At 38.3% G+C, this 72089-nt stretch overlaps 1 protein-coding gene and 1 non-coding gene across 2 annotated transcripts; one reads left to right on the forward strand and one right to left on the reverse strand.

Annotated features, from left to right (window-relative positions):
- Positions 1–37012: 37012 nt before the first annotated feature.
- Positions 37013–39975, reverse strand: DEFB115 (defensin beta 115). The gene is made up of 2 exons (XM_059134335.1): positions 39882–39975; positions 37013–37234 (listed from the first exon to the last, which is right to left on the reverse strand). Exons 1-2 carry the CDS (start codon positions 39973–39975, stop codon positions 37041–37043), a joined length of 288 nt encoding a protein of 95 aa, XP_058990318.1. The 3' UTR covers positions 37013–37040.
- Positions 39976–47634: 7659 nt separating this feature from the next.
- LOC131808704 (U6 spliceosomal RNA) lies at positions 47635–47739 on the forward strand. Its single transcript, XR_009344911.1, has one exon. It is a non-coding gene; the product is annotated as a U6 spliceosomal RNA (small nuclear RNA).
- Positions 47740–72089: the final 24350 nt, after the last annotated feature.

Here is a 72089-nt window from a genome sequence, read left to right on the forward strand (position 1 = left end):
CAAGCTCTGCGACACTCAGACACCCCCGATCCTTCTGTGACCCTGCGGGACCTGAGGCCACGCTGACCCCGCGTGGGCTTCGCCCCGGTTTAGCCTCTGGAGCGATGTCCCTCAGCGGAACAGACTTTTAAAAGTCCTGATTTTGTGCGCGGTTGCTCCGCCGCTTGCCGGGAGCCGGCCCCTCCCCCCGGGGTCTATCTTCCCGTCGCTTTGGATTCACTTCTCCGCCGGTCCTACCTTTCAGAAAGTGGTTGTTTTTCTGTTTCCAGAATTGCTGTTCTTCTTCTCTTCGATCTGCCGATGGATTTTCAGGTGTTTGCAATCTTTAGATAAGCTATCTAGCTGATCTCCGGCTAGCTGAAGCAGTCTCAGCTTGCTACTTCTCCGCCATCTTGACTCCTCCCCCTCTCTGAGCCAGTCTTAACATCTTACTGGTTTCTTCATTCTTTATGAATTGAACAGAATCATTGAAATATTTTAATTTTATGTTTACATGTTATAGGTTTTTAACTTTAAGAACTTTATACTATGCTTTATGTTTCTTCACAATAAAGACACCTATAATGGAAGTATGAAATGTGTGGAATTTGTATTGTGGTTTGGTAATCTTTTGCAAGAAAAGCAGAGTAATACTGACTTTTAGTATGTAACACAATTACATAAATTAAACTGTTTTTAGACTAATAATACATTTTTTCTAGAAGTTATAAAATCATACAGACAATTTAAATTTTGCCTTGATAACAACCAAGCTATAGACCAGTAACTGACAAAGTAGTTGGGCCTCAGTCAGGGTCTCCTCACTGGATAGGACCACTCTGTTGTCAATTTGTCAGTCTTTCATTTAACAGTAGCATTTTCTGTGTTTGTTTGTTTGTTTTTTCTTTAAGATTTTATTTATTCGTTTGACACAGAGAGAGCACAAGTGAGGAGGAGGGGCAGAGGAAGAAGGAGAAGCATGCCCTCTATCAAGCAAGAAGTCCGATGTGGTACTAGATCCCGAGACCATGGGATCATGGCCTGAGGCAAAGGTAGACAGACACTTAACCAACTGAGCCATCTAGGTACCCCTTTCTATGTTTTCCTAAAGGAAAATTCTTTTTTTTTTTTAATTAAAAAATTTTTTTTAAAGATTTTATTTATTTATTTGACAGACGGAGATCACAAGTAGGCAGAGAAGCAGGCAGATAGAGAGAAGAGGAAGCAGGCTCCCCGCTGAGCAGAAAGCACAATGCGGGGCTCGATCCCAGGATCCTGGGATCATGACCTGAGCTCAAGGCAGAGGCTTTAACCCACTGAGCCACCCATGTGCCCCAGGAAAATTCTTTTTTAAAATAAGGCCAGAAAGATATTAAGTGGATTTCCTGAATATTTTAGTTTGTCCAGTTTTCATTTATTGTTATTACTATTATTATTATTATTTTAAGTAGTCTACATGCCCAGCATGGAGCCCAATGTGGGGCTTGAACTCATACCCTGAGATCAAGACCTAAGCTGAGATCAAGAGTCAAATGCTTAACCAGCTGAGCCACCCAAGCACCCCTTAGTTTCTTTTTTATCTTTGAAGCTCCAGCTATTTCCAGAGGGTCTGGAATACAGTTGGTTTTCAGCATGCATTCGTGAATAAGTGAAAGAAATTAACAATTTTTCAGCCTTGATTTCTTTGCCTATAAAGTTTTTAAAAATTTACTTTTTATATTAAATTTTTTTTTTAATTTTTTATTTTTTATAAACATATATTTTTATCCCCAGGGGTACAGGTCTGTGAATCACCAGGTTTACACACTTCACAGCACTCACCAAATCACATACCCTCCCCAATGTCCATAATCCCACCCCCTTCTCCCAAACCCCCTCCCCCCGGCAACCCTCAGTTTGTTTTGTGAGATTAAGAGTCACTTATGGTTTGTCTCCCTCCCAATCCCATCTTGTTTCATTTATTCTTCTACCCACTTAAGCCTCCATGTTGCATCACCACTTCCTCATATCAGGGAGATCATATGATAGTTGTCTTTCTCTGCTTGACTTATTTCGCTAAGCATGATACGCTCTAGTTCCATCCATGTTGTTGCAAATGGCAAGATTTCATTTCTTTTGATGGCTGCATAGTATTCCATTGTGTATATATACCACATCTTCTTGATCCATTCATCTGTTGATGGACATCTAGGTTCTTTCCATAGTTTGGCTATTGTGGACATTGCTGCTATAAACATTCGGGTGCATGTGTCCCTTTGGATCACTACATTTGTATCTTTAGGGTAAATACCCAATAGTGCAATTGCTGGGTCATAGGGCAGTTCTATTTTCAACATTTTGAGGAACCTCCATGCTGTTTTCCAGAGTGGCTGCACCAGCTTGCATTCCCACCAACAGTGTAGGAGGGTTCCCCTTTCTCCGCATCCTCGCCAGCATCTGTCATTTCCTGACTTGTTGATTTTAGCCATTCTGACTGGTGTGAGGTGATATCTCATTGTGGTTTTGATTTGTATTTCCCTGATGCCGAGTGATATGGAGCACTTTTTCATGTGTCTGTTGGCCATCTGGATGTCTTCTTTGCAGAAATGTCTGTTCATGTCTTCTGCCCATTTCTTGATTGGATTATTTGTTCTTTGGGTGTTGAGTTTGCTAAGTTCTTTATAGATTCTGGACACTAGTCCTTTATCTGATATGTCGTTTGCAAATATCTTCTCCCATTCTGTCAGTTGTCTTTTGATTTTGTTAACTGTTTCCTTTGCTGTGCAAAAGCTTTTGATCTTGATGAAATCCCAGTAGTTCATTTTTTCCCTTGCTTCCCTTGCCTTTTGCGTTGTTCCTAGGAAGATGTTGCTGCGGCAGAGGTCGAAGAGGTTGCTGCCCGTGTTCTCCTCAAGGATTTTGATGGATTCCTTTCGTACATTGAGGTCCTTCATCCATTTTGAGTCTATTTTTGTGTGTGGTGTAAGGAAATGGTCCAATTTCATTTTTCTGCATGTGGCTGTCCAATTTTCCCAGCACCATTTATTGAAAAGGCTGTCTTTTTTCCATTGGACATTCTTTCCTGCTTTGTCGAAGATTAGTTGACCATAGAGTTGAGGGTCTATTTCTGGGCTCTCTATTCTGTTCCATTGATCTATGTGTCTGTTTTTGTGCCAGTACCATGCTGTCTTGATGATGACAGCTTTGTAATAGAGCTTGAAGTCCGGAATTGTGATGCCACCAACGTTGGCTTTCTTTTTCAATATCCCTTTGGCTATTCGAGGTCTTTTCTGGTTCCATATAAATTTTAGAATTATTTGTTCCATTTCTTTGAAAAAGATGGATGGTACTTTGATAGGAATTGCATTAAATGTGTAGATTGCTTTAGGTAGCATAGACATTTTCACAATATTTATTCTTCCAATCCAGGAGCATGGAACATTTTTCCATTTCTTTGTGTCTTCCTCAATTTCTTTCATGAGTACTTTATAGTTTTCTGAGTATAGATTCTGTGTCTCTTTGGTTAGGTTTATTCCTAGGTATCTTATGGTTTTGGATGCAATTGTAAATGAGAGGGGAGCAGAAGGTATACTGGAGAGAATTATTGGGGAGAATTTCCCCAATATGGCAAAGGGAACGAGCATCAAAATTCAGGAGGTTCAGAGAATGCCCCTCAAAATCAATAAGAATAGGCCCACACCCCGTCACCTAATAGTAAAATTTACAAGTCTCAATGACAAAGAGAAAATCCTGAAAGCAGCCCGGGAAAAGAAGTCTGTAACATACAATGGTAAAAATATTAGATTGGCAGCTGACTTATCCACAGAGACCTGGCAGGCCAGAAAGAGCTGGCATGATATTTTCAGAGCACTAAACGAGAAAAACATGCAGCCAAGAATACTATATCCAGCTAGGCTATCATTGAAAATAGAAGGAGAGATTAAAAGCTTCCAGGACAAACAACAACTGAAAGAATTTGCAAATACCAAACCAGCTCTACAGGAAATCTTGAAAGGGGTCCTCTAAGCAAAGAGAGAGCCTACAAGTGGTAGATCCGAAAGGAACAGAGACCATATACAGTAACAGTCACCTTACAGGCAATACAATGGCACTAAATTAATATCTCTCAATAGTTACCCTGAATGTGAATGGGCTAAATGCCCCTGTCAAAAGACACAGGGTATCAGAATGGATAAAAAAACAAAACCCATCTATATGTTGCCTCCAAGAAACACATTTTAAGCCCGAAGACACCTCCAGATTTAAAGTGAGGGGGTGGAAAAGAATTTACCATGCTAATGGACATCAGAAGAAAGCAGGAGTGGCAATCTTTATATCAGATCAATTAGATTTTAAGCCAAAGACTATAATAAGAGATGAGGAAGGACACTATATCATACTCAAAGGGTCTGTCCAACAAGAAGATTTAACAATTTTAAATATCTATGCCCCCAAGGTGGGAGCAGCCAACTATATAAACCAATTAATAACAAAATCAAAGAAACACATCAACAATAATACAATGATAGTAGGGGACTTTAACACTCCCCTCACTGAAATGGACAGGTCATCCAAGCAAAAGATCAGCAAGGATATAAAGGCCTTAAATGACACACTGGACCAGATGGACATCACAGATATATTCAGAATATTTCATCCCAAAGCAACAGAATACACATTCTTCTCTAGTGCACATGGAACATTCTCCAGAATAGATCACATCCTCGGTCCTAAATCAGGACTCAACCGGGATCAAAAGATTGGGATCATTCCCTGCATATTTTCAGACCACAATGCTCTAAAGCTAGAACTCAACCACAAAAGGAAGTTTGGAAAGAACCCAAATACATGGAGACTAAACAGTATCCTTCTAAAGAATGAATGGGTCAACCGGGAAATTAAAGAAGAATTGAAAAAAATCATGGAAACAAATGATAATGAAAACACAACGGTTCAAAATCTGTGGGACACAACAAAGGCAGTCCTGAGAGGAAAATATATAGCGGTACAAGCCTTTCTCAAGAAACAAGAAAGGTCTCAGGTACACAACCTAACCCTACACCTAAAGGAGCTGGAGAAGGAACAAGAAAGAAACCCTAAGCCCAGCAGGAGAAGAGAAATCATAAAGATCAGAGCAGAAATCAATGAAATAGAAACCAAAAAAACGATAGAACAAATCAACGAAACTAGGAGCTGGTTCTTTGAAAGAATTAATAAAATTGATAAACCCCTGGCCCGACTTATCAAAAAGAAAAGAGAAAGGACCCAAATAAATAAAATCATGAATGAAAGAGGAGAGATCACAACTAACACCAAAGAAATACAAACTATTTTAAGAACATACTATGAGCAACTCTACGGCAATAAATTTGACAATCTGGAAGAAATGGATGCATTCCTAGAAACATATAAACTACCACAACTGAACCAGGAAGAAATAGAAAGCCTGAACAGACCCATAACCAGTAAGGAGATTGAAACAGTCATTAAAAATCTCCAAACAAACAAAAGCCCAGGGCCAGACGGATTCCCGGGGGAATTCTATCAAACATTTAAAGAAGAACTAATTCCTATTCTCCTGAAACTGTTCCAAAAAATAGAAATGGAAGGAAAACTTCCAAACTCATTTTATGAGGCCAGCATCACCTTGATCCCAAAACCAGACAAGGATCCCACCAAAAAAGAGAGCTATAGACCGATATCCCTGATGAACACAGATGCGAAAATACTCAACAAAATACTAGCCAATAGGATTCAACAGTACATTAAAAAGATTATTCACCACGACCAAGTGGGATTTATTCCAGGGCTGCAAGGTTGGTTCAACATCCGCAAATCAGTCAATGTGATACAACACATCAATAAAAGTAAGAACAAGAACCATATGATACTCTCAATAGATGCTGAAAAAGCATTTGACAAAGTACAACATCCCTTCCTGATCAAAACTCTTCAAAGTGTAGGGATAGAGGGCACATACCTCAATATCATCAAAGCCATCTATGAAAAACCCACCGCAAATATCATTCTCAATGGAGAAAAACTGAAAGCTTTTCCGCTAAGGTCAGGAACACGGCAGGGATGTCCATTATCACCACTGCTATTCAACATCGTACTAGAGGTCCTAGCCTCAGCAATCAGACAACAAAAGGAAATTAAAGGCATCCAAATTGGCAAAGAAGAAGTCAAATTATCACTCTTCGCAGATGATATGATACTATATGTGGAAAACCCAAAAGACTGCACTCCAAAACTGCTAGAACTTATACAGGAATTCAGTAAAGTGTCAGGATATAAAATCAATGCACAGAAATCAGTTGCATTTCTCTACACCAACAGCAAGACAGAAGAAAGAGATACTTTTTATATTAAATTTTTAACATGGAGTTTATTTCCTCTTACGTTTATGAGAGGCAGGAATATAACTGCATTTTCCTGATAAGTTAGCCCAAATTTATAGCTGCTCTTTTTCCCATTGATTTTCCACTTATGTCCATTATATGTTAAAGTTCCCTATATATGTGCTCTATTTCTGGGCTCCCTATTTTGTTCCATCAGTTATTATGATTATTCCTGCATCAATATTTCTCTATCTTAACAACTACAGTCATATAAATAGTTCTAATATATGGGAGGCTAAATCACCATCCTGTTTATTTTCTTTCAGAAGTTCTTGGCAACATTTTTTAATTTTATTTTTAAAATTTTTTTCAGTGTTCCAAGACTCATTGTTTATACACCACACCCAGTTCTCCATGCAATATGTGCCCTCCTTAATGACGACCAACAGGCTCACCCATCCCCCACACCCCTCCCTTCCAAAACCCTGTTTGTTTCTCAGAGTCCACAGTCTCTCATGGTTAGTCTCCCCTCCAATTTCCCCCAATTCACCTTTCCTTTCCTTCTCCTAATGTCCTTCATGTTATTCTTTATGCTCCACAAGTAAGCAAAACCATATGATAATTGACTTTCTCTGCTTGACTTATTTCACTCAGCTAATCTCCTCCAGTCCCATCCATATTGATACAAAAGATAAACTGGAAGTGGATAAAAGACCTCAACGTGAGACAGGAATCTATCAAAATCCTAGAGGAGAACAAACGCAGTAACATCTTCAACATCAGCCACAGCAACTTCTTTCAAGACATGTCTCCAAAGGCAAAGGAAACAAAAGCAAAAATGAACTTTTGGGACTTCATCAAGATCAAAAGCAATGTAAAGGAAACAGTCAACAAAACAAAGAGGCAACCCACGGAATGGAAGAAGATATTTACAAGTGACACTACAAATGAAGGGCTGATATCCAAGATCTATAAAGAACTCCTCAAATTCAACACCCCCAAAACAGATAAACACTTCAAAAAATTGGCAGAAGACATGGACACTTCTTCAAAGAAGGTGTACAAATGGCTATCAGACACATGAAAAAATTCAAATAAAATCAAATTCAAATCAAAACCACATTGAGATACCACCTTACACAAGTTAGAATGCCCAAAATTAACAAGCTAGGAAACGACAAAAGTTGGAGAGGATGTGGAGAAAGGAGAACCCTCTTACACTGTTGGTGGGAATGCAAGTTGGTGCAGCCACTTTGGAAAACAGTGTGGAGATTCCTTAAGAAATTAAAAATAGAGGGGTGCCTGGGTGACTCAGTGAGTCAGCCTCTGCCTTCAGCTCAGGTCATGATCCCAGGGTCCTGGGATAGTGCTCCGCATTGGGAATCTCTGCTAGGCAGGGAGCCTGCTTCCTCCCTTCCTCTCTCTCTGCCTACTTGTAATCTCTGTCAAATAAACAAATAAAATCTTAAAAAAAAAAAAAGAAATTAGGGCGCCTGGGTGGCTCAGTGGGTTAAGCCGCTGCCTTCGGCTCAGGTCATGATCTCAGGGTCCTGGGATCGAGTCCCGCATTGGGCTCTCTGCTCCGCAGGGAGCCTACTTCCTCCTCTCTCTCTCTCTCTGCCTGCCTCTCTGCCTACTTGTGATCTCTCTCTGTCAAATAAATAAATAAAATCTTTAAAAAAAAAAAAGAAATTAAAAATAGAGATAGCCTATGACCCTGCAATTACATTACTGGGTATTTACCCCAAAGATACAGATGTAGTGAAAAGAAGGGCCATATGTACCCCAATGTTCATAACAGCAACAGCCACAATCGCCAAACTGTGGAAAGAGCCTAGATGCCCTTCAACAGATGAATGGATAAAGAAGATATGGTCCATATATACAATGGAATATTATGACTCCATCAGAAACAATGAATACTCAATCTTGACCTTTTATCCTCTACACAGTCAAGAGGGTTTTGGAAAGGAGGGGGGTGGAAGGATGGGTGAGCCTGGTGGTGTGTATTAAGGAGAGCATGGAGCACTGGGTGTGATGGGTAATCAATGAATTTTGGGACACTGAAAAAATAAAATAAAATTTAAAAAACCAATTTAGGGGGCACCTGGGTGGCTCAGTGGGTTAAAGCCTCTGCCTTCGGCTCAGGTCATGATCCCAGGGTCCTGGGATCGAGCCCCACATCAGGCTCTCTGCTCAGCAGGGAGCCTGCTTCCTCCTCTTACTCTGCCTGCCTCTCTGCCTACTTGTGATCTCTGTCTGTCAAATAAATAAATAAAATCTTTAAAAAAAAAACAATTTAGGAAGAAGTTGTATCTTTACAAAACCATGTCATCAAAAAGAATGAAATCTTGCCATCTGCAATGATGTGGATGGAACTAGAGGGTACTATGCTAAGTGAAATAAGGCAATCAAAGAAAGACAAAGACAATATGATTTCACTTGTGTGGAATTTAAGAAACAAAACAGATGAACATAGGTGAAGGGAAGGAAAAATAAAATAAGATGAAAACAGAAAAGGAGGCAAACCACAAGAGACTCTTAACTCTAGGAAACAAACTGAGGGTTGCTGGAGGGGAGGTGGGTGGGTAGATGGGATAACTGGGTGATGAGCATTAAGGAGGCCACTTGAAGTGAGGAGCACTGGGTGTTGTATGCAACTGACGAATCACTAGATTCTACCTCTGAAACAAATAATACAGTATATGTTAATTAAATGGAATTTAAATAAAAATTAACAAAACAAAACTATGTCTTAATGATCAAGGACCATTTGTCCATTTCTTTAGGATGTTTTAAAATTTCATTTCATTTTTTCAGTGTTCCAAGATTCATTGTTTATACACCACACCCAGTTCTCCATGCAATACATGCCCTCCTTAATGACGACCAACAGGCTCACCCATCCCCCCACACCCCTTCCTTCCAAAACCCTCAGTTCGTTTCTCAGAGTCCAGTCTCTTATGTTCCACAAAGGGTCTTTAAGAACATTTAAAAAAAAATTATTATCACGTTATGTGAGGTACCATAGGATCTTTTAATGACTCCTAGTGGAACCACATCTGAAGACATAGCTCCTAAGTTTGCCAAGGTTAATTAAGAGAAGAACACGTAGGGCTTTAATGGTCAAACTTGGAAGTACATATCATTTCTCTCTTTATACCACTGATGATAATTGCATTGCCAAGAAAACCATAAGACTTTACCGAAAATTCTTTGGCTTTCTGAGAATTAGAACAACTCATGGCCACCATCTTTAAGCAGAAGGCAGGCTTTAAAAGCTGCTACCCCCTCAAAGGGAGATGTGCTCCCTGACTTCAGATTTGGCCAGGAGGAACACTGGAAGAGATGAAAACTTCTACATAAGTGTCCATAGAGAACAATGACAATAAAGATTTTTTTTTCCCCAGAAAACTTGTGCCTTATAAATAAAAAGTCCCTATTTTTACATTGGTGACTTCTGTCATACCTGAGCTATCTGGATTCAGAGTTTGGATTGTCATGCCAGTGACTGTTGTGTGTCTTCTATTATTCTCTTTTTTGAGTTTGAGTCTTTGTTGTAGTTGTTTTATCTCTGCATCATCATTTTATGTCTAGTGTGTGTATCAGGGGAAGGAGCAAAGAACTTGTCTTTTGGTTTATAGGTCACAGTTAAGAGAAAATGATGGTGAAGACTAATTACCTGGAGATCCTGGATTTTTGAGCGGGAGATAGTGACTGGAGAAGACTCTGGCTTGTCCTCTCAGAGGAGGAGGAGTGTTCTGCACATGGTGGGTGGGGAGAGTGAAACACATATTTGGTAGGCTGGCAAGGAGCAGCTAGGTAATCTTAAATTCATAGGATTTTCTTGTGTTCATAGGAAGACGACACATTCCAGCCTCCTTCATAGTTAGTTAGCTAGAGGTCATGTAACTAGTTCTACCAATGGAACATGGACAAAAATAAAATATGCCACTTCAAGGCCTTGCTCCTAAAAGCTCTGGTGAGTCATCAGCTTTCCCTATCCCCCATACTGTGCAACTGGAAGCAAAGTATTTAAAGATCACATGGCCTCAAAAGGGGAAGAATCAAGATGCCCAATTCACCACTTGGAATCACCATTCTGAGTTATCTAGGAGAGTCAGCTGACCAGGAATGGAGTGTGGTGTGAGCAAGAAACTAACTTTATTTTCTTGAAGCAATGAGTTTTCAGGGTTATTTGTTGTAGCAACTAGTATTAACAAGCATCCCAATCCATTATTTTTTAAATGACCCAAGAAGGATATTCCAGGCACTCCAATCAAGGACAAAGAAATCATCCCGCATGGTCTGGTTCACTCCAGATTTCTGACATTCCATTTTTATTTGCAAGTGAGTTCTGTTAAATTGAGATCACCTCAATTTGCACTTTCATGAAGTACTTATCTGTTGGATGGGAGGATGCACAGGGCCTGGCTGGTGGATTTTCCTGGGAGATAATGGAGTTGTTTGGGACAGCCTATGGTTTTTCTTGCTAGAAATTTTACCCTTTGTCACAGACTTTCTTTTCTTCCCTCTCTCTTTTTTTATTATGTTCACTTAGCCAACATATAGTACATCATTAGTTTTTGATGTAGTGTTCTACGATTCATTAGTTGCATATAACACTCAGTGCTCATCACAACACGTGTCCTCTTTAAGAAAGAGAAAGAGTTCACATGCAAGTGGAGGGGGAGGATGGGATAGGGGAGAGAATCCCAAGCAGGCTCCACACTCCAATTCTCACAATCCTGAGATCAGATCCTGAGCCAAAATCAAGAGTCAGACACTTCACCCACTAAACCACCCAGGTGTCCCATGTTTTCTTAACCAAACTTTCAGTATTTTCTGTAGCCTTCATAATTGTTGCAGCTATTTTTTGGTCTCTACTGCCCAGAGGGCAGAAAGGAAAACCAGCAATGACTCAAAGTTATCAATGAACCAATCATAATAATAAATGTAATAATGTAATAATACATGTGAAGAAGGATCTGTAAACTTAACTGTGGTCAATAAACATGATTATGTGTGTAACACATCTAGCCCAGGCCTGATGTATACCTATTTCCTTGTATCTCAGACACATTTTCTTGCACATTTCAACACTTGTGAAATTCAGATGCACTGTACCATCAATGTTATGAGCACCTTGTTAATCACCACACATTGAAATAAGTTGCAAGTTATATATTTGCTTAATCGCTTTGAGAAAAATAACCAACACTATGGTGTCAGGTCTGGGATCAAGCCCTGCATCAGGCTCCCTGCTCAGCAGGAAGACTTCTTCTCCCTCTCTCACTCCCCTTCTTATGTTTCCTTTCTGTGTCTCTCTGTCAAATAAGTTTTTTAAAAATCTTAAAAAAAATAATTACTGATAGGTGAGGAATTATTATTGCCATTTTGTTGTTTTGTTTTGTAGTTTGTCCCTTTCTCTCATGCTGTCTTTTGTTATTTGGTGATGTTTTTGTAGTAATTTGCTTTGATTCTTTTATCTTTTGTATAGCTACTATGGGGTTTTGTTTTGTTCTTTTTGAGGTTAGTTTGAGACTTGCATGAAATATCTTGTAGCTATGATTATTCATTTTAAGTTAATAACAACTTAACTTTAGTCTCACATAAAAACTTTGTACTTTTATCCCCCTCCGCACATACTTGGTGTTCTTGTAGTCAGAGTTTGCTTCTTTCTACATTGTGTATTCATTAACAAATTTCTGTCTTTTAACTTTTTTCCCCCCAAGATTGATTGATTGATTTAAGTTTTATTTTACTTTTTCAGTGTTCTGAGATTCATTGTTTATGCACCACACCCAGTGCTGCATGCAATACATGTCCTTCTTAAAACCCACCACCAAGTGACGCCTGGGTGGCTTAGTGGGTTAAGCCTCTGCCTTCAGCTCAGGTCATGATCTCAGCGTCCTGGGATCGAGTCCCGCATCGGGCTCTCTGCTGGGCAGGGAGCCTGTTTCCTCCCCTCTCTCTCTGCCTGCTTTTCTGCCTACTTGTGATCTCTGTCTGTTAAATAAATAAATAATTAATTAAAGAAAAAAAAACCCACCACCAGGATTTACTTATTTATTTGAAAGAGAGAGCAAGCATGTAATCAAGTGCCAAGCAGGGGGAGGGGCAAAGGGAGAGAATTTCAAGCAGACCCAAAGCTTGGGGCCTGAGGTGGGGCTCAATCCCACAACCCTAAGATCATCCTGAGCCAAAATCAAGAGCTGGATGCTCAACTGAGTGAGCCACCAAGGCACCCCTCTTTAAACTTATATATTACAGTTTACATTAATTTATGGACCTCTTTAGTTTTATATTATTTTGTATTTGTCTACATATTTAACTTTACCAGTAAAATCTATGCTTTCACATTGCTGTTTAGTGTGTTTTCATTTAAATTGAAGAACTCCCTTAAGCATTTCTTGTAAGGCAGATCTAGTGGTGACAAACCTTGTTGGTTTTTCTTCATCTGGGAAAAACTATCTCTTTTTCACTTTTAGAGAATAGTTTTGCTGGGTATAGTATTCTGGTAGCAATGTGGGCTCTGGGCAGTTCTATTGGCTAGAGTTAGCTTTAGTGAAAACTGCAAGGATCTTCAGTGGGAAAAGCTTCAGGTGTTTTCAGTGGCAGTGAGGGCTGCTTAATTCCTTGGGCAATGGGGTCTGGGGTCCTTCTTTCCCTTTCCCGTGCAGATGGAGGTAGCTGCTGAGGAGATCCCTTTTGTTGCTGAGGTCTGCTAGGCTGTGGGATGGCGTGATGCAGGTTAAATGCTTCCTACGCTTTTCTATGCAGGTATCTTTGGTTTTTGTGCTCCACTGAATTGTTGTAGCTTTTCCATTGTACTCTTGTGCTCCCCCAGAGCTATTTGTATCAGTGGAAACTTATTAAATGTTGTTGTTGGGGGATGAGTACTGGGATTTCCTACTTTGCCATCTCCCTACATTGCTCCCTGACTTTTTTTTTTTTTTTTTTTTTTATAAACATATATTTTTATCCCCAGGGGTACAGGTCTGTGAATCACCAGGTTTACACACTTCATAGCACTCACCAAATCACATACCCTCCCCAATGTCCATCATCTTTTCCTCCCTTTCCCACCACTCCCATTTCCCCTCCTATATATTTTTTCCTTTCTTTTGTTTCAATGGCTAGTATAGTGCTAGATAAACATTAAGTATTACTGATTAATGTGATATACTCCTAACAGGAGTATAAAGAAATGTATTTTTTAAAGTTTCTTTTTTCCCTTATAATTATTAGATTTTTTTCATTATTTAGTTTACTGATTTTTTTTCATTATTAGTTTATCAATTTGTCTTATGTAAAATACAAACTGGCTCTAATTTTATTGTCTCTTACTGGGAAGGAAGGCCCACCTTTGTGTGGGAACTGGCAAGATCCTACACTCACACAGAGTGCCAAGATGAGATAAATAATACAGGTTATCTTTCTGCCTGGCTGACCTCAGACATATCCTATCCTTCTTAATTCACTGCCCACACCCTGGCCTACTTCTGAAACTAATAAAGCAGGACATTGCCTTGTTGAAAAGATATCTATTCTGTTCTCTGTGTGTGCTCTTCATCCTCATTGAATCAGTCAGTTATGAAGCCCTATTTAATGACCATTGTCATCCTTCTAATCCTGGTTCCCAAGATTTCAGGTAACTCAAGCTATTTTTCAAAGATTCAGGGGTTCTGCATATGGTTTTGCAATTTTGATTACTTGGTATAAGACAGCTTAGAGATGTTAATCTCAAGTTTTTATCATTCTGGGATCTTACTGGTTTTGTATTGTTATGATTCATTTAAGGGTTTGGTGCTCCTGGATAGAGTTTCTCCAACAGAGTATTGGACATAGAGCATATTAGGGTAGCAATATCATTGGGATGACAGATTGAGACATGGTTTAGGTGTGAGGAATGGAGTCCAAGTTGAGGATTTATAGGATCCATCAAGTGGTTACTTTGGAGACTGGGACATGAATTGTGCAGAAAAAACAGGACCTTTTGGTTGGGATAATGGTAGAAAAAGAAATAGTAATTCAGTGGGAGTGAGTAATTGTATTTATGAGATCAGGTTGGGCTGATGGTTTAGGATACACTGGGCTGGGATTATTTGTGGTTGAATGAATCTTGCAGTTAAGTTGGGTGAAGGTGAGAATTGAAGTAGATGGAATTTCCATGTGGACTGGTTGTTTTGTTAAAGCTAGATGTTGGTGTTGGGTGTCTTCATTAGTGTTATGTTTGTCTTGGGATAGGGGATTGAGTGGCATGGATGGAAGTAGACCTGGGGTTTGGAGTTAGGTTTTGTCAAATGTTTCAAGGAGACTAAATGTGAGGTTGAAATGGATAGAATTTGTATCAGGCTAGAGTAGAGGCTCTTTGGACCTGAATGAGACATCTGAGTTGATCACAGCAAGGCTGTTATTAAAATGGCAATCAATTGGCTCTGGATTAAACATATCCAATGTCCTTTTCCCATTTTTCAAAGACTTCCATAAATGTTACTCTCATGGACTATAATAGCCCTACATGTAAGAAAAGACAGTGCAGCTAAATGAAATCAGGGTGCTCAAATGTTTCCAGATCCCTTCAAATCTTGGCATTTAAAGTAAACACACACATCAGAATACAACAAAAGGCAAAAAAAAAAAAAATCAGAGAATCTTTAACCATCCCTATAGAAAATCAAGGTTGTTGCTTGGGTTTAAACTCAGTTACCTTGTTTAGTTTTTCCTATTCTTCTTCCCCCTTTAGTTTTCCTCTTCTATCATTCTTTCCTCATTACCACTCGTTCCTTCTTGCTTTCCATCTTCCTATCCTCCTCCCCTTCCTTGACCTATTTCCTATCTCCCTGTTCCTTAAGGTATACTTGTTACCATGCTCGGTAAAACACTGGAGTAGTTATGGTCACTGCAAGTGGGTTTACAAATAAAAGGAAGGCAAAATTTCATGCTTCAAAGATTATGAATGTTTCCACTTCCTTAATGACTTTAAGATTATTTAACATGTCCATCTGAAATAATTCATTGCCAGGAATTATCTTTAATTTAAATATAATTAAAATACAGTGTTATATTAGATTCAGGTGTACAACATGATTCAACAATTCTATGCATTTCTCAGTGCTCATCAAGGTATGTGTACTTTTTTTCTTAAGATTTATTTATTTATTTGTCAGAGAGAGAGAGATCACAAGTAGGCAGAGAAGCAGGCAGAGGCAGAGAGAGAAGCAGGCTCCCCACTGAGAAAGGAGCCCAATGCGGGACTAGATCCCAGAACTCTGGGATCATGACCCGAACTGGAGGCAGCTGCTTAACTGACTGAGCCACCCAGGTGTCCCAAGATAAGTGTACTTTCAATTTCCAATCCCCTTTATCTATTTTACCCACCTCCCCTTTTGCAACTACCTGTTTATTTTCTGTATTTAAGAGTCTGTTGCAACTACCTGTTCATTTTCTGTATTTAAGAGTCTGTTTTTTTCTTAAGAGTCTCTTTATTTTTCATTTGTTCTTTTTTTTTTTTTTTTTTGATTTTTTTATTTTTTATAAACATATATTTTTTATAAACATATATTTTTATCCCCAGGTCTGTGAATCACCAGGTTTACACACTTCACAGCACTCACCAAATCACATACCCTCCCCAATGTCCATAATCCCACCCCCTTCTCCCCAACCCCCTCCCCCCGGCAACCCTCAGTTTGTTTTGTGAGATTAAGAGTCACTTATGGTTTGTCTCCCTCCCAATCCCATCTTGTTTCATTTATTCTTCTACCCATTTAACATTTGTTCAATTTGTTTCTTAAATCCCATGTAAGAGTGAGATCATATGGTATTTGTCTTTCTCTGACTTATTTCACTTAGCATTATACCCTCTAGGTTCTGCCATGTTGCAAATGGCAAGATCTCATTCTCTTTTATGGCTGAGTAATATTCCATTGTGTATATATATGCATACCATGTCTTCTTTATCCATTCATCTTTTGATAGACACTTGGGTTTCTTCCTTATCTTAGTTATTGTAAATAATGCTGCAGTAAACCTAGGAAAGCATATATCTTCTTGAATTAGTGTTTTCATTTTCTTTGGGTAAATACACAGTAGTGGAATTACTAGATCATATGGTATTTCTATTTTTAACTTTTTAAGGAGGCTCCATACTGTTTTTCATAGTGGCTGCAGCAATTTGCATCCCAACAGCACAGGAGGGTTGCCAGAAACTATTTTGAACAATCTCTTCCCATAACAAAATCAAAGATATATACATACATATATATGTAATATATATGTATATATAACATATATGCATATGCATGCTCTGGATGGAGTTCTTAGAAAAAGCACATTGCAGGTTTTGGTTGTTGATGTAGTTGTTATTTAATTTATGACCTGTTAAATTGATCTTAAAAGACAGATTATATAGTGAGGATAAGTGGAGCAATATCTAATGTGAGTGTTAGGTCAGGATTTGGAAGAGTTGAGAAATTCACATCTAGTAGAGGTTTATTATAGTAGGGGGGACACTCTTGCAAAGCATCCTTCCATTGGCCCTGACTTTACTTGTGATGAATTTACTTTTTCCTTTCTGATTTAGATGGCTTCTATTTCTTTTTCTTACCTAATCACTGTTGCTAGGACATCTAGTACTATGATGAATAGAAGCAGTGAGAGTATACACTCTGTCTTATTCAGACCTTAGCAGGAAAGCTTTCAAACTTTCACTATCCAGTATGATGCTAGCTCTTGGATTGTTATACATGGCTTTTATTATGGTGATGTATATTCCTTCCATACCTAATGTCTTGAGAATTTTTATCATGAAAGTATTTTGAATTTTGTCAAATAATTATTCTATTTAGACAATCATATGATTTTTATCTTTCATTTTATTAATGTAATGGATCTCACTGATTTGCATATGTGGAAATGTCCTTGCATCCCAAGGATAAATCCCACTTGATCATGGTGTGTGATCCTTTCACTGTACTGTTAAATTTGGTTTGCAAAGATTTTGTTCAGAACTTTTGCATCTGTATTCACCAGGGTTCTTGGCCTGTAGTTTCATTTGCTTGCAGTGTCCTTAACTATCTTTGGTATCAAAACAAGGCTGGACTCATAAAATGAACACGGGAGTGTTTTCTCTCCTCTTTGATTTTTTGGAAGAGTTTGAGAAGTATTGGTGTTAATTTTTCTTTGAATGCTTGGTGGAATTAACCAGTGAAATCATCTAGTCCTGGGATTTTTTTATTGAGAGGTTTTTAATTACAGATTCAGTCTCTTTACTCATTACTAGTGTTCAAATTTTTTATTTCTTCATGATTCAGCCTTAGTAAGTTGGATGTTTATAGGTATTCATCTAATTTTTATAGGTTATCTAATTTTTTGGCATGTAATTGTTCATAATGGTCTCTTATGATTCGTTGTATTTCACTTCTGTGAGTTATAATTTCTTTCTTATTTTATTTATTTATTGTTCTTTCTTTTTTTCTTACTTATTCTAGCTAAGGGTTGTCTATTTTGTTTATTTTTTAAAAAACAGCTAAGATTTGCTGACCTTTTCTTTTTTTTTTTTTTTTAAAGATTTTATTTATTTATTTGACAGAGAGAAATCACAAGTAGATGGAGAGGCAGGCAGAGAGAGAGGGAAGCAGGCTCCCCGCTGAGCAGAGAGCCCGATGCGGGACTCGATCCCAGGACCCTGAGATCATGACCTGAGCCAAAGGCAGCGGCTTAACCCACTGAGCCACCCAGGCGCCCTTGCTGACCTTTTCTATTGCTTTTTTCTGCCTCTATTCCATTTGTTTCCATCTGATTTTTGTTATTTCCTTACTTATGCTAATTGGGTGTTCATGTTACACTGTTTTTTTCACAGGGAAATTATTTCTTTCTGAACTGGGTTGCATGAGCTTGGGGGAAGGTGATGGGGATAGTGTGGCTCCATCTTTCCTACCCTCCTCAATGGATTTTTTCTCATTTTTGTGCTTCACCAATGTTCTGTAATTGTTCACCTGAAATCCACTGACTCTTAGGAAGGTATTTTTGTGTGTAGGTAGTTGTTCAACTGATGTTTTGTTTTGTTTTAAAGGTGGGGGGCAGTAGTAGAAATTCCTTTGTCTGCTGTTAAACCTCTGCCATGACTTTCATTTCAGTTGTTGTATTTTTTGGCTCTAGATTTTCTATTTAATTCTTTTTTCATAATTTCTATTTCTTTTTTGATATTTTAATTTTGTTCATGTGTCATTTTCCTGATTTTCTTTAGTCATTTGTCCATGTTCTCCTTTAGTTCATTGAATATATCTGAGACAGTTGTTTTAAAGTCTGTTCAGTAAGTCTGAGGCCTGTTTCTTCAAGCTAAGTTTCTGGAGATTTATTTTGTTTCTTTTAGCTAGACATGTTTCCCTGTTCTTTGCACGACTTGTGTTCTTTTTCTGGAAAAGTGGTCATTTGAAAAACAGTTCCCTCTCCCAGTCTTTACATACTGGCTCTTTCAGAGGTAGACTTCACTGATCTTGTGAAAGCTCAACGTCTTCTCAAGCATTTTCCAGGAATGTGTCCTCTCTGGGCCTGTGCATGTGCTTCCCCCAACCCCAACTATACATGCTGCTTTTAAGTGCCTTAATTTCTGTTAGAAACTTACACCTGTTTATTTTCAAGGCCTTAAGTGTTCTATTGTATTCCTCTTTCCATAATCGCTTGTCCTGAGTCTCCCATGGGATACTGTACCCTGGAACTCTCACAAGTCACAGTACTTGCCACTGCTTCAGCAGTCTCCAAACTATAATCCAAACTGTGCCTCCATTCTTGTCAAATGCTCTGAGTCAAGCAAGGCAGAAATGAATTCCTCAGGTAGCCCTGACATAAGCCAGAATACTGGAAGAAAATTTCACTTTTTTTCTTCCATGCTGAGAGAGGAGCTGGGAATTGGGTGTCTTCCTCCTGACCATACCACCTTGCACCAAGGAATGGATGGAGCAAGAGTGAGCAAAAATTCCACAGATGTTCCTACCATTCTGAATGTGGCTTTTTCTCGTTTAGGTGTTCCATCTATTGATATAACTACTTACCTGGTTTCTAGAATTCCCACAAAGCTACTTTGTTCCACATAAGGCTTATTTGGTGTTTCTGTGGGGGAAATGAGGGACAGAAGCTTCCTAGTCTACTATCTTCCTGATGTCATTCCAGACTTCTGAGTCATATAGACCAGAAATCAAATCTTGGCTCACTCTTTTTCCACTATGGGGACATTAGCAGGAACATGGTCTCTTTGTGCTTTAGTTTTCTTATTTGAAAAATGAAGATAATGACAGCATGCTGTAAATTTTCATTAAAGTAATGTATAAAATTTCTCAACATAAGTAGTTTTTAATATTTTATAGTAGTAGGGCCACCTGGGTGGCTCAGCTGGTTAAGCATCCCACTCTCGATCTGGACTCAGGTCATGATCTCAGGGTTGTGAGATCGAGCCCCAATATGACAATGGGCATTGTGCTCAGCAGGGAGTCTGCTGGCTGGTCCCTCTCTCTCTACTTCTGCCCTTTCCCCACTTTTGCATGCTGACACGCATGCTGTCTATGTCTATCTCTCAGTAAATAAATAATGTTTAAAAAATATTTGATAGTAGTCATTTTCTTTCCAAAGAGCTTTTTTTTTTTTTTTTTTTTTTTTTTTTGAGATGCCCAACTGTTTCTAACAAGTAATTCTCACAGAATGATAGCTGTATCACTAAAAGATTTTCAGGCAGGGCTTGTATACACATGTATATATCTGAGTAACTAGTTTGTTGGCCTGTGCTTTGATACATGGTTGTGAATGCACAACTATGGGGGTATCCATATGTGTGTGATAGTGGATCTGTGAATAAACTGAGTTGTATACATGCCAATGTGCACACTGATACACAATACCTGTTTGGGGGGCGAAGAGGGTTTCACCTGTAGTACATATTTATTATTTCAAAGCATGGAAACACTGATAAACATGTGCACCAATATGTGTGTGTCCTGCCTTACAGCAGAAGCTAGCTATCTCCAAGGAATTGAGCATCAGAAGCACGTATCTGTTCAGGTAAATGGGAACTTGCCCAACAAGTACTCACAGAGGCAAATTTTGTAGACATAAATTCTCAGGAAAATACCACTAGTAATAAGAGAAATAGGAACAACATCACCAATAACTACAACAAAGGCTAATGTGTAGTCACCTCTTACTAAGTGCCAGACACTATTCTAAGTACTTTAAATATATTAATTCACTTAATAATCACAACAATCTTAAGAAGTAGTCTCTATTATTATTTCCATTGTACAGATGGAAATGAAGGGGCAGAGAGCTGAAGTTACTTGTCCAAAGAACAAGATCTAGTGAAAAAGAGAGCCCAGGTTTGATTCTAGAGGACTTTGATCTGAGCTCTGTGCACTTCACATTCTGTCTTCTGTGATCATGGTTGCATAGAGACTGACCATAGCCATATCTTTCTCAGGAAGCATGAAAAAAACAGTCAAAAAATCGAAGATAGAACCTACAGTTAAATGTCACCAAGGCTATGGAGTTTGCAGAGAATATTGCAGACAAGATGAAACTGAAGTTTACCTCTGTCGAAAAAAAGGAAAGTGCTGCGTTATCACCGATTCAATCAACACTACTCATGTAGGAGTAGAGGATGAAGTTTGGTGGTCGAAAACAATCACCACAAGTATGCCTTATTACTGAAGGCCCTCAACAATTTCCCCTCCTGGAAACCCTCCTGTCAAATATTTTCACTATAAAATTGCATTCCAGTCTCCCGTGTCTGTGTTTTATTCTATGAAGATTCATGATTGGAAGAGGGAAGCTAGGTAGAAGCCACAGAATTTGACAAAAGGCACCAGTCAAAAAAGCAACTAAAATTCCGAGATTTTTCAGTAGATTCAGACAGTTCAAAGGAAAGGAGATTATATTTTACTTTGCTTGTTTACCACACAGAGTGAAAAAGACGTGAGCACACACTTCACAAAATTGAGTATCTAAATGGCTACTAAACATAGGACAGGGTGTCAATACACAGTAGCTATCAAGGAAAAGCCAAAGAAACCCATATGCCCAAGTGGCTGAACACAAGATAATTCCATATGTTGGTAAGAATATGGAGAGACTAGGACCCTCTTATACTACTAGTAGGGATATAAATGAAAAATTGAAGATACGAATTCTATATGCTTTACTATTTTTAGCATATACATAACAGAAATTAATACATATTTCACCAAAAGACATACAAGAATGTTCATAGAAGGATTATCTTAACTCTAAAGCATGTCAACAAGAGAATAAATATACTGTATTGCAAAGAAAATAAGACTATTTCTCCACACAACAACAAGGATTAATCTCAAGAACACAATGATGCATGAAGAAAGCCATGATTCCCTTCAAAAATAAGAAAAATTTTTTATGACATTAGAAATCAGGATAGTGATAACTTTTGCAAGGGAAAATAAAATGAACTTCCATAATACTGGTAAAGCTCTATTTTTTTTATTATGTTCAGTTAGCCAGCATATAGTACAACATAAATTTTTATTTTAGTGTTCAATGATTCATTAGTTGTGTATAACACCCAGTGCTCATCTCAACATGTGCCCTCCTTAATACCCATCATCTGTTTACCCCATCCCCTGACCCCCACTCCTTTCTGCAACCCTCAGTTTGTTTTCTGGAGTCCAGAGTCTCTCATGGTTTGTCTCCCTCTCTGATTTCCTCCCATTCAGTATCCCCTCCCTTCCCTTGTGGTCCTCCACTCTATTCCTTATGTTACACATATGAGTGACACCATATGATAATAGTCCTTCTTGGCTTGACTTATTTCATTTAGCATAATCCCCTCCAGTTCCATCTAGATCAATGCAAATGGTGGGTATTCAACCTTTCTGATGGCTGAGTCATATTCCATTATACATATGCACTACATCTTTATCCATTTGTCTGTTGAAGGGCATCATGGCTCCTTCCACAGTTTGGCTATTGCAGACATTGCTGCTATGAACACTGGGTGCATGTGCCCCTTCTTTTTACTACATCTGTATCTTTGGGGTAAATACCAAGTAGTACAATTGCTGAGTCATTGGGTAGTTCTATTTTCAATGTCTTGAGGAAACTCCACTAGCCATCAGGGAAATACAAATCAAAACCACAATGAGATACCACCTTAAACCAGTTAGAATGGCCAAAATTAACAAGACAGGAAACAAGTGTTGGTGAAGTTGTGGACAAAGGGGAACTCCCTTACACTGTTGGTGGGAAAGCAAGCTGGTAAAGTTCTATTTCTTGGCCAAAGTAATGGTTACATGGGCTTGTTCATTTTGGATAATTCATCAGACCATATACTTAAGACTTTTGCACTCTTCTATAGACAAGTTATACTTCAATTAAAATGATTATTTTAAAAAATTACCTAAGGGATTTAGGGTTATGGCCAGAATTCTCTGCAAAGGTACTCAAACCATGCCGACTTCCAATTGTTATAGCCCTATTCTCTAAAGGCATGATTTTTTTTTTTTTCCTGAAACTTCTCAGTATGCAAGTTAGCCACATATTGGTCCAGGAGAGGGAGACTTTGTCCTATATCTTTTCAGTTAAGCTAGGCTCTGCAAAAGTAACAAACCCTGAAATCTCAATATCAAAGATTTATTTATTGCTCAGAAATTCAGGCCCCAAAGTGAGTTGTTAATAATAATAATAATAATAATAATAATAATAATAATAATGTATTCATTAATGTGAAGATCTCTAAAGGAAATTCTGCCACTACTGAAGATGGAAAAAGGCTACAAATTCTTCCCCACTCTGCACTGATTCCCCTGCAATGGAGTGTTGCAGAGTCTCTCATTAAGAGGTAGAGCCTTTTTGCCACCACTCGACTGTGGGCTTGGCCATGTAATTTATTTAGGCCAATGGATGTTAGCAAAAATACTGCAAACATAGGCTTGAAAAATTCTCATGCTTTGGTCTCAACCTATTGCTGCACTTGTGATCCTGAGAGTCTGCTCAATTGATGAGCTCAAACCAACTTGCTGGAAATTGAAAAGCTATGTAGAGGAGAACTAAGGTGCCCTAAATGACATCCAATCAAACGTCAGATATATGAATAATGTTATCCTAGATCATCAAACAACTCAACAACCAGCTGAACACAAACTTATGTACAGCCCAATAGAGATCAGTCAAGCTTGTCCACACCAGAAGAACTGCCAAGTCAATGCACAGAATTATGAGTGAAATAGAATGATCTATTCAAGCCTCTAAGTTTTATGGTGCTTTTTTATTCAGGAGATGTTAACTGATACATTGACCTTGCAACTGCCTGTTGGAAAATCAGCATTGGAGATTTTGATCCTGTCTACACATTTCCACTGGGGGACAGGAAGATGCTAATCCTAGCTGTTAGTTATTCTATTAGGTGCCCCCCTAATATTTGTGGATAGAGAAAAAGAACAAATGGAAACAACAGTGCTGGAATACCCAATAGGCATTATAAATCTGCCTTAGAGCATGAGCAGAGACATCAAGAATGAAAAAAATGGGAAAAAAACCAATTATTTTTTAGAGAAAATATGTAATCGTTTGTCATTTTAAAAAGGTATAAAAATTCATGATGGACATTATTGAGATTTTGTTGTACTTCCTTGCATTTCCCTTTAGATGAATATTCTTACCTTGAGTTATAATCATCTCAGCTGATTATGAGATGTGGTTGGAGTCTTCAGAGATCTTGATCAGGGTCAGAGTGACATGATAGAATGGCAGCAGATGAGGTCATGCCCATGGCACACACTGTTCTTCAACAGTCCCATTTGTTCTATTGGTACCTAGAAGGTAGTATCTCAGTCTCTCACAGTTAGGTGGAACAATAAGTCTAATTCTGAGCTGTGGAATGTGGGGAGAAGTGACTTCAAGGCCAGGATTCTAAAATCTTCCATGACATACCATGATGTGGTTCCATTTTATTTTTGCTTCTGTTGCCTGTGGTTTGGGCGTCAAATCCAAGAAATAATAGCTAAGACTAATGCCATGAAGTTTTCCCCTATGTTTTCTTTCAGAGTTTTACAGTTTGAAGCCTTGATTTTAAATGTTAAGACTATTTTGAGTTAATTTTTGTGTCTAGTCTAAGAAAGGAGTCCAACTTAATTCTTTTGCAAGTAGATATCCAGTTATTCTAATATAATTTATTGAAGAGACTGTTCTTTCCTCATTGTCTAGTCTCAGCACTCAGGTCAAAGATCAGTTTTTCTTCATTCCTTCCTTAGTTCATTTTTAGTGTATAGAAAGACAACTGAATTTTGTATATTGATTTTGTATCCTGGTTTTTCTTTTCCTGCTTTCAAGATTTTCTCTTTGTTTTTTTCCTTTCAAAAATTTAATCATGATGATTATGATTTGTTTAGGTGTGAATTTATCCTACTTGGGAGTTTACTAAACTTGTGTAATATGTACATTGATGTTGTTCTCATTGTTTTAGTAAAATTTAAGAAGTTTGTTACCATTAATTCTTCAAATATTTTTTGTCTTTCTCTCTCCTGTCTCCTTCTGAAGCTCCCATTACACATATATTGATAATATTCATAGTATCCCACAGATCTTCAAGGTGCTATTCATTTTTCTCATTTTTTTCTCTCTGCTCTTCAGACTGAATAATCTCTATTGAACTACCTTAAAGTTCACTGATTATTTCATCTTCCAGATTAAATCTTCTGTTAAGCCCCTGTAATGTATATTTAATTTCAGATATTGTATGTTTCCAGTCCAGAATGTCTATTTGAATTTCTATTTAGTTCTTTTTAAAAATTTTCTATCATTTCATCTATATCACAATTTGATAAGCTAGTATCATATATTTATTTTGTTATCATTATATTTTATGTTAATTCTTTAAGTGGTTTCTTTTAGTTCTTGAAATATTTATTTGAATTGCACTGAAGTCTCTCTTTGCTAAGTCCAATATCTTACCTACTGTATTCGTTTTCTATCAGTGCTGCAATAAATTACAACAAATTTAGTGACTTAACGCATCAAAATTTATTATTTTACAGCTCTGTATCTTAGGATCCAAATGAGTCTCGTAGGGCTGAAATCAAAGTGCTGGCAGGGCTGAATTCTTTACTGAAGGGGATACCTGTTTCCTTGCCCTTTCCAGCTTCTAGAGGCCTTCTACGTTCCTCAGCTTCTGGGTCCTTTCTTCCATCCTCAAAGCCACCAACACGGGGTCTTATCATATCATTCTATCTCCTTTTTCTGCCTTCCACTTCCGTATTGAAGGGCCCTATAATTCATTGTTGAGGAGAGGATTTGCTGAGCTTCTCATTCAGCTCCTCTGGAAGTCTCACATCCAATGCAGATATCAGAAAGAATATGTTTATGTCTTTCTAAATCCTGCATTTAAACAGAAGTTGATCAATTCAGTATTCAGTCATCAGATGTTATTTTTATATGAGATGATTGAATTGTCACTGGTGTTTATAATTAAGTATATGAAATTAAACAGGTACATTAATACTTTATTGTTACCTATTATTATTTTCATATCTTTTTTAAATTTAAATTCAATTAGCCGGGGCACCTGGGTGGCTCAGTGGGTTAAGGCCTTTGCCTTCAGCTCAGGTCATAATCCTAGGGTCCTGGGATTGAGCCCTGCATTGGGCTCTCTACTCAGCGGGGAGCCTGCCCCCCTCCCCCGCCTGCCTCTCTGCCTACCTGTGATCTCTGTCTGTCATATAAATAAATAAAATCTTTAAAAAAATAAATTCAATTAGCCAACATATGGTACAATATTAGTTTTTTTTTTTTTTTTTTAAAGATTTTATTTATTTATTTGACAGAGAGAAATCACAAGTAGATGGAGAGGCAGGCAGAGAGAGAGAGAGGGAAGCAGGCTCCCTGCTGAGCAGAGAGCCCGATGCGGGACTCGATCCCAGGACCCCGAGATCATGACCTGAGCCGAAGGCAGTGGCTTAACCCACTGAGCCACCCAGGCGCCCCCACAATATTAGTTTTTGATGTAATGTTCAATGATTCATTAGTTGCTCTGACACCCAGTGCTCATCACATCACATGCCCTCCTTAATGCCCATCATCAAGTTACCCTGTCTCCCTAGTTACTTCCCTTTTCAAACCCCTCAGTTTGTTTGGAGTCAAGAATTTTTCATGGTTTGTCTCCCTCTCTGATTTCATTTCACTTTCCCTCCCTTCCCCTATGATCCTCTGTGCTGTTTCCTATGTTCCACATATGAGTGAAACCATATGATAATTGTTTTTTCTGCTTGACTTCTTTCACTTAGCGTAATACTCTCTAGCTCTATCCATGTCAATGTAAATGGTAGGTATTCATCCCTTCTGATGGCTGAATAATATTCCATTGTATATATGAACCACATCTTTTTTTTTTAAGATTTTATTTATTTATTTGACAGACAGAGATCACAAGTAGGCAGAGAGGTAGGCAGATAGAGAGAGGGAGGAAGCAGGATCCCTGCTGAGCAGAGAGCCTGATGTGGGGCTTGATCCCAAAACCCTGGGATCATGACCTGAGCCGAACGAAGGCAGAGGCTTAACCCACTAAGCCACCCAGGCGCCCCGAATCACATCTTCTTTATCCATTTGTCTGTTGAAGGACATCTTGGCTCCTTCCACAGTTTGGTTATTGTGGACATTGCTGCTATGAACATTGGGGTGCATGTGCCCCTTCTTTTCACTACAGCTATATCTTTGGGGTAAATACCCAGTAGTGCAATTGCTGGGCCATAGGGTAGCTCTATTTTCAACTTCTTGAGGAGTCTCCATGCTGTTTTCCAGAGTGGCTGTACCAGCCTGCATTCCCATCAACACTGTAAGAGAGTTCCCTCATATCCTCATCAACTTTTGTTGTTCCCTGTCTTGTTAATTTTAACCATTCTGACTGGTATGATGTGGTATCTTATTGTAGTTTTGATTTGTATTTCCCTGATGACAAGTGACGTGGAGCATTTTTTCATGTGCCTATTGGTTATTTGCATGTTTTCTTTGGAGTAAATTAATTTAAATGCAAATCCACTAAACACTCCAATTAAAAAATATTATTTCCAAGTTGGATAAGAAATAAAGCTCAACTACATGCTGCTTACAAGAAACATGCTTAACTATGAGGATACAAGACTTAAAAAAAAAAGATATTATTTATTTCTTTGATACAGAGAGACACAGCAAGAGAGGGAACAGAGGCAGAGGGAGTGGGAGAGGGAGAAGCAGGTTTCCTGCTGAGCAGGGAGCCGGATGTGGGGCTATATCTTAGGACCCCGGGATCATGACCTGAGCTGAAGGCAGCCAATTAAGGACTGAGCCACCTAGGTGCCCCAAGACAGGATATTTTATTCCATCTTGGTCACAGAGAGTCCCTTCCTGACTTTAAGATTCTATGATCTTGTTTACGTTCAGCAAGGAAACACTATGGCCTAACTGGTAGCAACTAGTGCAGATACCAGACATTAACTGTGCTTTTTCTTTCTGAGTGCTGACCAAAAAGGAAAAACAAAACAAAACAAAACAAAACCTACCAAATGATACCATTGAAAGAAAGAAAAAGCAAGTCAGAGGATTGAAGAAAATATTATAATATATATGCTTATAATCTAACAAAGAACTCATACCTAGAATATAAAAAGGACACCTACAAATCAATAAGAAAAGAGACACAACCCAGGAGAAAAGACTTGAACAGATATTTCACATAAGAGAGTAATCAAGTGGTTAATAAATACATGAAAATGTGTTCAAGTTAATTTCTACATCAGGAAAATGCAAATTGTAGCCATAATGTGATACCCCAGTACAGTTACCAGGTGGTTAAATTGAAAAGGTATACAATAACAAGTGTAGGCAGAGATGTGTAGCAACTAGAACTCCCATTGTGGTGGGAATATAACTGGTTCAGCCAAATTGGAGAACTGACAATATCTACTAAAGATGACCAATTATATGCCTGTGATCTACTGTTAGTAGATACATCCTCAGCAATAAACAATATGTATGTATTTCACTGTAAAATATGTTCCAAGGATGTTTCTAGTAGTATAATTTCTACTAGTCAAATAGTGGAAACAACCTAATGTCCATAAAAATTAGGATGGATAAAACACTTCCGGTGGAATTTTTCAAAGAACTGGATCAAATAATCCTAAAATTTGTATGGAATCAGAAGAGACCCTGAATCACTAAGGAAATGTTGAAAAACAAAAATAAAACTGGAGGCATCACGTTACCTGATTTCAAGCTTTACTACAAAGCTGTGATCACCAAGACAGCATGGGACTGGCATAAAAACAGACATATAGACCAGTGGAACAGAGTAGAGAGCCCAGATATGGACCCTCAACTCTATGGTCAAATAATCTTTGACAAAACAGGAAAAAATATACAATGGAAAAAAGACAGTCACTTCAATAAATGGTGCTGGGAAAACTGGGCAGCTATATGTAGAAGAATGAAACTCGACCATTCTCTTACACCGTACACAAAGATCAACTCAAAATGGATAAAAGACCTCAATGTGAGACAGGAATCCATCAGAATCCTAGAGGAGAACATAGGCAGTAATCTCTTCGATATCAGCCACAGCAACTTCTTTCAAGATATGTCTCCAAAGGCAAAGGAAATAAAAGCGAAGATCAACTTTTGGGACTTCATCAAAATCAAAAGCTTCTGCACAGCAAAGGAAACAGTCAAGAAAACAAAGAGGCAACCCACGGAATGGAGAAGATATTTGCAAATGACAGTACAGACAAAAGGTTGATATTCAGGATCTATAATGAACTCCTCAAACTCAACACACACAAAACAGACAATCATATAAAAAAATGGGCAGAAGATATGTACAGACACTTCCCCAATGAAGACATACAAATGGCTACTATCAGACACATGAAAATATGTCCATCATCACTAGCCATCAGGGAGATTCAAATTAAAACCACATTGAGATCCCACCTTACACCAGTTAGAATGGCCAAAATTAGCAAGACAGGAAACAACATGTGTTGGAGGGGATGTGGAGAAAGGGGAACCCTCTTCCACTGTTGGTGGGAATGCAAGTTGGTGCAGCCTCTTTGGAGAACAGTGTGGAGATTCCTCAAGAAATTAAAAACAGAGCTTCCCTATGACCCTGCCATTGCACTCCTGGGTATTTACCCCAAAGATACAGATGTAGTGAAAAGAAGGGCCATCTGTACCCCAATGCTTATAGCAGCAATGGCCACAGTCGCCAAACTGTGGAAAGAACCAAGATGCCCTTCCACAGACGAATGGATAAGGAAGATGTGGTCCATAGACACTATGGAGTATTATGCCTCCATCAGAAAGGACGAATACCCAACTTTTGTAGCAACATGGACGGGACTGGAAGAGATTATGCTGAGTGAAATAAGTCAAGCAGAGAGAGTCCATTATCATATGGTTTCACTTATTTGTGGAGCATAACAAATAGCATGGAGGACATGGGGAGTTAGAGAGGAGAAGGGAGTTGGGGTAAATTGGGAGGGGAGGTGAATCATGAGAGACTATGGACTCTGAAAAACAATCTGAGGGGTTTGAAGTGGCCGGGGGCGCGTGGGAGGTCTGGGTACCAGGTGGTGGGTATTATAGAGGGCACGGATTGCATGGAGCGCTGTGTGTGGTGAAAAAATAATGAATACTGTTATGCTGAAAATAAATAAATTAATTAAAAAAAAAAGTATGTGGTTAGTCTCCAAAACAACAACAACAAACAAACAAACAAACAAACACTTCTGGAATGTTATATAATGGAATGCTATACAGCAATGAGAATAATAAACTATTGCAATATATAACAACATGAATGAATCTACAAACTTTCTATTGAGCAAAATAAGCCAGATACAAAGGAGTATTTTCTGAATGATTTCAGTCCTATAAAGTTTGTTTTTAAAGATTTTATTTAATTAGAGAGATAGAGAGAGACCACAAGTAGGCAGAGCAGCAGGCAGAGGAAGAGGGAGAAGCAGGCTCTCTGCTGAGCAGGGAGCCTGATGTGTGGCTTGATCCCAGGACTCTGGGATCATGACCTGAGACAAAGGCCGCCACTTAACCAACTGAGCCACCCAGGTGGCCCCCTATAAAAATTTTTAAAAAGCAAAAGAAGTTGAGAAGTTCAGGATCATGGTTTCCTTTTTGGCTGGGAGTTAATAAAAGTCAGGATTCTGATTACCTTTTTGGGATTAAGCATGATGGGGAGCCCAAATGTGGAAACAAAGCCTTTCTCTTCTCTTTGGGTAACACATTCTCACCTGGGAGGAGGCTCTGCCCTCAGATTCTGTCTGTGTAGGGTTATCTTTTGGGTTTTTACAGGCTGGTCAATAGAATCAATATTAAGGTTATTGCTATACTCATAATTCCTCGACCAGGTATTGAACCCCTTCTTTCTTCTTCTTCTTCAACTAAAACAATCAAATAATTTGTGTGCATATCAACATCTGGGTTATCAAACATAGCCAGATGTTTCTGAACTTTAGCTTGCTCTTAAGCCAAAAACTTTTATCTATTGACAGTTTTATTAGGTCCATAGGTTATTAGGCAAGTTATTAGGCAAGATATTTTGGTATCTGGGGAGAGCAAAACATCCATAAGCTTATTCTTACTTCATGGAAGGGCTCATGGTGGGACCACCTGGTAGTCCCATTTGACTCATAATTTTTTTTTCTGGTTATCTGAATGCTGGATCCTCCTGTCCCCAGCACATATGTTACCCATTTGGAAAGAGCCTTCCTGACCACCTTATCTTAAGAGTCTTTAGAGCCCAGGTCTGAGGAGGGCCATTTTGAGAAGGCAGGCCAACAACCAGAGAGCAGACTCACCAACAATGGTCCTTCTGCAGACACAGAAATATCCTTGTCCTCCTGTGGACTCGGCTAGAACCCCATCTGGCCTTGATTCCTGTCACCAGCACCATGTCAAAGGACCTGCCTGTGTCTCTAGTAATAGTCCCATGGACCTTGGTCTAGCCCCTCTTGGCCACAGTTCAGAAGCAATCCTCCCCATGCAGAAATTCAGCAGAAAATACATGTATACATGCCCTTGGAGGGAATAACTACCCACAAATGCAATTAATAAATATATCCCACTTACAAAGTCATCAGAAAGAATAAAATAATTAGGAATAAATCTATCCGAGGAGGAAAGACCTGTATCCTGAAAACTATAAAACACTGATGAAAGATGACACAAGTAAATAGAAAATAAATATCCCACGTTCATGAATTGGAAGATTTAACATTGTTCAAGTGTCCATACGACCCAAAGCAATCTACAGATTCAATGAAATTGAATTCCTTATTAAAATTCCAATGGATTTTTTTTAGTTTTATGGATTTTCTTTAAAAAAATTTTTTTAATTCAATGTAGTTAGTATATGGTGCATTATTATTAGTTTCAGGGGTAGAATTTAGTGATTTATCAGTTACATATAGCACCCAGTGCTCATTACATCAAGTGCTCTCCTTAATGCCCATCACCCAATTACCCCATCCTACCACCCACTTCCCCTCCAGCAAATAAGTCCATCAAAGAAAGACAAATACCATATGATTTCACTCACATGTGGAATTTAAGAAACAAAGCAGATGAACATAGAGGAAGGAAGGAAAAATAAAATAAGATAAAAAGAGAGAGGGAGACAAACCATAAGAGACATTTAATTATAAGGAGCGAACTGAGGGTTCCAATGGCTTTTTCCATGGAAATAGAGAAAACAATCCTAAAATTCACACAGAACCACAAAAATCTCTAAATAACCAAAGCTATCTTGAGAAAGAACAAAGCTGGAAGCATCACATTTCTTGATTTCAAATATACTACAAAGCTATAGTAATCAAAACATTATGGTACTGGCAAAAAAACAGGCACATTAGGCCTATGGAACAGACCGGAAATAAATCCACGTATGTATGGCCAACTAATCTTTGACAAAGTCACAAAGAATATACAATGAGGAAAGATTAGTCTCTTCAATAATGTTTTTGGAAAAATTTGTTATCTACATGCAACATAATAAAACTGGACACATACCATACCAAAAACATCAACTCAAGGCTGATTAATGATTTAAGCAGAAGACCTAAAACCATAAAGTTCTTAACAACAACAACAACAACAACAAAAAGCATAGGTTAAAGCTACATGACATTGGCAATTGGTTTTTGGATTTGACTCTGAAAGCATTTGGCAATCTAATGGCAATACAATTTTCACTTAAAAAAAAAAAAAAAAGCAAAGGCAACAGACGCAGAAGTAAGTGAAACTATAGCAAACTAAAATGTTTCTGCAAAGCAAAGAAAACCATCAACAGAGCAAAAAGACAACCTCCAAAGAGGAGAAAATATTTAAAAACTATACATCTGTTAAGGAGTTAATAACCAAAATACAAAAAGAACCCATATAACTCAGTAGCAAAAACCAAATGATCCAATTAAATAATGGGCAAAGGACCCATTGAACTGACATTTTCCCAAAGGAGATGTACAAATGGCCCACAGGTATATAAAGAGGTACTCAGTATCACTAACCATCAGAGAAATGTAAATCAAAACCACAATGAGATATTCATTCAACCTGTTAGGATGGTTATTATACCACAGACAAAAGATAACAAGTGTTCACAAGAATGTAAAGAACAAATATACATGGAATGTGAATTGATACAACCACCATGAAGAACAGTATGGAAGTTCCTAAAAAAATTGAAAATGAAACTGTCTTATGATCCAGTAATTCTGCTTCTGGGTATATATCTGAAGGAAATGAAAATAATATCTTGAAGATATAACTGCAGTCCCTTGGTCATTGCAGCATTATTCACATAGTGAAGACATGGAAACAACCTAAGTGTTTGTCAATGGATGAATGGGTAAAGAAAATTTGAAATCTGTATATTACATGTACATGTGTAAGTACATATATATGCAGTGGACTATTATTCAATGTTAAAAAGAAAGAAATCCTGCCATTTTGGACAATTTGGATGAATGTGGAGGATATTATGCTAAGTGAAATAAACCAGACACAGAAAGTAAATTGTATGTGATTGTATGGTGAATCTAAATTAGTTGAACTCATGGAAAAGAGCAGAAAGGTGTTTGCCAGTTCTTGGAGGGGGTTGGGCATGAAATGGAGAGATATTGGTCAAAGGGTACAAACTTTCAGTTACGGAATAATTTTTGGTGATCTAGTGTACAAGGTGACTATTGTTACTAAAACTTTACTGTATACTTGAAATGTCCTGATGGTGTAGATCGTAAGTGTTCTTATCTAGAAAAAAGGTAACTATGTGAGGTGATAGGTGTGTTAAATTAACTTGATTGTGTATACATATATCAAAGCATCACATTGTATGCCTTAAATATAAGCAATTTTTAGTTGTAAAAAAATTAAAAGTAAATTAATAAAAGGATCCTTTTGGGCTGGGAAAGAAGTAAAGAATGAATATATATGGCTTAGGGCAGGTAGAAATACTGATTAGGTGAAATTTACAGAGAAGTATATGTTTGTTTTGCAAGAAGAACCTTCCTAGCAAAAGGGGAAGCCTATTTTTTTTTTTTAAGATTTTATTTGCTTATTTGACAGACAGAGATCACAAGTAGACAGAGAGGCAGGCAGAGAGAGAGAGAGAGAGAGAGAGAGAGAAGCAGGCTCCCGGCTGAGCAGAGAGCCCGATGCGGGACTCGATCCCAGGACCCCGAGATCATGACCTGAGCCGAAGGCAGCGGCTTAACCCACTGAGCCACCCAGGTGCCCGGGGAAGCCTATTTTAAAAAGAGCAAGAAACCCATTAATTTCAAAGAACATAAGTTGTTTGTGAGGTCCATGGTGGGAGTGGAAAAGGAGGGTACTGAGGTGGACGGGATTATTGTAAAGGAAGTTTATTTATTTATTTATTTGACAGAGAGAGAGAGAGAGAGAGAGAGATCACAAGTAGGCAGAGAGTCAGGCAGAGAGAGAGGGAAGCAGTCGCCCTGCTGAGCAGAGAGCCCGACGAAGGGATCAATCCCAGGACCCTGGAATCATGACCTGAGCTGCAGGCAGAGGCTTTTAACCCACTGAGCCAACCAGGCGCCCCATAAAGGAAGTTTAGAATTGATTCCTATTATCATTGCACAGCTTTTGAAAAGTTTGAAAGGAAAAAGTAAAATTTCAGGTCTGTGTTTTAGAAATGATCCACAATAACTGTATGGGAACAGTGGAGTGAGTCAGAGGGGTGATGTCAGACAAAGAGACCAGTAGGATGTAAATGTTACAGTATGTGTGTTTTAATCCGCCAGGTCTCCACAACAAAGTATCAGGCTGGGGGCTGAAACAACAGAAATTTATTTTCTCACAATTCTGGAAGCTAGGAGTTTAAGATCAAGGTATTGGCAGGGTTTTTTTTCTTTCTTTTTCTTTCTTTCTATACTTAGTTTCAGAAGGTAGAATGGTGTGGCAGGGTTGATTTCTTCTGAGGTCTTGCTCTTTGCTTGTAGGTTGCCATCTTCTTTCTATATCTTCACACGGTTTTTCTTCTGTGTCCTAATCTCTTCTTCTTATAAGAATGCCAGTCATACCAGATTAGGGTTCACCCTAATGATCTCATTTTAATTTAACTGCTTCTTTAAAGTTAGACCCTATCTCCAAATGCAGTCATGTTCTGAGGTACTGGGGATTAAGACTTGACCGTATGAATTTGGAGGACACAGTCAGCCATAACAATGGGCAAGAAAACATGATGGCTGAATCAGAATAGCCCAGGCAGGGATGGAAAAACAGGTGCTAAGGAGGCAGAGTTGGGAGGTTTTTGTGGCCAACATGATGTGTGTGTGGGGGGGTGCAGTATGGAACAAGAAGGCAACTAAGATATATTTTAGGATTACGGTTTGAGTACTTAGGTTGAGGTGACTTTCCTGTTTCTCAGTCTCTTCATCCTCCATCATGCCTTTGCTTTCTAAAGTGGCATCTGAAGTCATAGGTAAAGAATGGATTTTCGATATAAACAAATGAAGAAGGCTTTAAGAGTTGAAAGGCATATGGAGTTTATAATCTACTCCAACCTTTCCATTTTGGGGATGGGCAAAATGTGGCTCAGAATGGTAAGGTGACATAATCACATACTATTAGTGCCTCTGAATTTCCCTTGCACTCTTATCAATTCTTTGGAACTATGGTCTGGAGGTTTCTTTACACAACTCTCTAAGGCTCCTCAGTCCATTTGTAAGCATAGTCTCTCCGGCCAAAAATACATAAAAACTTGTAGAAGAACAGGTGGCTTCTTGGGCTTTTCTGCAGCTGTTGGTGTGGTTGAAGTTGACATCACTGTGCCCAGGTAACTGGAGACCCAGTCACTGATCCACTCTTCAGATAGCCTAAGGACATCTTCTAAGGTTTGGGACATGAATGTTATATGGCGGTATAACAGTGGGGGTAGATGAGGAAACTGATATGAAAGTACTTAGAGAAATGGGTTGAATGGTTAGAAGCTGCCATGATTGTGGATTGCTGTACCTTGTCTTCAGACTGTGTCCTCCAGATAATTATGTAAACGGAGGCAAGGGATAATTTTCACCACTAGACCTGACTGCCATTGGTCTCTGAACTAAGACTATTTACTAAGTGGGCACAATTCCTTCCTTAACTATAACTTGGGATCATTCCTATTTGTGCCTGGATATACAAGTTAGGGCTGGATTTGTTATACATTTTAACCACAAGGAGGCTCCCAAAGCTTTCCCTTCCGCCACACCTTCCACATTAAGGACTTGGGTTCTGGACGGGAAGAGCACAGTGAGCTTTTCTCACTATAGCAATAGTTTTCCGCATTGAGGAAGCACAACATCTGAACTCGGGTATCATGGGTTCGAAGTGTTGCTACTGAACCAGGAGGGCTAGTTCAGTGGCCAGCGGTACTTGGGGCAAGTCTCTGTGACTTTATTTCCTCTTCCGGCAAAGGAACACAATACTAAATTCTTACCTCATGGAGCTGTTGTTAGGAAGAAAGGAGATTATGTATGTAAAGTACTTAGGACAAGGCTTTGCACACAATAAGTAAATTCTCAGTAAATGCAGTGGTTGGGGGCGGTGTTTGTCTGATTTTTGTTTTGGGGCGGGGGTTGGTTGGTTGGTTGGTTTGTTCTTTGTTTTGTTTTACTCTTTTCCGCCTCCATTTGGGTGGGAGTGGCAATGGTTGCTTCCTCGTCAGAAGACATGCCAATCTTCGGAAAGCTAAGAATGATTAGGAATTAGGGTAAGGGATAAATTCCAGAAGTGAGCCCATGAGGCAGAGCCTTGGGCTGAACTTTGAGTTAAAGAGGCAAAAGACCTCTGGACCACAATGGCCTATCTCAAGACCCTAGGATGGGTCTTAGATAAGGTGTGGCCAAGGTGGAATCTGCATTAGCCTGGAAAACTTCCACGTTGAGGGACCTAGTAGCATGTGGTCAGAGACCTAGAAATTCAGGTGGTAGATCCTATAAAATAGTCTTACAGTGAGAACCAAGAACATTAGTTATGTCCTGACACAACCTACCGATGTTAGGCTACAGAGGATTAGAGAGACAGGATATAATGAGAGCTATAATGAACATATTTTCTTTAATGGACCCTGTGAAGACCCAGCAGGTGTCTAATATCTAAGGACCATGAAGGTGTCCCAGACAGCCATTTCTCCAACTCATAATTCTGGCTGTTCAGAGTCTTGTATCAGGAGTTTTACAGACGTTCGGCTGTTCTTACCTTAGCTTGGTATGTCATCTGTTGTTTCTCAACAGAGTATGGGAGTTCACGCTTTACATCAGGGATGCAACAAATTTTTTTTCCCCCACATCTTTCCTTCTTCCTCTCATATTCTTTGCAAGATTGCCTGCATCTTCCTTTTCGATAATTACATCTTTTGACCCATCCATCTATCAAAAAACCAAAAAGATGAATAAACAAATACATGAAAGAGAGTAAAGACTATAATACTAAGGGTGTTAGTATTGTAGTAATAATAGTTAGGATGAACTACTGAAATGTAATGGCATTCTTGGGAAGATTAAATAAATATGGAGATGTAGAATGCCTAATGCTAGTCTTAACATGTACTAGATATGAGTAGTTATCTTTCTTCCTTCAACCAGCTCTAACTGGACTTTATTTCTGTGCTTGTGATGTTTTGATCTCTGTCATTTTTCAGTCTTGCCACATTGGTTCCTCCTTGTCCCCCAAATCTAGGTGCTTGGACCTGTACCTTCAATTATCTATTTTTTCCCCCTCTCAATTCATTGTTCACTCAACAGTGATTTTTTGAGAACCAGAGTATGTGCCAGCCACTGTTCTTTTTTGTTTTTTTATTAACTATATGTAAAGTCACATGTTTTATTAATTCTAATGTATAATACCACATCTCAGTATATATAATGCACTATTCTGATAAGACCAGAGATTCCAGATGAAATGACATGCAAAATGCTATGAAGGTAACAAAATGCACTGAAGATACAAAGTGTTTCTATGACTAAGCTCCTAAATTTATTTATTCAATATATATTATATGAGTACTTTGATTATAAAAGTATGTGGCCCATTACAGCATACCACTAATCCTGGCATATATTTGACTTGCTCTCTGCATTCCATATATATTATTTTCTTTTCAGAATTATTAACCATACCAAAATGTGAATGTATTTTTTAAAATTATGTTATGTTAGTCACCATATAGTACATCATTTGTTTTTACATCATTAGTATGGCCACTTGGGAAAACAGTGTGGAGGTTCCTCAGAAAATTAAAAATAGAACTACCCTAGGACCCAGCAATTGCACTACTGGGTATTTATCCCCCAAATACAGATAGTGAAAAGAAGGGCCATGTGTACCTCAATGTTCAAAGCAGCAATGTCCACAATAACCAAACTGTGGAAAGAAACAAGATGCCCTTCAACAGATGAATGGATAAAGAAGATGTGGTCCATATACAAAATGAAATATTACTCAGTCATCGGGAAGGATGAATGCCCAACTTTTGCATCAACATGGATGGGACTGGAGGAGATTATGCTGAGTGAAATAAGTCACACAGAGAAAGGTAATTATCATATGGTTTCACTTATTTGTGGAACATAAGGAAAAGCATGGAGGACACTAGGATAAGGAAGGGAAAAGTGAAGGGGGAGAAATCGGAGTGGGAGATGAACCAGGAGACTATGGACTCTGGGGGGAAAACTGAGGGTTTTGGAGGAGAGGGAATGGGTGAGCCTGGTGATGGGTATTAAGGAGGGCATGGATTGCAATGGAGTACTGGGTATTATACACAAACAATGAAACATGGAACACTACCTCAAAAACTAATGATGTACTGTATGGTGCCAGGCACTGTTCTAATTGCATGTCCCAAATGATGCCCTAGAACAGGACTTTGAACACTGAAGGATTAACTTATACTGCCTACCTGCAGGCTGATGCTCTAGATGGTATAAGTCTCTGTCCTGTTTGTGACTCAACCCCATCTAGATCTATAAAACACAGCTTCCTCAGCACACTGGGTTCATTGGTTTTTCTCTACTTGTTTTTTCCCCTCTCTACTTGTTTATTCTCCCCTCCTGAGAGATAATTACCAATTTGCTCTTTCTTACCAGGATATTCAGACTGGAAAAATCGGACTCTGATTCCATGAATCAATGTGTAGATTCTTTCTCCCAAAATGTCTTTTGCAGCTGCAACTCCCTCTTCAAAACTAATCTGCCCTTACCAGAGTTTAAGACAAGCTGAAACTGATTAGCCCAGAACTACCTTCTTTTGCTTCTAGAAAAACTGAGTGATTGACAAAGGCTTTCAGTTTGAAAAGCAGATCCAACAGAGGATGCAGCTTCCAGCAGCAATGATTCAGAGGGAAATCATGGAAATAATAATCATAAACCTTAGAATCCCCAGGAAGCCTAAGCAGGAAACTTTCCCTTCCGAAAGCGATTCACCACCCAGCCATAAAATCTATCTGACTGTTAGAGAACTATGATCACGTTCAATCTGGAATCCAGAATCGTCTGTCCTAACCCCAGCTCCACACCTTGAACCTATTTTTCACAAGCCTCTAGATATCCAATATCAACCTACAAATTTTTCACTACATATTCTAACACAAGAGCAAGATGTCTCTTCTGATTGCTTTAAAGGAACATTCAAAACTATGTAACAATGAAGAGGTGAAGAAATGGGACTGGTTACTGCCAGAGGTGGTATCCATTAGATGTAGGTTGAAATGAGAGATGGTGGGAAGAGACCCTGTTGACATTTGGGCCAAGGATATTAAGGACACTAGGGATGCTGCAGATGCTTCTGCATATGGAAGGGACTTCGTACAAGAAACTCTGGGCTCTGCCAGTATTTGCCATCATGAAAAACACCATCATAGTCAGGGATGACAGACTTCCATATTCATTATAAGACTGCACTAGATCTTGGTCATCTCTGTGGGTTGCCATCACTGCCACATATGTTCAGTTTTCCAATGATTCTATGACTAGAACCCCATTTTTACTCCTTCTTCCCTCCTCCCCATTGTCTGGTTACCTGGGGAAGCCTGAGCCAGGAGCACAAGAACAGCTAAGGTCAGGACCGAGAGTTTAATGTATCCTGAGAGGAGTGAGGAACGATCCAGCGGCATACTGAATGTGCCAGGAGAGGCTGATCTTCACTCTGCATTTTATTGTCTTGGGTAAGGCTGAGTCATGGACAATAAATCAGAGAAGGGCAGAGTGCTCCACCACCCATCAGCTTGTGGGTCCGCAACATAAATTGATGATCCAATATTCAGAGTCCTTCTCGAGACAACATCTGGGAAAGGTCAAAGACATGAGCAGACAGGATCTACAGGTCCATCACAAATCTCTGGCATTGTGGAGAGAAGGAACCCACTTTCCAAGAAGGCTTTCTTGTTCCTCTCCTTGAGAAGTTTAGTCCCCTCCCTTATGTTTACAGCTGCCCTGCCTCCTTCTTTCTGTCTTAATGTTTTTTTTTTAAGATATTTATTTATTTATTCATTTATTCATTTATTTATTTAACAGAGAGAGAGAGAGAGAGAGAGATCACAAGTAGGCAGAGAGGCAGACAGAGAGAGGGAGACAGCAGGCTCCAATGCAGGGCTTGATCCCCAGACCCTGAGATCATGACCTGAGCCAAAGGCAGAGGCTTAATCCACTGAGCCACCCAGGCCTCCTGTCATAATATTTTTCATGCTGAGGTGGAACTAAGTATTTTTCTAGTTTATCTCCCCTATTGGATTAACACTTTCAAGGACAACTTTTAACAGACAATGAGTCCCTGAAGGTAGGACTGGCTATAATTTCTGTATGTCCAGGTGTGCAGTGCACAATTGTTGAAAACAATGAATTAATGAATGCATGTATGGTATTCATTCATATCCTGATAGATTTAGAATTGGCATTTCTCATCTATGAAAATGCAGACTGAGAGAGTGGAAGAGGATTGCCCAGGGTCATACCGTGAGCAAGAAAGAACCAGACAGAGACCCTCCTAACACAACTCACCATCCAGCTCTTTTAAACTATGAATTTAGTCCTTATTTATTACTCCAAATCCTTAATATTGGCTGTATTTGAGACATTCTTGTACCCCAGCCTCAAAGAATACAACAAAAATGTTTCCCACAGATTCTCCAACAAAGAGGGTATAGAAGGGGGCAATGCCTGGCACCATCAGGAAATGTATCTGTGAGTCCACTGGGTTTTCTTTTGGGGGTCTGTGGTATGATCATTTCATACCTTTAGATGGGCCCAGTGCTATTCTACTTTCTTTTTCCTCCAGTTGGCAGGTATTCGGGAAAGCCTGGTGGATAGCAGGAAATCTGTGTTGTCCTTGATAGAAGTAGTTCCTTCTCCAGGAAAGCAGTGAGCATGGAAGCCACCCACTGAAGTCTTACTGCCAGTAGCTAAGATAAACACTTTCCATATATGACCCCCAGAATCCTCCCAGGATCTCTGATAGGCAAATATAATTTGCTCAAGGTTACATCATACTTAGGAGTAAGATCTAGATTCAGGATTGGCTCACTTGTCTCAAGAGCACACCTATCTATCTATCTATCTATCTATCAGTGATCTTACTTTCATTCATTCTCTCTCTCTCTCTCTTTCTTGTGATTTTATTATTTGAAAGAGACAGAGCAAGTTCATGAGACCACCAAGGGGATGAAGAGGGGCAAGAAGACTCTGCACTGAGCTCGGTACCCAGCGGGGGTGCTCCATCTCAGGACCTGAGATATGAAATCAAGAGTTGGACGTTTAACTAACTGAGCCACCAAGGCACCCTGAGCACATCTTCTTTCTGTCATCCCAGAGGATTATGCTTGAGTAATGATGGAAGGAGAAACCTATTAACCTGAAAAGCAGTGATGGGTGGACGAGAGTTAGAGTCATTATCTCCTGAAAGACATGATCTGTGCAGGCCTAGGGGGCAGAACTACAAGTCTTGGGTGGAAATTATACTGGGGTAGATTTTAACTAATTAGAAAAACTTCTGATAATTGGAACCATCTGAAAATGGTTGGACTGTCTGGGAGATGTGGTGGTTCCTGGTGTCCAAATACTACACATGGAGTCTGCCTGATCACTTCTCTTGGGTTCTGCAGGGAGGACTGATGAATTGGCTGATATGGATCTCTACACTAGACAGAGTTCTAGGCACTGGGTCTAAGAGGAGAAGGCAAAGTCTTGCCATTTTGATTAGAGAGGGAGACAAAATACATAATGGCAGGTGATGACAGTGCTTATAAAGAAAACCAAAACAGGGTAAGGGCTGGAGGATAAGCTGTTGTATGTGTATATGTGTGGGGGTGGGGATGTCTATTTGGAACAGGTTACCCAAGCAAGGACTTTCTGAGTTAGCGACATTGAGTAGAAACCTAAATGTATGGAGGAAGTGAGCTACATGGATATCTAGAATCTTCTAGGCAGAGAGAACTGCAAGACCAAAGGCTCTGAGGTAGGAAAGCAACAGATCTCTTAGGAAGAGCAGAGAGCCACGTGTGAGTGGGGTCCAGTGAGCAAGGGAAAGAAGAAGAGAAGCTGAAACCACAGAAGCAGGCAGAGCTATATGACATCAGGACTGACAGGGCCTACTAAGGACTTGGGGCTTTGATATGTGGTAGAGAAGTGTGATTTACATTTTAAGAGATCTTTCAAATCTGAAAGTTTCGTTCTTTTTGTCTATGAGACATCACTTTCTTCATATGTAAGGTAAAGTATTTGGGCTAAACTATGGTTTCCTGAAATGTGTGACCCATGTCACTGACAGTGTGAGTGATAATTTAAGTGGCAAACATAAGTGTATGTTTTAAAATAATTTTTATTTTAATGTTTATTTGACCAAAAAAATCGCTAGCCCTTTTACAGAAAACCACTTAAGATGTGGTCCAAATATGAGTTTAAGTAAATGAATTGTGTTGGTTTCTATAAAAAATATTAACTAAATAATACTACAACCTATAGATGATATAGCAGCCTGTATGTTTGTAAAAGGATACACAGATGACTGACATTTAGGCTAGGAAATTGATAAAGACCATTCTATGGAATAGAACTGAAGCTCCGACAGGTCAGTTGAATTTCTTAAGGTCCGGGAGTCATGAATGGGACTTTAGTCTACTGACTCCAAGTCTATTGTTCCTCGCACAAGGGAAAACTGTCTTGGCAAGCACATACTTCTTCTGGCTATAACCATCTTTATTTATATTTGTATTTTATTTTATTTTATTTGTTTTGAAATGATTATAGATTAAGAGGAAGTTGCAGATAAAGAAATAAAGAAATCCTGTGTACCCTTTACACAGTTTCCCCAAATGTTACATTTTGATAACTATAATACAATGTCAAAACAAGGAAATTGACATTGGTATGATGCTTATGTATACCTCTGTCATTTTATCACAGGAATTGTTTAGTGTGAGCAATCAATATGCAGAACTATTCAGTTACTACAAAGATCTTCTTTGTGCTACTCTGTCCCCTATTCCCCAACATTCCAACATTCTTGCTCTAATTTTGTCACTTTGAGATGTTATATAAAAGGGATCAAACAATATACGACCTTGTGAGATCATGGCATCTATCAATAGTTGCTTCTTCTGTTGCTGTGCTGTGTTTCATGGTATGAATGTACTGTTTAACCATTAACATATTATAGAACATTTTGGTTATTTCCAGATTTTGGTTATTCCAAATAAAGCTGCTGTGAATATTTGTGTAGAGATTTTTCTGTAGATGTGAGTTTTCATTTCTCTGGATAAATGCCTAGGAAGGTGATATCTGGATTGTATGACATACTTAAGTTTAGCTTTTTAAAAAAGTGCCAAACTATTTTTCAGAGTGCCTGCACTACTTAACATTCTCACCAACAATGTATGAGAGATTTGGTTTCTCTTCATCAGCTTTTGGCATTCTCATGGTTTTTAGCTGTTCTTTTTTTTTTTTTTAAGATTTTATTTATTTATTTGTCAGAGAGAGAGTGAGTGAGAGCGAGCATAGGCAGACAGAGTGGAAGGCAGAGGCAGAGGGAGAAGCAGGCTCCCTGCGGAGGGCAAGGAGCCCGATGTGGGACTCGATCCCAGGACGCTGGGATCATGACCTGAGCCGAAGGCAGCTGCTTAACCAACTGAGCCACCCAGGCGTCCCGTTTTTAGCTGTTCTAATACATATGTAGTAGTATCTCATCCTGGTATTAATTTGCATTTTCCTAATCGCTACTGATGTTGAACATCTTTTCATGTACCTATTTGCCATCCTCTGGTGAAATGTCTATTCATTTGCCCATTTTCTAAATGGAATATTTGTGTTTTTGTATGAGGAGTATGTCTTTACTTTTTTTTATTGAAATATAACTAACATACAGTGTTATACTAGTCTGGGGTGTACAATATAGAGATTCAACAATTCTATGTTGCTCAGTGCTCACTACAGTAAGTGTAGTTACCATCTGTCACCAAACAATGTTATTACCCTCTTACTGACTACATTCTCTATGCTGTCCTGTTCATCTCCATGAGTTATTTATTTTGCAACTGGAAGCTTATACCTCTACATCCCTTTTTCCCTATCTATTTCACCCACTGCCCCCAACCGCTCTTCTGGCATCCGCCAATTTGTTCTCTGTATTTAAGAGACTATTTTTCTTGTTTGTCTCTTTTTCTTTGTTTTTCATTTGTTTGTTTGGGTTTTTTTTTCCCTTAAACTCCACATATGAATGAAATCATATGGTATTTTTCTTTCTCTGCTGGCTTATTTCACTTAGTATTATACTTCTAGGTCCATTCATGTAGTTGCAAATGACAAGATATCATTCTCTTTTATGGCTCAGTACCATTCCATTGTGTATACAAATACCACATCTTTTTTATCCATTCATCTATTGATGGGCACATGGTCTGCTTCTGTATCTTGGCTAATGCAAATAATGTTCCAGTAAAGATAGCTGTGCATATATCTTTTCATATTGGGTTAATATAAAAAATATATTAAGAACTTATACAACTCAACACACACTGGAAAATAATAATCAATTAAAAATGGGCAGAAGACCTGAATAGGTATTTCTCTAAAAAAGACATACAAATGGCCAACAGAGGCCCATCTGGTCCAATGCATCATTCAGAACTCTTGTTTGTTGACTTTCTGCTTAGATGATCTATTGCTGAGAGTGATGTGTTAAGATCCCCTACAATTAATGTGTTCTTATCAGTATGTCTCTTTATTTTGATTTAGAGTTGGCTTATATAGTTAGCTGCTCCCATGTTGGGGGCATAAGTATTTACAGTTGTTATAATTTCTTAATAAGTATTTACAGTTGTTATAATTTCTTGTTGGCTAGACCCTTTAAGAATGATGTAGTGACCTTCTGTATCCCTGACTACATTCTTTAGCTTAAAATCTAATTTGTCTGATATGAGAATTGCTATCCCAGCTTTATTTTGAGACCTGTTGAAATTAAAGATGATTCTCCATCCCTTCACTTTCAGTCTGGACGTATTTTTAGGTTCAAAATGCATCTCTTGTAGACAGCATTTGGATGGGTCCTACCTTATTATCCAATCTACAACCTTGTGCCATTTTATGGAAGCATTTAGGCCATTCACATGAGAGTGATTATTAAAAAATATCCAGTGGAAAAAAGACAGTCTCTTCAATAAATAGTTCTGGGAAAATTGGACAGCTATGTACAGAAGAATGAAACTAGACCATTCTCTTACAACGTACACAAAGATAAACTCAAAATGGATGAAAGACCTCAATGTGAGACAGGAATCCATCAAAATCCTAGAGGAGAACATAGGCAGTAACCTCTTCTACATCAGTTACAATTTCTTTCAAGACATGTCTCCAAAGGCAAGAGAAACAAAAGCGAAAATGAACTTTTGGCACTTCATCAAGATAAAAACTTCTGCACAGCAAAGTCAACAAAACAAAGAGGCAACCCACGGAATAGGAGAAGATATTTGCAAATGACACTATGAAAAAAGGGCTGATATTCAAGATCTATAAAGAATTTCTCAAACTCAACACCCCCAAAACAGATAATCAAATAAAAAAAAATGGACTGAAGACATAAACAGACAATTTTCCAATGAAGACCTACAAATGGCTATCAGACACATGAAAAAAATGTTCATCACCATTAACCATCAGGGAAATTCAAATCAAAACCACACTGAGATACCACCTTACACCAGTTAGAATGGCCAAAATTAACAAGACAGAAAACAACAAATGATGGAGAGGATGTGGAGAAAGGTGAACCCTCTTACACTGTTGGTGGGAATGCAAGCTGATGCAGCCACTTTGGAAAACAGTGTGGAGATTCCTCAAAAAATTAAAAATAGAGTTGCTTATGACTCTGAAATTGCACTACTGGGTATTTGCCCCAAAGATACAGATGTAGTGAAAAGAAGGGCCAAATGTATCCTAATGTTCATACCAGCGATGGCCACAATCGCCAAACTGTGGAAAGAGCCAAGACGCCCTTCAACAGACGAATGGATAAAGAAGATATGGTCCATATATACAATGGAATATTACTCAGCCATCAGAAAGGATGAACACTCGACTTTTGCATCAACATGGATGGGACTGGAGGAGATTACGCTAAGTGAAATAAGTCAAGCAGAAAAAGTCAATTATCATATGGTTTCACTTACTTATGGAACATAAGGAATAACATGGAGGACATTAGGAGAAGGAAAGGAAAAGTGGAGGGTGGAAATTGGTTGGGGAGATGAACCACGAGAGACTGTGGACTCCAAGAAACAAACTGAAGGTTTCGGGGGTAAAGGGGATGGGTGAGCCTGGTGTGGCTATTAAGGAGGGCACATATTGCACGGAGCACTGGGTATTATATGTAAACAATGACTCTTGGAACACTACATCAAAAAACTAATGATGTACTGTATGGTGACTAATAAAACAGAATTAAAAAAAAATGTCCAACAGACACATGAAAACATACTCAAAATCACTCATGATGAGGAAAATACAAATTGAAGCCACAGTGAAATATTACCTCACACCTGCCAGAACGACTAAAATAAAAAAGACAAGAAATAACAAGTGCTAGCAATGATGTGGAGAAAAAGGAACCCCCATGCACTCTTCGTGGGAATGTAAACTGGTGCAGCCACTGTGGAGAACAGTATGGAGGCTCCCCAAAAATTTGAAACAGAACTACCATATGACTCAGCAATTAAACTTGTGGGTATTTGCTCAAGGATAATGGAATATTTATTTTTAATTGTCAAATTTTAAGAGTTGTTTATGTAATCTGAGTTCTTTATTGGATATGTGATTTGCAAAAAACATCTTTCAGTGTATGGTTTCTTTTAATCCTTTTCATTTTTTTTCGTTAACACACATAGTTACTGTTCTCTATTTTGATCTTTTTTTTTTTTTTTTTTGTGGTGGAAACATTTAAGATCTACTCCACTAGCAAATTTGAAGTATATATAATACAATATTGCTAATTTACAGTCACATTGTTGTACAAAAGATCTTCAGAATTCATTCATCTTGCATGGCTAAAATTTTGTACCTCTTGACCAAAATTTTCTACCATCTCTCCATTTCCCCCTCCACACAACCTCTGGCAATCACTGTCTACCCTCCACTTTCATGAGTTTGACTGTTGAGACTCCATTGTAAATAAGATTATGCAGTATTTTTCTTTTTCCATCTGGCTTATTTCACTAAGTATAATGTCTTACAGCTTCATGCAGGCTGTCAAAAAATGGCAGGTTTTCCTTCCTTCTCAAAAGCTTATTATTGTGCTCACTTTGGCAGCACATAGACTAAAATAATGACACAGAGAAGATTAGCATGGTCCTGTGCAAGGATGTCATGCAAATTCTGAAGAAAAGTCTGATTATTATTCCACTTTATATACACATTTTTAAAATCCATTCTTCTGCCAACAGACATCTGGGTTATTTCCATACCTTGGCAATTATGATAAAAATTGCAATGAACATAGGAATACAAGTATTTATCTTCCATTTGTGAACACAGGATATCTTCCCATTTATTTGTCTTCCTTAATTTCTTTCATCAATGTTTTATAGTTTTCAGTGTATAGATATGTCTTTCATGTCCTTAGTTAAATTTATTCCCAAGTATCTTATTATTCTTGTTGCAATTGTAAAAGTGATACTCACTCATGGCTCTCTCCAACCATCAACCAATTTCTGTACTAAATAGTTTTGCACACATTTATCATAAAGTAAAAGTGGTACAGCAAGGGGGACACAAGTAATGAAACTGGTACAAAAATATCAAAATTATTGTAATGGCTTTTATAGGATACAAGAGTCATTTCTTTACGTCCTTTTTTTAACCCCACACTGCCTCCTTCAAATATTAAGAATATACATACTAATATTATTGCTAACTTTATTGTACAAATGCTACCCTAAATGTAGATGCTCAGATATATAGGATCATTTTGAAGTAAGACAGCTTGGCCAAGGGCCATGGGTATGGAACTATGCAGTAAAGGATTAGCTTAGCAGACTTGTGGGTGCCCCAACTCCATGTTCCCAGAGTCACTAGAATGAGACTTCGTGCAGCTTCTGGCATACGTTTAATCTGTGAGCCCTTAAAATATCCTGCCTGATTAAGTATCCTTGAATACTTGAAACTTGGGCCACACATTCCTACCATGTGTTTTTGGCTCATAGTTAGAAGACGGCTGCATCACCTGCAGCATTACAACTGTATTTCAAGCACAAGGAAGTGGCAGGACAAACTCTAATGGATACATGCCACTTGAATCTTTGCCCCACCCCTTTGAAGTATCTCACAAGATACCCCACCAAAAATATTCTGTTAAGCATCACTGGCCACAATTGCACCACATTTCACCACTGCATGCTTGCCAGATTTGGAAACATTGTGTACGTGGGCGTGCTGCTGTTCCTAAACTACCATTCAGATACAAAATGTTGTCATAAGAGCGAAGAAGCAGAAATGCCCAGAGCACACTCACTCCTCAGCAGATATCACATAGCACACTGAGTTCTCCAAGCAAGACGACACCCCTGCAGGGCCAGACTCATGATCCCTTTCTTGGAACACCAAGATCAAATTGTGCAGGCAGCCTGCAGGCATACCCCAGCTGTGTGGAACATCACAGAGGGTCAGGCGAGGAACTCCATGTCCAAACCACCAGCCATGAAAGGAGCAGGCTAGAGATGTGGCAGATGCAAGAGCTCTGTTGACAGGCGATCCGCACCACTACTGGCGATTTAAGGGAGCAGAGGAATTTTGGCAACTGATCCAACCTACAGCCCCTGGAACGCATGGGGGCTTCTCAGAGAGCCTGCCATCTGAGGACGCAACACGTGGACAGAAGACACTCTCAGTGTTGGTGACAGAGTAATCAGTGTCAGCATACTTTCGTGCAAGTTGCCTATTGCCTTGTGTAGTTCCATTTTCTTTCTCTGTCTCTTGGCATATCATTTAAACGTATTTTTACAATTTTTTGTGTGCTTGACCTAGAGTTTTCATTATACCATTTTATTTTATTTATTTATTTTTTAAATATTTTATTTATTTATTTGACAGACAGAGATCACAAGTAGGCAGAGAGGCAGGCAGAGAGAGAAGTGGAAGCAGGCTCCCTGCTGAGCAGAGAGCCCGATGTGGGGCTCGATCCCAGGACCCTGGGATCATGACCTGAGCCAAAAGCAGAGGCTTTAACCCACTGAGCCACCCAGGCGCCCCTTCATTATACCATTTTAAATGATCAGAGTGTACTTAGAAACACCTAGAGCCTATTTAGCCCTTGCAGCTGAAGGCCACTGTTAATATACTAAAAAAAAAAAATTTTTTTTTTTTTTTTTTACATTGGTACAGTGCAGGGGAGGGAAAAAGATCTAAATTTTTTTTATTTTGTCCAGACTTTTACTGAGGCTGTAGGTCAGGGATATGACCTTTACAAGTGTTCTTGTCACTTTTCCCAGGATACAGTGTTTTTCCCATCCACTGCTCTCTTCCCTGAGTGCGGTACCCCCAGTGTATTTCCTTGAAGAACTCTTCCCTATTGTCTATTTTTTTCTTTAGATGAACTAAGTTTAGGGCAAGCTCGAGTGGGCAAGATACCTTTCTTTCATCTGGGATAAAGTCTTAGAACTGCACTCGGTCAAATTCTTTCTCCGTAGAGACTAGACCGTTGTTAGGAAGAAAGTCTTCATTGAAGAGTCTCACCATTGCCAGTAGCCAGATACTGTGAGAGCCTGATGGTCTTCATTTATTCTCCGTGAAACGGCAGCTTTTTCTCAAAGTGTGGTCATCCTAGATTTCCTATTCATACTTAATAGACACAATAGAAATTTTGATTGTGAGCCGTTTTTTATGTGTTTGGGCCTATCTTCAGTTAGATTTTGATTTAAGATGTTTAGCTATGAACATAGAAAAACGTGTATTTGTTGGAATGCATGGCACTAAAGTTTACTGCTCTTATTCTTTTTATAAAAGATAGTTCAACAGAAAAGTGGAGTAATTTTTTAAAATATGAAAATATGGCATTAAATATGGCAAAAATATGGCATTTATGCCAACTCAAGAGATTAATAATAAAAATCTAAGATGACATCTGTTTAGCCTGTTTAACAAGAAATGAGTGCACACTGTAGAGGGAGAATAAGTTCCAGTGATAAGATGGAAGTGAGATGCACTTTCATTTACTACTTACATCACTTTACCTTACAGCATTAGTTTTCTGGAATATATATTAGATGATCTGTTTAGGACATGTATTTTTTTTACATTTTTTATTATGTTATATTAGTCACCATACAATACCTTATTAGTTTTTTTAATTAAATTTTTAAATTTTTTAATAAACATATAACTATTATTAGCCCCAGGGGTACAGGTCTGTGAATCACCAGGTTTACACACTTCACAGCACTCACCATAGCACATACCCTCCCCAGTGTCCATAACCCCAAACCCTCTCCCTACCCTCCTCCCCCCGCCCCCCCTCAGTTTGTTTTGTGACATTAAGACTCTCTTATGGTTTGTCTCCCTCCCGATCCCATCTTGTTTCATTTATTCTTTTCCTACCCCCAAACCCCCCACGTTTCATCTCCAATTCCTCATATCAGGGACCTTATTCGTTTTTGATGTTGTGTTCCATTTTTCTTTTTTTTTTTAAATTTTTTATTTTTTATAAACATATATTTTTATCCCCAGGGGTACAGGTCTGTGAATCACCAGGTTTACACACTTCACAGCACTCACCAAATCACATACCCTCCCCAATGTCCATATTTTTCTTAAAGTCTCTTTGCATGTAAATCAAGTCATCACTTTCTGATTTAGAAGCTAGTGAGCCTATCCATGTGAATTATTTGCTAAATCAAAAGTGAACAAACAAAAAGGAACCTAGATGGTAACTGAGGTCATTTAAAATGGTATAATGAAAACTCTAGGTCAAGCACACAAAAAATTGTAAAAATACGTTTAAATGATATGCCAAGAGACAGAGAAAGAAAATGGAACTACACAAGGCAATAGGCAACTTGCACGAAAGTATGCTGACACTGATTACTCTGTCACCAACACTGAGAGTGTCTTCTGCTGCGTCCTCAGATGGCAAGCTTTCTGAGAAGCCCCCATGCGTTCCAGGGGCTGTAGGTTGGATCAGTTGCCAAAATTCCTCTGCTCCCTTAAATCGCCTGTCAACAGAGCTCTTGCATCTGCCACATCTCTAGCCTGCTCCTTTCATGGCTGGTGGTTTGGACATGGAGTTCCTCGCCTGACCCTCTGTGATGTTCCACACAGCTGGGGTATGCCTGCAGGCTGCCTGCACAATTTGATCTTGGTGTTCCAAGAAAGGGATCATGAGTCTGGCCCTGCAGGGGTGTCGTCTTGCTTGGAGAACTCAGTGTGCTATGTGATATCTGCTGAGGAGTGAATGTGCTCTGGGCATTTCTGCTTCTTCGCTCTTATGACAACATTTTGTGTCTGAATGGTAGTTTAGGAACAGCAGCACGCCCACGTACACAATGTTTCCAAATCTGGCAAGCATGCAGTGGTGAAATGTGGTGCAATTGTGGCCAGTGATGCTTAACAGAATATTTTTGGTGGGGTATCTTGTGAGATACTTCAAAGGGGTGGGGCAAAGATTCAAGTGGCATGTATCCATTGGAGTTTGTCCTGCCACTTTCTTGTGCTTGAAACACAGTTGTAATGCTGCAGGTGATGCAGCCGTCTTCTAACTATGAGCCAAAAACACATGGTAGGAATGTGTGAAAAGAAGGGAAGATGTTGCCTGGTGCCTGATGTCACTGTGAAGCTCTTATGGCATTCCTTGACATTATACCATATGAGAAGAATAAAACCCTAATTTGTCTAAGACATCTTTTTACATGTTTTTGTGTTTCACATTTCTTCCTAATAGGTCATATCAAAATATGTGGGTTATATCTAAAGTGATAATTAGAAGGAAGCTTTTAGCACTAAATGCTTATAATTGAAAGGAAGGAAGATCTCAATAATGTAGGATCCTATCTCAAAACCAAAACAAGAGGAGCAAAATCAACCCAAAGCAACCAGAAGAAGGAAAATAATAAGGGCAACAGCAGGAGAAAAATAAAATTGAAAACAGAAAAACAATAGAAAAAAAGAATTAAACCAAAAGCTAATTCTCTAAAGAAAAATCTATAAAATTGCTAAATCAAATTTCAAAATTATCTGATAAAGATAAAAAGAAGCAACTCAGAAGCCATCAGCATCCACAAAGAAACAGTGGGTATCATTAAGCTCCTATAGCCATTTAAAAAGATAGGAAGGGAAAACTACAAGAAAAGTTTCACTCAAAAATTTTATAACTTAAGGGGCGCCTGGGTGGCTCAGTGGGCTAAGCCTCTGCCTTTGGCTCAGGTCATGATCTCTGAGTCCTGGGATTGAGCCCCACATTGGTCTCTCCGCTCAGCGGGGACCCTGCTCCCCGCCCCCACCTCTGCCTGCCTCTCTGTCTACTTGTGATCTCTGTCTATCAAATAAATAAATAAAATCTTTTTAAAAAATTTTATAACTTAAAAGAAATAGGTCAATTCTTCAACAACCAAAAATAATTTAAACTCATTCTCGATGAAATAGACAACCTGAATAGTTCTCTAATCATTGAAGAAATTGAATCTGTAATTTGAAAGCTTTGAAACAGAAATCTCCAAGCCAGAATGGTTTCATGGGAGAATTCCACACAGTACAGGTTTCCCTCACTATCCGACGGTGGAGCATTTCCATGAAACTTTTGTAAGCCAAAATGGCATAAAGCAAAGAAGCAATTACCTTTAATCTACATGGAAAATCTGTTGAGTGTTTTTGGACCCCACAATAAACTTTCTTAGGCTTTCTGATATCTTGGGACACAGCTTGCTAATGGATACACAAACTAAATCCGAAGTACAGATGCTCAGAGACATAGTTCAAGGCTATGGTGGCTTGATACTGAGATGCTGAGTGTAGACCCAGATGAAGGAGTTTGGTGGGGCCACCCCTTGCTGCTCTAGGTGTGAGCTGTCTCTGTAACAGCTCGCTGAAAAGCAAACACTGAACTGAGCACTATTTTTGCTTTTTGCCTTCTTTGTAAAAGCAAAGATCCTCTTCAGATTTCTTTTAGTTAGCAAAACTAACTAACAGATTCCAATTTAGGGCTTTCATAAAAGTTAACTAGTATAACCCAAACTTTCAAAAAGTAAGAGATACCTGTACTTAAAAAGATTGAATACCAATACCACACAATCTCTTCCAGAAAGTATAAGAGGAGGAAATGCTTCCTAACTCATTTTATAGCATCAGCATTACTTTAATAGTAAAACTAGATGAAGACATTATGAAAAATGAAAACTACAGACCAAATGCTCTCAAGAACTTACATGTCTCAGTAAAATATTAACTTAAATGTCTCATTAAAATATTAACAAATAGAATCCAGCAATGAATAAAAAATAATTTATTTCAGGTACAAAAGACTGATTTAATACTCAAAAATCAATGCAAGGTGCCTGGTTGGCTCAGTTGGTTAAGTGAATGACTGTTGATGTCAGCTCAGGTCATAATCTCAGGGTCATGCGATAAGTCCTATGTGGGGCTCCCTGCTCAGCATGGAGTCTGCCTGAGATTCTCTCTTCCTCTCCCTCCCCCTACATCATGCCCTCCAAATACATAAATAAATAAATAAATAAATAAACAAACGAAATCTTTTTTTTTTGATAGTTTTCTTTTTTTTTTATTTTTGCAATTTTTTTTTAATTTTTTATTTTTTATAAACATATATTTGTATCCCCAGGGGTACAGGTCTGTGAATCACCAGGTTTACAAAAAATCAGTGTAACCATAGCAATAGGAAAATTTTAAAAATAATATGAGCATATTGATTGTCGCATAAAAAGCATTTTGCAAAACACTAATTCATGATAAAAATTCTCTACAAGTGAGAAGGGAATTACCTCAGTTGGATAAAGAACATCTACAAAATAAATCCCTCATATTTAATGATCAAAGACTAAATGGTTTCACATTAACATTACTGGAAATTGTAACCATTGCAATAAAGCAGGAAATAATAGGTATATAGATTGAAAAGGAAAAAAGAGCTGCCTGTTTGCATATGACATGATTATCCAGGTGAAAATCCCCTAAAAAAATCTATCTGAAAAATGCACAAGAATCAGATAGTGAGTTTGGCTGTGTTGCAGGAAAAAAGCTGAGACACAAAAGAATTCAGGTTTCTATCTGAATATGTGACTCCTGAATTTCAATCCTAATTGCCCAAATAAACATCGGTTCACTAAATTACTTTTCTATGTATTAAGAATATATTTATGGAACCTGGAATTTTAAGGCAGTACTAATTATAATCACTCCCAAAGTAAATGGCATACTTAGGTATACATTTAACAAAACATGTTTAGAATCTATGCTGAAAATTACAAAATTCTGATGGAGGCAAAGAAGATTAAACATGCCGTGAATCATACTGTGTACAGGGATTGGAAGACTTAACATTGATCTATAGGTTTAATGAAATTCTTATCTAATCTAAGCAAGATTTTTCTAGACATGGACAAGATTATTATAAATTGGTATAGAAGAGCATCAGCCCTGGAGTCATTAAAACCATCGTGAACAGAGAATGAAGTGGGAGGTATCATTCCATCCAATATCAAGGTTTAGGTATAGCTGTGTGGTATGATCAGAGAGATAAATGCTTACAGAACCTGAAATAGATCATACAAATATGCTCAACTGACTTTTAACAAGGCCAAAGTAAACTGAAGGTGGGACACTTATGCTGATGGAACTGTATATCTTGAGTGGTAGATATGCAAACCTACATGTGATACATGTGTAGGGAACTGCAGCCACACACACTATCACAACACACACACATGCACACACAAATAATTACAAGTAAAACTGGGGAACCAGAATAAGACTGGTGGAATGTATCATTGTCAACATCCTGGTTGTTGATATTGCACTATAGGTTTGCAAAATGTGACTATTAGGGAACATAAAATAAAGGGTACACAAGATTGCTCTAAATTATTTCCTACAAGTACATGTCAATCTACAACTATTTCAATTAAAAAGTACTGGCAGTTGGAATTGGGCAATACATAAAAAGAATTAAAGTCATGACCAGGTGGGATTTGTTGCAGAATGAAAGGTGGTTAAATATTTGAAAATCATCAATGTCATCTAGCAAATTCATAGGCTAACAGAGAAAAATCATATAATCCAATCAGTTGATGTATAAATAGCCTTTGAATAACTTTCAAATGCATTCATGATAAAAACTCTCAGAAAACTAAGAATGTAGGGAAACTTTCTCAACCTGATTAAAAAAAAAATCTACAAAATACCTACAGCTAATGTCATATGTAATAGTAAAAGAATGAATACCTCCACCATCACAGAAGTGCCAGGATATTCACTCTTATCCTTCTTATGTAATGTATACTGGAAATTCTACTCAACATGTTAAGATAAGAAAAGGAAATAAATACAGGGTTTGCAAAGGAAGAAAGAAAATTGTCCCCATTTACAGCTGACATGATAGTCTACAGAGAAAAGATCAAGGAATCAATTTAAAAGCCTCCTAGAACTAATAACTGAGTTAAATAAGCTTCTGGATCCAAAGTCAATACATGAACATGAATTATATTACTGTATACTAGTAAACACATGTGAATATTAAAAACAAAGTATTAATTTTTAAAATTACTCATAAAATACTTAATTATAAATTGAAAAATATTTTAAGTCTGTATTCTAAAAACTACAAAACAGTGATGAAAGAAATTTAAAAAACACTTAAGTGGCATAGGCATACATAGATGGATTAGAAGACTCAACATAACAAAGAAATCATTTCTCCCAGACTAATACACAGGTTTACTCAATTGCAATCATAATCTCAAGCAAGAACTTTTGTAGATATATAAAAGACTATTCTACAGTTTTTATTGAAAGGAACTGGTATAGGTGAACAAAAAAAATTTTTTTTTAAAGATTTTATTTATTTGACAGATAGAGACCAGAAGTGGACAGAGAGGCAGGCAGGCAGGGAGAGAAAGAGGAGGAAGCAGGCTCTGCGAGCAGAGAGCCTGATGTGGGGCTCGATCCCAGGACCCTGAGATCATGACCTGAGCCTAAGGCAGAGGCTTTAACCCACTGAGCCACCCAGGCACCCCAGTGAACAAAATTTTTAAAAGAAGAATTAAGCAAGAAGTATCATTGCACTATCTCAAGACATATTATACAGATATAGTAATCAAGAATGTGCTGTTCTGGCAGAGGAATAGACACATAATCAATGGAACATAATACAGAATCAAGTATGGCCACCTGATTTTTGGCAAATGTGTCAAAACAATTCAATGGAGGAAGGATAGTACTTTCAATAAATTGTTACTGCCAGAATTGAATGTCCACAGTAAAAAGAAAAAGTCCATCTCAAACTAAACTTCATAACTTACACAGAAATTAATACAAAATGGATCTGGTAATCATTCAGATCGAAGAGGAAGATACTCTACTGGAAGTCAAAAGCTATTGGTCCGAAATAAGTGAGATCTTTATGTAGCATTTTTTTTTTTAAATCACTGGTGTATATTTATAAAGAGAGGAGAAGTAACTGGCCCCATCTAGGGTTAAGGAGAACAATTTCCTTTGGGAGTTGTTTCTTCCCATCAGACCCTATACTTCCTCGGGATTATAACTCATTTCGCAAGGCCTCAGTTTCCTTTAAGAGTTTCTAGAACAGAGCATTATTTTGTCATGCACACTCAAGGGTGCAAGTTAATGGTCTGGTGATCCGGATGGCATGGCATTCTCCCCATCTCTGGTTCATCACCCATGATAGACAAGTAGAGGTGACTATTTATACTCCTAGCTGGGCCAAGTGCTCTGGATTCTTCAGGACACAGAGCTTCCTCTCTGCCAGGAGCCATGAATTTCCTGATGCTGACCATTATATGTGGGTTCCTAAATCTGGTGACAAAAGGTAATGGAACCCTAAAATGTAGGGATGATGGAGCTATGGTTAAGTTATAGAAATTGAGCTTTCAGGATCTTGAGAGGAAAAGAGGATCTGTAGGAAAAGTCCTGGGCCAATTAAAAAAAAAAAAAAACCACAGAAATGCTCTCATTATGGCAGTTCCATGATCCTACTTTCTAAGACCCTACTGGAGGCATCTCCTCAATCTTCTGAGAAGTCTTAGTCTGACTCCAGTGTTACAGTAAGCCTCTGGTTTTAGATCAGTATGAATGAGTTTATTCCTGCTTTTTAAGTAATGCTATTTTTGGAAATTATTTCCTTTTCATTGAATAATAGTACTTAAAATTGATACAAAGTATCAAGCACCTGGTAGGTTTATATGAGTTTAAGGAAAAGTACTCTCTCACTCTAGAATAATGTTTCTTCAATCTTTCATTTAGAATCTCTCAATCAATCTTATCAATTACTTTTACATCCTAGCATATATATATGTACATATGTATATATATATATGCTTACCAATCTTACCAATTACTTATGTATCCTAGTGCATATGCATATATATATATCTTAGATTTAAAAAAATAACACAGTGTAAATGAACCATGTGGATTCTTCTGCAAGGTACTACCAGCATGTCTTAGAGATTTATCAATATAGAAACTTACTTTATTATTATTAACAGATGCATAAAACTTATAGTGGGTGGGCGCATTTCTGATTATGAACTATTTGCTGACATCTTTAAAAGTTTTGAAATAATAAAGAAAGTTTTGTTCTGTTGCTCTTATTCAGATTCCTTGGATACTATATAAATAAATGTGTAACCTACTTTAAAATTTCTATTATCTTTATTTATTTTTTTAAAATTTTATTTATTTATCAGAGAGAGAGAGGGGAAGAGAGAGAGCACAGGCAGACAGAATGGCAGGCAGAGGCAGAGGGAGAAGCAGGCTCCCTGCTGAGCAAAGAGCCCGATGTGGGACTCGATCCCAGGACGCTGGGATCATGACCTGAGCTGAAGGCAGCTGCTTTACCAACTGAGCCACCCAGGTGTCCCAAAAATTTCTATTATCTTATTAGTATTTTCCCATATATTAAATATTTTCCAAGAACTGAATTCTCGATAATTGCATAAAACATCAATGAATGGATGCTCTGCAAATTATTTATCCAATTTAAGAACTGAACATTTATGTCATTATTTTGGCTACTAAGTGCATTTGTTATATACATGATTCATGTTCTATATAAATGTTCTTAGACATAAAACCTTTACACAAAGGATAATATTTAAAGATATAATTGTTTCTATTTTACTCAGTATGAAGAAGTCAAACTTCAGATATATATTTATTCTGTATTTTAATTTTTCTAAAAATTGTATGGCTATAGCTATCTTTCCTTTTTGTTTTGAGGGATAGTTTTTATTACTGTTGACTTCCCTTATAGGTTCTGTTTTGAAATTTAACTATTTAATGTATTTGAGTTTATTTCTGTATTTTCAAGTGAGACAGCATCTGGTGCTTTTACCAAGCCACACTGTCCATCAATGGCAGTAACTATATTTAAGATGATGTTTTTTGATTCTGCATCTGGTATGTTTTAGAGAGTATTTCTACATGGGATAATGTTTTGGCAAATGGCTTATGTGTCTGAAATAATACAGTTGTTAACATATTCTTTAGTTTTATGATTTTGAGATATTGGTGACGGAGGTCACAAGTTTTAACAACATAGTTCCAGAATGAGGAGCTTTGAAAAAAAATGACTACTGTCATTCTAAACAGAAATACATTCAATTATAGATTATTCCCAGTTGCCATAATTCAAGCCATATTCTTGGAATTATCCTTGGTATTTTTAGCTGTGACATCCATATCTGTCAAAGAGTCTACTTGCAAATTATGTCCAGAGTCAACCAATCTCACCACCTCCACTGCTACCATTCTGATTCAAGTCACTACCATCTCTCACCTCCTACTGCTATAGCTTCCTCACAGGTATCTGTCCTTTTACACTGGCCTCCTGCAATCTGCCATCAAGATAGCAGACTTCACTCCCATTGAAGTCAGATTATGTACCTCTCTGGCTCAAAACTCTGCAATGGCCCCCTCTTCACTCAAATAACTAGGGTCCTAACAGCGGCCCACCTGCTCTCCACAATCTGTCCCTTATGACCTCTCTCACCTCATCTACTATTCTAGTCCTTGCTCACTTCACTAGAACCACTATGGTTTCAATGCTTTTCCTCAGACATGCCTGGCTTGCTCAACCCTGTTCCCTCTACTTAGAATGCACTTGCACCAGGTATTGTTGTGGCTAATTCCTTTACTTCCTTCAAGTCACTGTTTTGCTTGTAACCTTCTTTCAAGCCCTACGCTAATGGCTGTTTAAGAAATTGCAGTCTGGGTGTGCCTTGGTGGCACAGTCAGTTAAGTGTCTGACTCTTGGCTTCACCTCAGATTGTGATCCCAGTGTCATGAGATTGAACCCTGCCTTGGGCTCCATGCTCAGCAGAGTCTGCTTGAGAGTCTCCCTTTCCCTCTGTCCCTCCTTCCTGTGTTCTCTCTCTCTCTCTCTCTCTCAAATAAATAAATCTTGGGGCGCCTGGGTGGCTTGGTGGGTTAGGCCGCTGCCTTCGGCTCAGGTCATGATCTCAGGGTCCTGGGATAGAGGCCCGCATCGTGCTCTCTGCTCAGCGGGGAGCCTGCTTCCCTCTCTCTCTCTCTGCCTGCCTCTCTGTCTACTTGTGATCTCTGTCTGTCAAATAAATAAGTAAAATCTAAAAACAAAACAAAACAAAAAAACTGTTTTTAAAATAAACAAATCTTTACTTAAAAAAGTAAAGAAAGAAACCGCAATCTGCCCCCCATAATCCTCCAAATAGATTCTCTCTTATTTCTGCAAACCACTTATCACCTTCTCACATATAAGAAAATTTGCTGTTTTTCATTGTCTGCCTTGCTCTAGTAGAAAGTAAGCTTCATGTGACTTTGTTTAGTCCATGAATGTACCTTAAGCACTTAGAATGAAGTCTGTACTATAGTTAGGGGCTCAAACTTTGTTGAATGAGGAGCTTTCAAGAATAGATACCCTGGAAGAAGAGAAAAATTGAGAAATAATCTTTGTAGAAGCAAGAAATGAAGACGTGATGTCAAAATTTGTCTTGTATGAAAGAAGTGGAATGTCTACATTTGAAACTTACAGAAAATTCTAACATAAGCAAGTAAATTTGAGCCAGTAAATAGTAAGAGAATGAATCATTGGAGGTGGGTGGGAGGTGGGTGGAAGGATGGGTGGCTGGGTGAAATAAACTTCTTAGCCCAGCAGGAGACAAGCATGTATGTGTGTGTGTGTATATATATATATATATATATATACACAAGGAAAAGTACTCTCTCACTCTAGAATAATGTTTCTTCAATCTTTCATTTATGTATGTACATATATATATATATATATATATACACACACACACACACACACATACATGCTTGTCTCCCAAGCATGTATATGTATATGTGTATATATGTGTGTATATATATATATATATATACACACACATACACATACATGCTTGTCTCCTGCTGGGCTAAGAAGTTTATTTATATATATATAGCAGGAGCTTTATATATGTCAACCCATGAAAGGTGCTTTTTACACATTATCAAATTAAATCCAGAAAAGATTGTTTTGAGAATTATTTCCCCTTTCTCATATATACCAGGCTTACTCTAATATAGAACTTTTGCAGGGAGCCTGGGTGGCTCAGTCGGTTAAGCCTCTGCCTTCAGTTCAGGTCATGATCTCAGGGTCCGGGATTAAGCCCCGCATTGGGCTCTCTGCCCAGCAGGGAGCCTGCTTCCCTGTCTCTCTCTGCCTACCTCTCTGCCTACTTGTGATCTCTCCCTCTCTCTCAGTCAAATAAATAAATAAAATCTTTAAAAAAAATACATAGAACCTTTGCTCTAGCTGCTTCCTCTGCCTAGAATACACTAACTTTTGCACTTTGCAGGCAATGTGATGAAAAAGATGGTCATGGTTGAGAATATGCAGGGAATAATCTCAATATTTTGGTATCAGTTGAGCCCTGATTTGTGACCCAGTATGTGGTCTACTATGGAGAAGATTTAATGTGTACTCGAGAAGAATGAGTGTTCTGTTGTTTTAGGGTAGAATGTTCTGTATATATCTATGAGGTCCATCTGGTCCAATGTGTCATTCAATGCTCTTGTTTCTTTATTGATTTTCTGCTTGGATGATCTATTACTGAGAGTGGCATGTTAAGATCCCCTACTATTAATGTATTCATATCAATATGACTCTTTATCTTGATTAACAGTTGTCTGATGTAGTTGGCTGCTCCCATATTGGAGGCATAAATATTTACAGTTGTTAGATCTTCTTGGTGGATAGAACCTTTAAGAATGATGTAGTGTCCTTCTGTATCTCTGACTACAGTCTTTAGTTTAAAATCTAATTTATCTGATATGAGAATCACTACTCCAGCCTTCTTTTGAGGCCCACTGGCATGAAAGATGCTTCTCCATCCCTTCACTTTCAGTCTAGGTGTATCCTTAGGTTCAAAATGGGTTTCTTGTAGACAACATATGGATGGGTCCTGTCATTTTATCCAATCTGCAACCATGTGCTGTTTTATGGGCGCATTTAGGCCATTCACATTGAGAGTGATTATTGAGATCTTGTTTTTATTGACATTGTGTTACCTGTGAAGTCTTTGTTTCTATAGATTGTCTCCATAAATTTCTGTTCAATGATATTCTTGGGTTTTTTCCTTTTATAGAACCCCCCTTAATATTCCTTGTAGTGCCAGCTTGGCGGTCACATACTCTTTTAAACCTTGCCGGTCTAGGAAGCTCTTTATCTCTCCATCCATTTTGAATGTCAGTCTTGCTGGATAAAGTATTCTTGGCTGCATGTTCTTTTCATTTACTGCCCTGAATACATCTTGCCAGCCCTTCCTGGCTTGCCAGGTTTCTGTGGACAGGTGTGACGTTATTCTGATGGGCCTTCCTCTGTATGGAAGGAATCTCTTCCCCCTAGCTGCTTTCAAGAGCTCCTGTCTAAAATTATGATTCATCATTTTCACAATCAGGTGTCTCAAGGTCTTTCTAGATTCTATGATCTTGGGGGGAGACCTTTCTGCCTCTAAGATACAAATGCTGGTTCCTTTCACCAGATTGGGGAGATTTTCATGGAGAATTTGTTCAACTATATCTTCTAGTCTTCTTTCTTTCTCCTCCCCCTCAGGGATTCCAATAATTCTGATGCTGGAATGTTTCATGGCATCATTTATTTTCCTAATTCTGTTTTCATGGCTTCCAAGCTGTTTGTTCCAGGCCTCCTCCTGATCCTTTTTCTCTATCAGTTTGTCCTCTATATCACTAACTCTATCTTCTGCCTCAGTTACCCTAGCTGTTACAGAATTATGATCATACAATGGAGCAGGCTAGTTTCATTTTATTCATATCCACATCCCACAAATGAATTATCACACTGGTCAGAAATCCTACTGTATTTCTTGTGTGTGAGCTCATCTTCCCCTTTTTCTAGACAGCTATTTTATACTGACCCTTCTTTTTCTTTAATTCTCCTGTTCTCCTTTTCTTTGTGCCTCTCCCTCCCAGCTTATGACTTTATCCCATTCTTCAAGGTTTGAAAAATTCAGAATCACATGAAAAGATGCTCAACATTACCAATCATCAGGAGAATACAAATCAAAACCGTGATTACATATTACCTTGCAGGAGCACCTGGGAGTCTCAGTCATAGTTAAGCATCTGCTTTCAGTCAGAAAAAATTAAAAATAGAAATACTATATAAGTTAATAATTCTACTACTGAGTATTTACCCAAAGAAAATGAAAACACTAATATGAAAAGGTATATGCACCCCTATGTTTATTGTAACATTCTTCACAATAGCCAAGATGTGGAAGCAACTCAAGGGTCCACCAACAGACAAATGGATGAGGAAGATGTGGAACATATACACAATGAAATATTATGCAGCCATAAAAAGGATGAGATTGTGCCTTTACAAAAACAGATGGGCTTAGAGGGTATTTTGCTAAGTGAAATAAATCAGATTGAGAAACACAAGTCTTATATTGCTTCACTCATATGTGGAATCTAAAAGAAAATTAATAAACAAACAAAAAGCAAAAAATTAAAAAATTAAAAATTGAACTTTTTATTTTTACCATGGTCAACATCTTACCAATATGCCTTGCATCCATCTTCTCTTTCCCTCTTGACATAACTGAGGATGTGTGCCTTCTCTATCTTGACCTGCCAAATGTGATTTTGATTCTTGCCAACTACAAAGGACTATGCCCTTTCATTGTCTCATTTCCCTATTCTACATTAATCTCTCCCTTTCTACTGGTTTCTTCTTAAGTGCCTTCAAACATGCTCTGTTATTTCCCATTCTTCAAAACATCCCTGAAAAATGCTCACTTGGCTCTCTATTGTCCTCTAAGAACCTATTTCTCTGCCTTTCCTCCTACTAAACTTATTAAGAGTTTTGTCTCCAGGTAATACTTTGACTTTTCTCATTCACATTTCACCAACTTTACTTCTGTTTCTTTTTTCCCTACCACTGGGAAACTGCTCCTCTCATGGTTACCAGTGACAGTCATCATGTTGAACATAATGGACACTTCTGCCCTTATCTTATTGAACTTCTCAGCAAAGTTTACCTACAAAAGTCCACTCATTGCTTTAAGAAACATTTCCCCCTCTTGCATAATCTAGTCATATCTGATTCAATTTTCCTTGAATCCTTTCCACATTTACCATTTTCATGCACACCAGCCTGCAACTGGCAGTTATCCTCAAAGCATTACCGATTGCGTGTGAAATAGCCCTAACACAGAGCAATACAGAAATGAGAGGGAATTATGAACTCACTCTGATATCACCTATCAACTATTTGCTGGCTAGGTGGCAGACAAATACTCCAGCTCCTTTCATTCTCAAAAACGATAATTCTGAGGCTTGTTTCATACACTGGCTGCCAGAGTTTCCCATGGGATTATGCTTTAGTCAGTCAGTAGTAACTAACTGTATAACTCACCTACTTCTGGCTTTCTCTCTTTTTTTATAACTTCAAGTTTTTATTTAAATTCCAGTTAGTTAACATATATTGTAAAAATTGGTTTCAGTTGTAGAATTTGGTGACTCATCACTTATACATAACACCCAGTGCTCATCGCAAGTGTCCTTAGTAACATCATCCATTAAGCCCACCGCCCCCAACTCCCCTCCATAAACCCTGTTTGTTCTCTATAGTTGAGCATCTTTTATGGTTTCTTTCCCTCTCTCTCATCTTTTTTTCTCCATACCTCTATGCTCATCTGTTTTGTTTCTTAATTTCCACATGTGAGTGAAATTGTATGGTATTTGTCTTTTTCTGACTGACTGATTTCATTTATCATAGTACACTCTGGCTCCATCCACATCATTGCAAATGAAAGATTTTATTATTTTTGATGGTTGAGTAATATTTCATGGTATATATACTTCAACTTCTTTATCCATTTATCAGTTGATGGGTGTTTGAGTTCTTTCCATAATTTGGTTATTGTTGATAATGTTGTTATAAACACTGGGGGTCATGTGCCCCTTCAAATCAGTATTTTTGTATCCTGTGGGTAAATACCTAGTAGTGCAATTTTATTGGGTCATTAAATAGTTCTATTTTTAACTTTTTGAGGAACCTTCTGAGGTTGCTGCACCAGTTTGCATTCCCACCAACACTGCAAGAGGGTTCCCCTTTCTCTGCATCCTTGCCAATATCTGTTGTTTCCCGAGTTGTTAATTTTAGCCATTTTATTTTATTATTTTTTTTATTTCCAGCATAACAGCATTCCTTGTTTTTGCACCACACCTAGTGCTCCACGCAATCCATGCCCTCTCTAATACCCACCACCTGGTTCTCCCAACCTCCCACCCTCAGATTGTTTTCCAGAGTCCATAGTCTCTCATGGTTTACCTCCCCTTCCAATTTTCCCCAACTCCCTTCTCCTCTCTAACTCCCCTTGTCCTCCATGTTATTTGTTATGCTCCACAAATAAGTGAAACCATATGATAATTGACTCTCTCTGCTTGACTTATTTCACTCAGCATAATCTCTTCCAGTCCCGTCCATGTTGCTACAAAAGTTGGGTATTCATCCTTTCTGATGGAGGCATAATACTCCATAGTGTCTATGGACCACATCTTCCTTATCCATTCGTCCGTTGAAGGGCATCTTGGTTCTTTCCACAGTTTGGCGACCGTGGCCATTGCTGCTATAAACATTGGGGCACAGATGGCCCTTCTTTTCACGACATCTGTATCTTTGGGGTAAATACCCAGGAGTGCAATGGCAGGGTCATAGGGAAGCTCTGTTTTTAATTTCTTGAGCAATCTCCACACTGTTCTCCAAAGAGGCTGCACCAACTTGCATTCCCACCAACAGTGTAAGAAAGGTTCCCCTTTCTCCACGTTCTCTCCAACACATGTTGTCTCCTGTCTTGCTAATTTTGGCCATTCTAAGTGGTGTAAGGTGGTATCTCAATGTGGTTTTAATTTGAATCTCCCTGATGGCTAGTGATGATGAACATTTTTTCATGTGTCTGATAGCCATTTGTATGTCTTCATTGGAGAAGTGTGTTCATATCTTCTGCCCATTTTTTGATATGGTTGTCTGTTTTGTGTGTGTTGAGTTTGAGTAGGATATCTCCAGGATATCAACCTTTTGTCTGTACTGTCATTTGCAAATATCTTCTCCCATTCCGTGGGTTGCCTCTTTGTTTTCTTGACTGTTTCCTTGGCTGTGCAGAAGCTTTTGATTTTGATGATGTCCCAAAAGTTGATCTTTGCTTTTGTTTCCTTTGCCTTTGGAGACATATCTTGAAAGAAGTTGCTGTGGCTGATATTGAAGAGGTTACTGCCTATGTTCTCCTCTAGGAATCTGATGGATTCCTGTCTCATGTTGAGGTCTTTTATCCATTTTGAGTTTATCTTTGTGTACGGTGTAAGAGAATGGTCTGTGTGAGGTGGCATCTCACTGTGTATGTATTTTTTTAAAAGATTTTATTTATTTATTTGACAGAGAGAGAGCGAGAGAGAGCAAGAGAGCACAATCAGCAGGAGCTGCAGAGGAAGAGGGAGAAACAGACTTCCTTTTCAGCAGGGAGCCTGATGTGAGGCTCAATCCCAGGACCCTGAGACCATGACCTGAACCAAAGGCAGACACTTAACCGACTGAGCCACCCAGGTTCCCCCTCATTGTGGTTTTGATTTGTATTTCCCTGACAGAGTAATGTGGAGCATTTTTTCACGTGTCTGTTGGCCATTTGTAGGTCTTCTTTGGAGAAATGTCTGTTCATGTCTTCTGCCCATTTCTTGACTGGATTATTTGTTTTCTTGGATGTTGAGTTTCACAAGATCTTCATGAATTCTTGATACAAGCTCTTTCTCTCTTAAGACATTTGCAAGTATCTTCTCCCATTCCCTAGCTGCCGTCTAGTTTGTTGAGTGTTTCTTTTGGTGTGCAAAAGCTTTTCATCTGATGAAGTCCTAATAGTTCATTTTTGCTTTAATTTCTCTTGCCTTTGGAGATGTGTCTAGCAAAAAGTTGCAACAGCCAAGTTCAAAGAAGGTGCTGCCTGTGTTCTCCCCTAGGGTTTTGATGGATTCCTGTCTGACATTGAGGTCTTTCATCCATTTTGAGTTATTTTTGTTTGTGGTGTAAGAAAGTGGTCCAGTTTCATTTTTCTGAATGTGGCTGTCCAATTTTTCCAATACCATTTCTTGAGGAGATCTTCTTTTTTCCTTTGGATATTCTTTCCTGCTTTGTCAAAGTTTGGTTGACCACAGAGGTGAGTGTCCATTTCTGGGCCTTCTCTTCTGTTCCAGTGATCTATGTGTCTGTTTTTGTGCCAGTACCATACTGTCTTGATGATTTCAGCTTTGTAATATAGATTGAAGTACGGAATTGTGATGCACCCAGCTTTGCTTTTCTTTTTCAACATTACTTTGGCTAGTCAGGGTCTTTTCTGGTTCCACACAAATTTTAGGACTGTTTGTTCCAGCTCTATGAAAAATGCTGATGGTATTTTGATAGGCATTGCATTGAATGTGTATATTGTTTTGGGTGGCATAGACATTTTCTCGATATTTGTTCTTCCAAAGACAATTAAGATAAAATGTTCTGAATATATCTGTTAAGTCCACCTAGTCCAGTGTGTCATTCATAGCCCTTGCTTCCTTGTTGATCTGCTTAGATGTTCTATCCATAGCTGTGTGTGTGTGGGGGGGGTGTTAAAGTTCCCTATCATTGCTGTATTATTATCAATGTGTTTCTTTAATTTTGTTATTAATTGGTTTATATATTTGGCTGCTTCCAAGTTAGGGGCATAAATATTTATAAATGATCTTCTTGTTGGATAGATTCTTTTATTATGGTATAATGTCCTTCATCACCACTTATTACAGTCTTTGGTTTAAAATCTAATTTTTCTGATATAAGGTTTGCTACCCCAGCTTCCTTTTGATGTCCATTAGCAAGAAAACTGTTTTCTACCCCCTCACTTTCAATCTGGAGGTGTCTTTGGGTCTAAAATTAGTCTTCTTGTAGATGCCATATTGATGGGTCTTATTTGTTTTTATACAATCTGATATCCTATGTCTTTTGATTGGAGCATTTAGTCCATTTACATTCAGAGTAATTATTGAAAGATATGAATTTAATACCATTGTATTACCTGTAAAGTCACTGTTTCTGTAGATTATCTCTGTTCTTTTGTGGTCTTTGTTACTTTTGCACTTTCTCTTCACTCAAAGGATCCCTTTTAATATTTCTAGCAGGCCTGGTTTAGTGTTTACAAATTCCTTTAGTTTTTGTTTGTCCTGGTAACTTCATTTCTCCTTCTATTCTGAATGACAGCCTTTCTGGATAAAGTATTCTTGGCTGTGTATCTTTCCAATTTAACATTGAATACATCATGCCAGTGCTTTCTGGCCTGTCAGGTCTCTGTGGACACATCTGCTGCTAACCTTACCTTCCTACCCCTGTAGGTTAAACACCTGTTGTCCTGAGTTGCTTTCAAGATTTTCTCTTTATCTCTGAAATTTACAAGTTTCACTATCATATGTAGAGGTGTTGACCCATTTTTATTGATTTTGAGGGAGTTTCTCTGTGCCTCCTGGACTTAAATGCCTCTTTCCTTCCCCAGGTTAGGAATGTTCTCAGCTATAATTTGTTCAGATAAACCTTCTGCCTCTCTCTGTCCCTCTTCATCTTCTCAGAGTTTTACTATCCAGTTACTATCTTGTTTTATGGAATTTTTTATTTCTCCAAGTCTCCCTTCATAATCCAGTAGTTGCCTTTCTCTCTTCTATTTCCCATCATTTTGTTTTCTATACCACAGACTCTTCTACTTCGTTTATCCTCAGTGTTAGAGCATCCATTTTTTACTGCACCTCAGTAACAGCATTTTTAATTTTGGCCTGATTAGACTTTAGTTCTCTGATTTCTACAGTAAGGGTTTCACTGGTGTCTTCTAGACTTTTTTCAAGCCCAGATAGTATCTTTATAATTGTTTTAAATTCTACTTCATACATCTTACTTATATTGATAGTGATTAAATCCCTGGCAGTGAGTACTACCTCTTACTTTTTCTCTTGTGGTGAATTTCTCCATCTTGTCATTAAGTCCAGAAAACAATAGAAGAAAGAGAGAGAAAAGACAACAATACCAACAACAAAAGCAGAAAAAAAAATAACAAAACAAGCCAGGAGAAAACCCAATGAAACAAAATAAAAACAAAATCAAAGCAGAACAAAACAAAATACTAGATCCTGGGTATATTTTGATCTGCTCGTTAAAAAAAGCTAGATCCCAAAATAGTAAAGAAAGAAAAATTTGTGTATATATATAAAGTAAAATAAAATACAATGAGCAGAAACCAAAAATTAAAAAATATATAATTTATATAATTGTATATATACATACAAATAAAAAATTTTAAAAGAATAAAAAACTGGAAATGTTCCATGCTGCTGGATTGGAAGAATAAATATTGTGAAAATGTCTATGCTACCTAAAGCAATCTACACATTTAATGCAATTCCTATCAAAGTACCATCCATCTTTTTCAAAGAAATGGAACAAATAATCCTAAAATTTATATGGAACCAGAAAAGACCTCGAATAGCCAAAGGAATATTGAAAAAGAAAGCCAAAGTGGTGGCATCACAATTCTGGACTTCAAGCTCTATTATAAAGCTGTCATCATCAAGACAGCATGGTACTGGCACAAAAACAGACACATAGATCAGTGGAACAGAATAGAGAGCCCAGAAATAGACCCTCAACTCTATGGCCAGCTAATCTTCAACAAAGCAGGAAAGAATGTCCAATTGAAAAAAGACAGCCTCTTCAATAAATTGTGTTGGTAAAATTGGACAGCCACATGCAGAAAAATGAAATTGGACCATTTCCTTACACTACACACAAAAATAGACTCAAAATGAATGAAGGACCTCACTGTGAGAAAGGAATCATCAAAATCTTTGAGGAGAACATATGCAGCAACCTCTTTGACCTCAGCCGCAGCAACATCTTCCTAGGTACATCGCCAAAGTCAAGGGAAGCAAGGGCAAAAATGAACTATTGGGATTTTATCAAGATCAAAAGCTTTTGCACAGCAAAGGAAACAGTTAACAAAACCAAAAGACAACTGACAGAATGGGAGAAGAGTTTGCAAACGACATATCAGATAAAGGGCTAGTGTTCAAAATCTATAAAGAATTTAGCAAACTCAACACCCAAAGAACAAATAATCCAATCAAGAAATGGGCAGAAGACATGAACAGACATTTCTGCAAAGAAGACATCCACATGGCCAACAGACACATGAAAAAGTGCTCCATATCACTTGGCATCAGGGAAATACAAATCAAGACCACAATGAGATATCACCTCACACCAGTCAGAATAGCTAAAATTAATAAGTCAGGAAATGACAGATGCTGGCAAGGATGCGGAGAAAGGAGAACCCTCCTACACTGTTGGTAGGAATGCAAGCTGGTGTAACCACTCTGGAAAACAGCATGGAGGTTCCTCGAAATGTTGAAAATAGAACTACCCTATGACCAAGCAATTACACTACTGGGTATTTACCCTAAAGATACAAACGTAGTGATCCGAAGGGGCACGTGCACCCGAATGTTTATAGCAGCAATGTCCACAATAGCCAAACTATGGGAAGAACCTAGATGTCCATCAACAGATGAATGGATAAAGAAGATGTGGTATATATACACAATGGAATACTATGCAGCAATCAAAAGAAATGAAATCTGGCCATTTGCGATGATGTGGATGGAACTAGAGGGTATCATGCTTAGCGAAATAAGTCAAGCAGAGAAAGACAACTATCATATGATATCCCTGATGTGAGGAAGTGGAGATGCAACATGGGGTGTTAAGGGGGTAGGAGAAGAATAAATGAAACAAGATGGGATTGGAAGGGAGAAAACCCGTAAGTGACTCTTTTTTTTTTTTTTAAGATTTTATTTATTTATTTGACAGAGATCACAAGTAGGCAGAAAGGCAGGCAGAGAGAGAGGAGGAAGCAGGCTCCCTGCCGAGCAGAGAGCCCGATGTGGGGCTTGATCCCAGGACTCTGGGATCATGACCTGAGCTGAAGGCAGAGGCTTTAACCCACTGAGCCACGGAGGCACCGCCCCCCCATAAGTGACTCTTAATCTCACAAAACAAACTGAGGGTTGCTGGGGGAGGGGGGCTGGGAGAAAGGGGGTGGGGTTATGGACATTGGGGAGGGTATGTGCTATGGTGAGTGCTGTGAAGTGTGTAAACCTGACGATTCACAGACCTGTATCCCTGGGGATAAAAATATATTATATGTTTATAAAAAATAAAAAATTTTAAAAAAAGAATAAAAAACTGAGTGTGGTGCATAAACAATGAATTCTGGAACACTGAAAAGAAATTTAAAAGATAAATTAAAAATTAAAAATAAATAAATAAATAAATAAAATAGGGGGGGAAAAGAGCAAGACATTTAGGTGTGTGGCTTTCAATGGGAAACCCTGTAATTGAAAGGACACTCAGTTTCTCTTAAATGTCTGGCAAGATATTTTAATTTTTAGCACAGTGAATAAACATAATCCACTGTAAGAATATATTACACTATATGTTAACTAACTGAAATTAAAATAAATACTTGAAAAAATAATATCTGAAAAAATAAACTGAAATATTAAAGAATGAATAAAAGAGACCCTACAAATGCTATATATATTTTTTTCCCAAGAGCTGAAGTTTTGCATTCCTCTATGATCAATAAAGTTGGTCCTAGCCAGATGTTCTTGGTCTTCTGGGAGAGGGGCCTGTTGCACTGATTCTCAGGTGCCTTTGCACTTGCGGAAATGTGCCTCCCTTGCCAGGGGATGGGCTCAGTGTAAGCAGTTCCACATTGCACTGTGTGGCATGTTTTGCTCCCAGAAAGGCTCTCAGCACTAATACAGGGAATGAATACGGCAGCCCCCACTCTCTACCCCAGAGCTGAAAGTGTGCACGCCCTACTCTCAATGAGCCCTCACAGAACAGCAGTCAATTATTTTTGTCTCCCTGCTTTCTGTCCAAACTCTGTGTTCACCCAGCCTGTGA

This window comes from Mustela lutreola, chromosome 9 (genome assembly GCF_030435805.1).
Source record: "Mustela lutreola isolate mMusLut2 chromosome 9, mMusLut2.pri, whole genome shotgun sequence".
Lineage (NCBI taxonomy): Eukaryota > Metazoa > Chordata > Mammalia > Carnivora > Mustelidae > Mustela > Mustela lutreola.

Bases quoted from the DNA above. Each gene is read 5' to 3' on its own strand.
- DEFB115 (XM_059134335.1), bottom strand. From the start codon at position 39,975: ATGCCGCTGGATCGTTCCTCACTCCTCTCAGGATACATTAAACTCTCG. The intron at 37,235-39,881 runs GTAACCAGACAA...GTTTTTTGATAG, and splicing joins CCTGGCTCAGGCTTCCCCAG to ATGGATGGGTCAAAAGATGT.